Genomic DNA, 72,089 nt, shown 5'->3' on the forward strand with positions numbered 1-72,089 from the left:
TGAGAGAAAAAAGTATAAGGATGAATTAATGATTCTATACTATCTATGGACTCAGCCTGATGCGATCAGCAATACATTTGAATGTAAAGTGCTGTTAAGCATAAAAGAGTTTTAAAAACATTTTTTCTTTGTGTGAAAGTATTTTCTATATGTATAACTTCAAAATACATGTTCCAAAGTCTTGCTTATAGAAACTTATACTTAAGAATCTAAATATCTGTTTTAAGGAATTCTTCAAAATCCTTATTAAAATATAATAATAAATTATATCTAATGGTTTTTCAGAATATAAATCATTACTTCTGAGTTGTAAATTAGTCTGATTTCATTTTGAATAATTTTTCATCATTTAGTCCCATAATATAGATTATAAAATACCTGAAACAATAAAATCTCCATGGCACATAGAGTTTAATATAATGAAACTTAAATTTGTTTTATGTCTATTATATTCCCAAGTGCTCTAGTAGTGAACAAGGCAGTGGTTCTATTAGATTTCTTTTGCATATATATATTTCATTACATCATTTAAAAACTTTGACATGTGCAATCACACCGTTATGTCTAAAAACAAACTTTGTATTCGAGTAAGATTTTACATCTCCTAACTGTGTAAATCCAGAAAGAAAGAAATTCATTTTACATGAATAAAGAATAAGATTACACAATGTTTGGGCAAAAGTATCTTTAAGGACATGTATAGTTACTTTATCCATTATTTTTTAGTACTTCCTTATTATTAATATTGTAAATATAAAAGATCAGCAGTATTTAGGGCATGAATTTATGACATTTTAAATTTGAAATGTCTCATAGTAGCAATAGCATATGTTAAATATGGTAATAGCTACAAATTTGAAATAATCTATACAAATTCAGAATATATTTGGCATGTCTTTTAGAGGTTTTTTTTTTTTCAGAATATAATTCATTACTTCTGAGTTGTAACTGAAGCAGTTAAATATGGTAAGTCCAGTTAAAAACATTCACATTGTCTATAAAACATGGAATGATGCTTATGTATAATGATATAAATTCAAAGGCTTGTGGAGCATGAATATAGCATAATTAAAATTACAAAACAGGATTATTGATGGGGAAGAGGGTCATTTTTAAAACAAAGTTTTCTATTGCTTTCAGTTTATTCACTGGGATTATATTTCCTTTATGTTTACAATATTAATAATACTCTAAAATTTTGTGTCTTAACATTTCATTTGTCAGAATGGCATCAATTTTGCTGGTTTCTCTGAGTCATTGAATGTAATGTATGAAAACTCAGTTGTAAGGCAGCCTGAGAGAATACAAAATTTATCATAGAAAGTGCTACATCCTGGGAATTTGAACACCAGAACTGTCAGCTAGACCATATTACTACTCATTTTAAGTGTCCATAATAAGGGCCTTTAAGACTTATGATACCAGTTTATATCATATTTTGTACCTATAATTTTATTGTTGGATTTTGCTCCTTTTACTTTTTTGCCTATGTTAAGATTTATGTTTCCATTTTTCTGAAGATTTTATTTATTCATTTGAGAGAAAGGCAGACAGACAGACAGTGTACAAGCAGGGGGAGAGGCAGAGGGAGAGGGAGAAACAGACTCTCTGCTAAGCTGGGAGCCTGACATAGGGCTCAATCTCAGGATCTGGAGATCATGACCAAAGGCAGAAGTTTATGAAGTGTGGATTCAGGGCGGCCAGTTAGGGTGCTGATGCAGTACTTTGGGGGACAGATATTAACATTTTGGAGAGGTTGGAGTGAGTAGAATTGAGTAGAAATAATGAAAAGTGATTAGTTCCTCTATATATTTTGAAGATAGAATTAATAGGATTTATAGATTTATAGACAGATTATAAGAGTGTTTAAGAAAAAAAAAAAGATGAATTTGGCATGTTGCCAAAATTATTCTTCTCAGCATCTGGAAGCATAGACTTGCCTAGGGTGGTAAAGCTGCAGATCAGGGGCACCTGGCTGGCTCAGTGGGTTAAAGCCTCTGCCTTTGGCTCAGGTCATGATCCCAGAATCCTGGGATCAAGCCCCGCATCGGGCTCTCTGCTCAGCAGGGAGCCTGCTTCCTCCTCCTCTCTCTCTCTCTGCCTACTTGTGATCTCAGTCTGTCAAATAAATAAATACAATCTTAAAAAAAAAAAAAAAGACTGCAGATCAGCAGAATTTAGGGCACGAATTTATGACATTTTAAATTTGAGATGTCTTGTACTAGCAATAGCATATGTTAAATATGGTAATAGCTATAAATTTGAAATAATCTATACAAATTCAAGATATCATTGGCATGTCTTTCAGAGTTTTTTTTTTTTTTTAAATCAGGAACCTGTGATCTATATTTTAGTGAATGATAAAATGAGAAGCATAGACTTTTTGCTCTTGTTCATATACAAAATGTTGGATTTTATTTCTCCTAAGTATGGAGTTATACATGTCCTTTGAGGTACAGTGTAGGACTCTGGGCTGAAGGCACAAATGTGGTAGTCATGTGCATATTTATAGATGGCATTTAAAGGCCAGAGCCTGTGTAATATCATCAAATGAATGAATATGGATGAAATGAGGAGAAGCTCAAGAAATGAGTGTTAGAGCCTTTCAGTGTGGAGAAATGAAAGAGAAGAGGAAAAACCAGGAAAGGATCCTCAGAAGGGATAATCAGTGAGTGGTAGGCAAACTGGTAAGATGTGGTGACCTGTGATGCAACTAATTTATTTCAAGAAAGAATAGTATTTATTTTTGTTAAATTCTCTCATAGGTAGGGTCAACTAAAGACTGGCAAGTTACTTATTCATTTGGCAGCATGTAGGTTGACAAGAATGGTTTTGAATTGAGGAGTTGAGTGAATTCTACTGAAAAGGATGATGAGAGAATTGGAGACAACATGTAGATAGCATCTTTTTAGGAATTTTTAAAAAATGATTAGAGAAAGCGGGTTTTACACGATGGGAAAGGGATGATCATGGGAACACTGTGGCTATTTTTCCACAGGAAACGTGAACTTCCAGAACATAAAAACTTGGTGATATAGGAGAGGAAAAAAAAAGAACTCATTCAGGTATCATTTTTTTTTAATTTTTTAATTTTCGAGTATGTAAGAAGTGATGGGATTGGATTTAGATAAGAGCAAGATTAACACATCATGAGTAAAGATCAGAGTCTATAGACACAGGAAGAGTCAAGACTGTCAATGACATGCGTCTAGTGTGTATCTTTTTTTTTTATCTTTTGTTTTAATTTTTGATTTTTAATAAACATATAATGTATTTTTATCCCAAGAGGTACAGGTCTGTGAATTGCCAAGTTTACACACTTCACAGCACTCACCATAGCACATACACTACCTGATGTCCATAACCCCACCCCCCTTCTTCGACCCCCCCCCCAGCAACCCTCAGTTTGTTTTGTGAGATTAAGAGTCACTTAAGGTTTGTCTCCCTCCCGATCCTATCCTGTTTCATCTATTCTTCTCCTACCCCCCTAACCCCCAACGTTGCATCTCCACTTCCTCATATCAGGGAGGGTATATGATAGCTGTCTTTCTCCAAATGACTTATTTTGCTCAGCATAATACCCGCTAGTTCCATCCACATTGTCTCAAATGGCAAGATTTCATTTCTTTTGATGGCTGAATAGTATTCCATTGTGTATATATACCACATCTTCTTTATCCATTCATCTGTTGATGGACATCTAGGTTCTTTCCATAGTTTGGCTATTGTAGACATTGCTGCTATAAACATTCTGGTGCACGTGCCCCTTCAGATCAATACATTTGTATCTTTATGGTAAATACCCAGTAGTGCAATTGCTAGGTCAGAGGGTAGTTGTATTTTCAACTTTTTGAGGAACATCCATGCTGTTTTCTGGAGTAGTTGCACCACCTTGCATTCCCACCAAGAGTGTAGGAGGTTCCCCTTTCTCTGCATCCTTGCCAGCATCTGTCATTTCCTGACTTGTTTATTTTAGCCATTCTGACTGGTGTGAGGTGATATCGCATTGTGGTTTTAATTTGTATTTCCCTGATGCCGAGTGATGTGGAGCACTTTTTCATGTGTCTGTTGGCCATCTGGATGTCTTCTTGGCAGAAATGTCTTCGTGTCTTCTGCCCATTTCTTGATTGGATTATTTGTTCTTTGGGTATTGAGTTTGCTAAACTCTTTATAGATTTTGGATACTAGCCCTTTATCTGATATGTTGTTTGCAAATATCTTCTCCCAATTCTCTCAGTTGTCTTTTGGTTTTGTTAACTTTGCTGTGCAAAAGCTTTTGATCTTGATAAAATCCCAATAGTTCATTTTTGCCCTTGCTTCCCTTTCCTTTGGCAATGTTCCTAGGAAGATGTTGCTGCAGCTGAGGTCGAAGCCTGTGTTATCCTCAAGGATTTTGATGGATTCCCTTCTCACATTGAGGTCCTTCATCCATTTTGAGTCTATTTGCATGTGTGGTGAAAGAAAAGTGTCCAATTTCATTTTTCTGTATGTGGCTGTACAATTTTCCCAACACCATTTATTGAAGAGGCTGTCTTTTTTCCATTGGACATTCTTTTCCGCTTTGTCGAAGATTAGTTGACCATAGAGCTGAAGATCTATTTCTGGGCTCTCTATTTGGTTCCATTGATCTGTGTGTCTGTTTTTGTGCCAGTACCATACTGCCTTGATGATGACAGCTTTGTAATAGAGCTTGAAGTCCAGAATTATGATGCCACCAATTGGCTTTCTTTTTCAATATTCCTTTGGCTATTTGAGGTCTTTTCTGGTTCCATATAAATTTTAGGATTATTTGTTCCATTTCTTTGAAAAAAAAATGGTGGGATTTTGATAGGGAGGGCATTAAATGTGTAGATTGTTTTAGGTAGCATAGACATTTTCACAATATTTGTTCTTCCAATCCAGGAGCATGGAACATTTTTCCATTTCTTTATGTCTTTCTCAATTTCTTTCATGAGTACTTTATAGTTTTCTGAGTATAGATTCTGTGCCTCTTTGGTTAGGTTTATTCCTAGGTATCTTATAGTTTTGGGTGCAATTATAAATGGGATTGACTCCTTAATTTCTCTTTCTTCTGTCTTGTTGTTGGTGTAGAGAAATGCAACTGATTTCTGTGCATTGATTGTATATCCTGACACTCTACTGAATTCCTGTACAAGTTCTAGCAGTTTTGGAGTGGAGTCCTTTGGGTTTTCCACATATAGTATCATATCATCTGTGAAGAGTGATAGTTTGACTTCTTCTTTCCTGATTTGGATGATTCAATTTCTTTTTCTTGTCTGATTGCTGAGACTAGGACTTCTAGTACTATGTTGAATAGCAGTGGTGATAATAGACATCCCTGCCGTGTTCCTGACCTTAGTGGAAAAGCTTTCAGTTTTTCTCCATTGAGAATGATATGTGCCGTGGTTTTTTTCATAGATGGCTTTGATAATATTGAGGTATGTGTCCTCTATCCCTACACTTTGAAGAGTTTTCATGAGGAAGGGATGCTGTACTTTGTCAAATGCTTTTTCAGCATCTATTGAGAGTATCATATGGTTCTTGTTCTTTCTTTTATTGATGTGTTGTATCACATTGATTGATTTGCGGATGTTGAACTAACCTTGCAGCCCTGGAATAAATCCCACTTGGTCGTGGTGAATAATCCTTTTAATGTACTATTGAATCCTATTGGCTAGTATTTTGGTGAGAATTTTTGCATCTGTGTTCATCAAGGATATTGGTCTGTAGTTCTCTTTTTTGATGGGATCCTTGTCTAGTTTTGGGATCAAGGTGATGCTGGCCTCATAAAATGACTTTTGAAGTTTTCCTTCCATTTATATTTTTTGTAACAGTTTCAGGAGAATAGGAATTAGTTCTTCAAATGTTTGGTAGAATTCCCCCGGGAAGCTGTCTGGCCCTGGACTTTTGTTTGTTTGGAGATTTTTAATGACTGTTTCAATCTCCTTACTGGTTATGGGTCTGTTCAGGTTTTCTATTTCTTCCTGGTTCAGTCGTGGTAGTTTATATGTCTCTAGGAATGCATCCGTTTCTTCCAGATTGTCAAATTTGTTTCTATAGTGTTGCTCATAGTATTTTCTTGTAATCTTTTTATTTCTTTGATGTTAGTTGTGTTCTCTCCCCTTTCATTCATGATTTTATTTATTTGGGTCCTTTTTTTTTTTTTTTTTTTTTTTGGTAAGTCTGGCCAGGGGTTTATCAATTTTATGAATTCTTTCAAAGTACCAGCGCCTAGTTTTGTTGATTTGTTCTATTGTTTTTTTGGTTTCTTTTTCATTGATTTATGCTCTGATCTTTATGATTTCTCTTCTCCTTCTTGGTTTAGGCTTTCTTTCTTTTTCTTTCTCCAGCTTCTTTAGGTGTAGATTTAGGTTGTGTATTTGAGACCTTTCTTGTTTCCTGAGAAAGGGTTGTACCACTATACATTTTCCTCTCAGGACTGCCTTTTCTGTGTCCCACAGATTTTGAACCATTGTGTTTCCATTATCATTTGTTTCCATTAATTTTTTCAATTCCTCTTTAATTTCCTGGTTGACCCATTCATTTTTTAGAAGGATGCTGTTTAGTCTCCATCTATTTGTGTTCTTTCCAAATTTCCTCCTGTGATTGAGTTCTAGCTTCAGAGCATTGTGGTCTGAAAATACACAAGGAATGATCCCAATCTTTTGATACTAGTTAAGACATGATTTAGGACCTAGGATGTGATTTATTCTGGAGAATGTTCTATTTGCACTAGAGAAGAATGTGTATTCTGTTGCTTTGGGATGAAATGTTCTGAATATATCTGTGATGTCCATCTGGTCCAGTGTGTCATTTAAGGCATTCATTTCCTTGTTGATCTTTTGCTTGGATGATCTGTCCATTTCCGTGAGGGGAGTGTTAAAGTCCCCTACTATTATTGTGTTATTGTCGATGTGTTTCTTTGATTTTGTTATTAATTGGTCTATATAGTTGGCTGCTCACATGTTAGGGGCATAGATATTTAAAATTGTTAGATCTTCTTGTTGGATAGACCCTGTGAGTATGATATAGTGTCCTTCCTCATCTCTTATCATAGTCTTTGGTTTAAAATCTATTTGATCTGATAAAAGGATTGCCACCCCTGCTTTCTTCTGATGTCCATTCGCATGGTAAATTGTTTCCCACCTCCTCACTTTAAATCTGGAGGTGCCTTTTGGTCTAAAATGAGTTTCTTGTAGGCAACATATAGATGGGTTTTGTTTTTTTTATCCGTTTTGATATCCTGTGTCTTTTGATTGGAGTATTTAGCCCATTATCATTCAGGGTAGCTATTGAGAGATAAGAATTTAGTGCCATTGAATTGCCTGTAAGGTGACTGTTACTGTATATTGTCTCTATTCCTTTCTGATCTACTACTTTTAGGGTTTCTCTTTGCTGTAGTGACCTTTTCAATATTTCCTGTAGAGCTGGTTTGGTGTTTGCAAATTCTTTCAGTTTTTGTTTGTCTGGAAGCGTTTTATCTCTCCTTCTATTTTCAATGATAACCTAGCTGGATATAGTATTCTTGGCTGCATGTTTTTCTTGTTTAGTGCTCTGAGTATATCATGTCATTTCTTTCTGGCCTGCTAGGTCTCTGTGGATAAGCCCACTGCCAATCTAATATTTTTACCATTGTATGTACAGACTTCTTTTCCCGGGCTGCTTTCAGGATTTTCTCTTTGTCACTAAGACTTGTAAATTTTACTATTCGGTGATGGGGTGTGGACCTATTGTTGTTGATTTTGAGGGGGGTTCTCTGCACCTCCTGGATTTTGATGCTTGTTCCCTTTTCCATATTAGGGATATTCTCTCCAATAATTCTCTCCAATATACCTTCTGTTTCCCTCTCTCTTTCTTCTTCTTCTGGAATCTCAATTATTCTAATGTTGTTTCATCTTATGGTATCACTTATCTATCGAATTCTCCCCTCATGGGCCAGTAGCTGTTTGTCCCTCTTTTGCTCAGCTTCTTTATTCTCTGTCATTTGGTCTCCTATATCACTAATTCTTTCTTCTGCCTCATTTATCTTAGCAGTGAGAGCCTCCATTTTTTATTGCACCTCATTAATAGCTTTTTTTATTTCAACTTGGTTAGATTTTAGTTCTTTTATTTCTCCCAAAAGGGCTTTTATATTTCCAGAAAGGGTTTCTGTAATATCTCCCACACCTTTTTTTGAGCCCGGCTAGAACCCTGTGAATCGTTGTTCTGAACTCTAGATCTGACATATTACCAATGTCTGTATTGATTAGGTCCCTAGCCTTCAGTACTGCCTCCTTATCTTTTTTTTTGTGGTGATTTTCTGCCTTGTCATTTTATCAAGATAATAGTATATGAAGGAGCAAATAAAATATGGAAAGGGTGGCAAAGAACCCAGGAAAATGTGCTTTAACCAAATCATAAGAGACCCAAATCGTGGGAGGGAGAAGAGGGATAAAAAGCTATTGAGAAAAAAAAATTAAAATAAAAAAAAACAAATAAAGAAAAAATATAAAATATAAAAAAATAAAAAATATATATTAGATAAACTAGTTAAAAAACATTTAAAAATAAAAGGGTAAAATTTTTAAAAATTTTAGCAGAAGAAAAAAAATTTAAAAAAAAATTAAATTAACTGCTAGACTAAAGAATCATGGGGAGAAAACCATGAGTTCCGTGCTTTGCTTTCTCCTCCACTAGAATTCTGCTGCTCTCCTTGGTAGGTGAACTTTGTCGTGGCTGTATTTCTTGTTGATCTTCTGGGGGAGGGGCCTGTTGTAGTGATTCTCAAGTGTCTTTGCCCGAGGCAGAATTGCACAGCCTTTACCAGGCGCTGGGCTAAGTAATCTGGAGCTTTTCGCTTTGGGGAGATTTTGTCCCCTGAAAGCTTTCCATAGATTTCCAAAGGATGGGAATGAAAATGGTGGCCTCCCAGTCTCTGGCCCAGAGGAACCGAGAGCTGGAGGTCCCACTCATCAGGAAGACCTCAGAGAAAAGAGCCCAACCACTCCTGTCTCCCTGGCCTCTGGCCGTGCTCTGTGCTCACCGAATCTGGGACTGGTTCAAGGTAACCCCGAGCTGAGAGCTCACTCCTCAGCTCTGTCTCTGTAGCCAGCTTCGCTGGTCCAATACCTGTGAGCTCTGTGACACTCAGACACCCCCGATCCTTCTGTGACCCCGTGGGACCTAGGGCCCCACTGGCCCCACGTGGGCTTCACCCCGGTTTAGCCTCTGGAGTAATGTCCCTCAGTGGAGCAGACTTTTAAAAGTCCTGATTTTGTGTTCCATTGCTCCACCGTTTGCAGGGAGCCGGCCCCTCCCCCTGTGGTCTATCTTTCCATCGCTTTGGATTCACTTCTCTTCCAGTCCTATCTTTCAGAAAGTGGTCAATTTTCTGTTTCTAGAATTGCTGTTCTTCTTATCTTCAATCTCCTGTTGGTTTTGTAATTGTTTGCAATGGTTAGATAAGCTATCTAGCTGATCTCCTGCTACCTGATGTCATCTCAGCCTGCTACTTCTCCACCACCTTGACTCATCCCCTAGGGTGTATCTTTAACAGTATTTTCTGTTGGAGTTTTGTTCTATTAGGTAGCATTTACATTAAAAAAGAAAAAGGGAATTTTGGCTTTGAACTTATACAATGTGGAGTGATATTGGCATTTAGATGTTGTGATGGTGGAGGTGGAGGTCTGTGGAAATTCTTAGATGAATTTATCACCTGGAAGTGCGAGTGGATTATCAGTTGGAGGAGTGTATGGAATTCATGAAATGTTCACCTAGGAGGTTTGGGCATAGGATGTGTAGGATAATTGCAGTGAAACATTAATAACTTACTTGAAGCTTGTGAGCAGGAACTTAAGTAGTATCACCCAGCATTTTAGGGTACAACTTTAGATACATTCAATTGCATAAAGGCCATAGATTGTTTTTAATGGAGAAATGTGTGTCATTGAAAATAAATTATTGTGAAATGATAGCTTTAAAACAACCACTGGTAATTTGGAAATAGCCTATAAATTATTTTCCGTTGAAGAAATATCTATATTCTGATAAATCATGAAGGACACTCCAGAATTAATGAAACATATGGATACTATTAATCAGATGTAATATTTTGGTATACAAGTTCAGATATATCAACATTTTCCCTCAAGTTTTATACAAAACATATATTTAGGGGTGCCTGGATGCTCAATCATTAAGTATCTGCCTTCAGCTCAGGTCATGATCCTGGGGTCCTGGGATCAAGCCCCACATTGGACTCCCTGCTCCATGAGAAGTCTGCTTATCTCTATCCCACTCCCCCTACTTCTGTCTCTTCTTTAGTTGTCTCTCTCTCTGTCAAATAAATAAATAAAACCTTTAAAAAAAAACATATTTAGGATGTAATATTAAAAATAACAAAGAATACCAGGTTTTGTATTTAAAGAATCAAAAATTTGGGGTGCCTGGGTGGCTCAGAGGGTTGGGCCTCTGCCTCAGCTCCAGTCATGATCTCAGGGTCCTGGGATCAAGCCCTGCATCAGCTCTCTGCTCAGCAGAGAGCCTGCTTCCCCCCATCTCTCTCTGCCTGCCTATCTGCCTATTTGTGATCTCTGTCAAATAAATAAATTAAATCTTAAAAAAATTAAAAATTTAATTTACTCAACTGTAATTAAAATTGAATTTATTTGTGAAATCATGTCTTTGCCTGTGAAAATTAATTATTATAATGAAATTTAGTATAGCCTTATGAGATTTTTAGTACAAATTTGAATGCAAACATTTTGTTATTTTCCAAGAATAAAAGTGATTAAAGGAAAAACTTAAGGAATTCATTACAGTAAACAGATCATATCAGGTTTTTGTTTGCTTGCTTGTTTTGTTTTCTCAAAATAATACCAAGTAAAACCTTTTGAGAAAGGCAATTTCTATAACACTATCAAAATGTATATTTCCACATCTTTGAATTTCTGTGTTTTACCTAGGAATAGAGCTAAAATGCCCTTTCTCATATTGCTTTGACATCCTAAGCAGATACATGATTAGATGAATTCTACAGGCTTCTTACAAAATGGGAAGCTGATCCTATAGTTCTGAATTTAACCCCCTTTTATTTCCACACAGACAAACACATACTCAGACAAGTCAGTCCTATTATGTCTTGAGATATTTCTTTTAAAAAAGTGGTTTTATTCTTCTAATATATTGTTGGTTGACTATCTTTAAAATCTACTAATAAATTTCTTATTAAATAAAATGTGTGTATGAGTTTTAAGAAACAATTTCTGCTATTTAATGAATAATTCAAATTGGATATTTTATACAATTTAGCCTTCTGCCCATTTTTTGACATGATTATCTGTTTTTTGAGTGTTGAGTTTAAGGAGTTCTTTATAGATCATGGATATCAGCCCTTTGTAGTGTCATTTGTGAATATCTTCTCCCATTCCATGGATTGCCACTTTGTTTTGTTGACTGTTTCCTTTGCTGTGCAGAAGCTTCTTATCTTGATGAAGTCCCAAAAGTTCATTTTTGATTTTGTCTCCTTTGCCTTTGGAGGTACATCTTGAAAGAATTTGCTGTGGCCAATGTCGAAGAGGTTACTGCCTATGTTCTCCTCTAGGATTTTGATAGATGCCTGCCTCAGATTGAGGTCTTTTTTCCATTTCGAGTTTTTTTTTGTGTGTATGGTGTAAGAGAATGGTCAAGTTTCATTCTTCTATACATCGCTGTCCAATTTTCTCAGCATCATTTCTTGAAGAGACTGTCTTTTTTCCACTGGATATTTTTTCCTGCTTTGTCGAAGATTATTTGACCATAGAGTTGAGGATCCATATTTGGGCTCTTTACTCTGTTCCACTGGTCTCTGTGTCTGTTTTTATGTCAGTACCATGCTGTCTTGGTCATCACAGCTTTGTAGTAAAGCTTGAAATCAGGCAATATGCCCCAATTTTGTTTTTCTTTTTCAACATTTCCTTAGCAATTTGGGGTCTCTTCTGGTTCCATACAAATTTTAAGATTGCTTGTTCCATCACTTTGAAAAATGCTATGGAATTTTGATTGGGATGGCATTGAAAATATACATTGCTCTGGGCAGTATAGAAATTTTAACATTTTAACGATGACATTTTAACAATGTTTATAGACATTTTATCAATGTTCATTCTACTGATCCATGAGCCTGGAATGCTTTTCTATCTTTTTGCATCTTCAATTTCTTTCATGACTGTTGTGTAGTTCCCCGAGTACAGATCCTTTGCCTCTTTGATTAGGTTTATTCCCAGGTATCTTATGTTTTGGGGTACTATAGTAATTGGAACCGATTCTCTAATTTCCCTTTCTATTTTTCCATTGTTAGTGTATAAGAAAGCAACTGATTTCTGTGCATTGATTTTGTATCCTGCCACATTACTGAATTGCTGTATGAATTCTAGTAATTTTGGGGTGGAGTCTTTTGGGTTTTCCATATAAAGTATCATGTCATCTGTGAAGAGAGTTTGACTTCTTCTTTGCCAATTTGAATACCTTTCTTTTTGTTTTCTGATTGCTGCTGCTAGGACTTCTAGTACTATGAAGAGCAATGGTGGCAAGAGTGGGCATCCTTGTTGTGTTCTTGATCTCAAAGGTAAGGCTGTCAGCTTTTCCCCATTGAGAATGATATTTGCTGTGGGTTTTTCATAGATAGATTTTATGAAATTGAGGAATGTTCCTTCTATCCCTATACTCTGAAGTTAATTGGGAATGGATGCTGTATTTTGTCAAATGCTTTTTCTGCATCAGTTGAGAGGACTGTGTGGTTCTTCTCTCTTCTCTTATAGATTTGTTCTGTCACATTGATTGATTTCTGAATGTTAAACTACCCTTGCATCCCATGGATAAATTCCACCTGGTCATGTGGATAATCTTTTTAATGTACTGTTGGATCCTATTAACTAGGATCTTTTTGGGTATCTTGGCATCCATATTCATCAGGAGTATGTGTCTGAAATTCTTTTCGGTGGGGTTTTTGCCTGGTTTGAGGATCAGGGTAATAGAGGCTTCATAAAAAGTGTCTGGAAGCTTTCCTTCTGTTTCTAATTTTTGAAACAGCTTCAGGAGAATAGGTGTTATTTCTTCTTTGAATGTTTGATAGAATTCCCCAGGGAATCCCTCGGGTTTTGGGCTTTTGTTTTTTAGGAGGTTTTTGATCACTGCTTCAATCTCATTACTAGATATTGGTGTATTCAGATTGTCAATTTCTTCCTGTTTCAGACTTGGAAGTTCATAGGTTTCCAGGAATGCATCTATTTCTTCTATGTTGCTTAACTTATTGGCATATAAATGTTGACAATAATTTCCTTAGTTACAGTTTGATTAATAACTAATTAATCAAAATTCACCTCCACAAGTTTGCTACTAATTCTCTGTTCATATTAAATTCTCATGTTTTGCATTTAATAAGAAAATGTATTTTGATACTTTTCATAAGGAGAATAACAATAGCAGTGTTTTGAAGTTGATTTTACATGTCATAATTAATATTTTCACTGTGCTTTTTAATGCCTTGCAAACTACACTGGCTTTTTTATGTGTGTGTGTGTGAAGTTTACTGTGTGCCATTAAATACATGAATAAATAGAAATTGTTTATAAAATAAGTGTCTGTCATCAGTATTTAAAGATGTTACTTAAAATAATTGTTCACTGGAAGTGCAGGCATGACAAAAATCTTTGCACCATGACAAGTTAAATTATTAACAAAGAAATTTATCATAAGATAAACTGTAATGGATATTACAGCAATGGCTAACAAGAAGTATTGTATTATGGGGATTAAATTCATAATTAGTGTGTCCAGTGGAATCTCATTGGAAATACAAAGAGAATGACTATTACATATCTGTTGAATCATTGTACTGTTCACTTTACTCAGAGTTTTTAATGTATAAATTAAGAATATGTAAATTAGATCACGTGAACTTAGTTCATATTTAGTTTATTCTGTTAATTTTAAGTTTTTTGTGTCAGAAATATGGGTAATATCATAGATCATTGTAGTTAACAAAACAACAACAACAACCAAAAAAAAAAATCTTGTCACCTTGATAAGCCCAGTCTTTGCAAGTGCAGTTACCTGTAGCTGTTTTTTAATATAAAAAATTCAAGGGATTTTTATAAAGGAAATATTTTAACAATTGAGGGACCAATGGATACCCATTTATTGTAAGGAAGGAAAAACAAAACAAAACACCAAGGGTCTTGAAAGTTTAAATGACATAGAAGCTCACATAGGGGCAAAGTAAGTATTAGATCATGAGTGTCTTAACACAAACTCCAATTTCTCTTCAGTCTATGTAAATTTATGTAGAAATGTAAGTCATGAATCCACCATACAGGCTTTGTTAATTATATCTACGCTATCCAAGAATAACATCTCCTCTGGGCCTTGGTTTTATCATTTTTAAATTGAAGATTTTTGACTTCATAACCATCAGATTTGGAAAATATCTGATTCTTCATGCTTTGAACAGTTTAATTCCATATTTTAATTTTATTGATATTGACACAAAAGTACTAATATAATTTAGAACTATGAAAGGATTTTTTTCAGTAAACAAGAAGAAAATTAGTAACAATATAGAATATATTTTAGAAAATAATTATAATGAAAATTATTAAATAAACAGCACTAGAACATTCTCAGAGAACTCAAAAGTGACAGGATAGAAACTACATAAAATAAGAAAAAATGTTTTTAGAATAATAATGAAAATTTATTAGCAAATGATATTTAAATGGCTGATATGGAAAGGAAAGTTTCTAAGCTGTAAGAGAGAATTTTCAAACTTTTGGTCATAAATTAGAGAAGAAACTGACAAAATGTTATTTCTAGGTACATGTCAGCTTACCAATTTAATTGGCCAAAGGAAAGACTTATACATTGTAAGTATAAAAGAAGAATCTGAAGCAAACATTACTTTTATATTTTTAAAGAACATTTTGGTATTTTGATTTAATTTAGAATATTATTACAAATTTCAAAAAATTATAACAAAATCAGATAAAGAGAAAGCTTGTAAAAACAAAAGAGCATAAAGAGATCAGTGTTTCTCAGAAGCTGGAGTAGATGGGTTGTGGGGCTTGACTACTTAAGGTATGAAGAAATTTGATAGAACAATGAAATTGCTCTGTATTTTGACTGTGGTGCTGATTACATGCTAGACACCTTTATCAAAAAATAGAAATCAGACAAAATGGCTTAGCTAGGAGAGTGTTAGACTGAAGGCTCTTTAAATAGGAAATAGAAATACACGGTAAAAAGAATGAGTTTATAGTATGTAAATTATTCCTTAAAAAATCTGAGCTAATGTGAAAGCTTACAAAATTTTTTTATTATATATATATGTATGTACATAAGTATATATGTTTATACACACATATGTAAATATCTTATTCCATTTCCATATTGGTATACCTTATGCAATGGAATTTTGGTATTTCTTAATTTCTAAATATTATTGTATAAACTAAGTAAATATAATTTTTAAAGGACTTCTAATTGACTCATCTAATGTCAAAATCAAACAATGACTTATATCTACATGTTTGAATTGATTGTTTATTGAATTCAACTGCAAGGCTATTTTTTTAAAGATTTTATTTATTCATTTGACAGAGAAAGATACAGTAAAGGAGGGAACACAAATGGGAGGAGCGGGAGAGTGAGAAGCAGGCTTCCCACTGAGCAGGGAGCCCAAGGCAGGGCTCTATCCCAAGACCCTGGGATCATGACCTGAGCTGAGTGGTTAAGAACTGAGCCACCCAGGCACCCTGAAAGACTACTTTAATTGTAGTTTTCCTTCTGTCCTCCTCACTCTAAGAATTACTGTAGTTTTCCTTCTCTCTCTTTAAAAAAAAACAAACAAAAATTATTGATGCATTTGGACTCTGAATTCTGCATGCAAATTATATTTTTGTATTTATTTGTTAGGTTCTATTTGTGGATATGACACTATCATGTTTGACACTTCTAATCTTTACTTAGAAAAGTAGAAATTCTACCTTCTATTAAAATTCTCTTTATATTAATTCTTATATTCCAAATACGAGTGAAAAAAAGTTGCTCAGGAAGTTGCTTAAGAGTCTGAAAACCAGGTAATATGCATGTTTTCATTTTAACTGTTACAGATATATAACAATTCCTACTCAAAGACCACCATTAAATTTTAGCTAGGTAATGTAAGGTTGAAGTACTTGTTTATGATGAAAGAAATTATAGTAAATTAAAGTGCCTAATTCGTAAAAAATAGATCATCTTTAATTTTTGATGTAAGGATTTCCTGGTTAGTATATTACAATCTATTTCAAATCTATAATATAAATAAGGACTGGAGAAAAAAGAATGCATTGTTGTATCTGTTTGTGAGAAATGAATATACCAATATGTATTTTAAAATAATAAAAAATATCAGTAGTTATGCAGCTAATAACTTACCTTCAGCTACCTCCAGGTACTTGGAATTTTATGTAAATACAATTTTTCAAACTATCATTACTATCACGAGTATTTTGTAAACTAGAAGAGTAAGAAAATATTGAAAGGAACTTGCATATTAAGAAATAATTAAACAATTTGTTACCTTTCTTAATATGCACGTGAAAAACATAAATGTGTTATTTTAGTTAGGTATGGGAGAAAGCAGCAAACTGAACAAAAAATATCTTTTAAAGATTTTTATTTATTTGTTGAGAAAGACACACACACACACACACACACACACACACACACAGAGAACAAGCAGGGGGAGAAGCAGGCTGAGGGAGGAGAAAACTCACTGGTGAGCAAGGAGCCCAATGAGGGACTTGATCCGAGTATCCCAGAATCATGATCTGAGCGGAAGGTAGACACTTACCCGACAGAGGCACCTAGGCGTCCCTGCACAAAAAAATATTTGAAAGGTAGAATTACTTATATTAACCCATAAGCAACCTTCTCATTGACAGAGCTTCCTGGTACTTATTTTCACAATTATCTTTTCTACTAAAGCACTTACCTAAGATAAATTAGCATAACATATGTTAATAAAAATATATATTTATATGCATAATATAAATATGACTATTTTATTAATACAATCTTACATCCACAATTCACCTTCACATTAAAAAAAACAAAGTATGGGACCCATTAGGATATAGGAAACATAAACTAAGAAATTACAGGGAAGAGAAATGTGCTGATAAATTTTGCATTTATACATATTTTTTGTGTACTCATTTTTATCACTGAATATGAGAATGCTAAAGTATGTAACTGTTTTTTAAGTATATATAAATGCTTCAAATTAGTTATTTCTATATTTTTAGTAGACAATAAAAATGTATGGTTTTAAAACTTAACAAATAAAATTTTTGCTTGCAAGGAGAAAAAATATCTTTTGTCTTCAATTTTTGCTAACTAGCAGAGTTTCTGCTATTCTGTAAGACTTAATAAATTTTTGTTGATTCATAATTAGTTCAAAGAAAAAAAAACAAGGAAAATGTTTAATCAATTCCAGTGAATAATTATATTGACTATTCTAGTGGAATAAACTCCTTGAAGCTAGAAAATGTCATATTCATCATGTATTCTGCAGCATCTAGCTCAGGCCTAAAAGTAAAACAAATGACAAAAATGGGTTTTAAGAACAATTGAGTCAGTAAACTATTTAAGAAAAATATTTTAATACAGATACAACTGACACCAGAAAAGATTATGGGAGATATTTGAACTCTCTACTCCTAAAAAGTTTAAACACAATCTATCTTAAGTAATGCAACACATAAGAACGAGATCACTTATGAGTTTAAAATGGGTATGTTATCCCTATAATGAATATTCATTGAAAAATATAAACACACACAGGATCCCATCAACAATAGTTGTCCTTCACATCATAACTAGGTAAAATTCCTCTTTCTGAGGAAAGGTATGAGCTTTTGGGAGAAAGGAAGTTCTGAGAATGTAAACTATTATTTTCTTCTGTAAATACAACACTTTCCAACAATTTCCAAGAACAGAACTGAATACACAATTCCCAATCTTAAAAATGCAGCAGCACATTAATCAGAAAGACTTGGTTGTTTGTACTGATGGCTTTAGCTATATAGGACAGAGCCGCCCAGGAGTTAACAAATATAAGAAACAGCTTCTCCATTTTATGAAAGTTGGCAGAGTATCAGGATAATTATCCAGTAAATGTAAAATCACAGTGGAAATTGACTTTTTTCTTTTATTGGTGTGTTTTTTGTTTTGTTTATTGGTGTGTTCTTTGCCTAGACATCATTAAAAATTGAATTCACAAATAATCAAATCAATACAGTGTTTACTCAATAATATAGATTTAAGAAGGAAAAAAATAATTCAACCTATTTTGCCAAAATGTTTCTCTCTTTGTTCTTGTTCTTTTTAGTGTTATTCTATTCTTCATTTAGTTATGTAGTTTTTCAGAAGTTAGGGTAGCTGATTTAATTTTTTAAAAATAATGTCTCTACTCTTCTTCCTATGAAACTATATATTCTTAACATAGTGGAAAAGTATTTGAATAGTAATTCAAATTGAATAAAGTATAGAAGAGTAATAAGAAATAAAAAAGAAACAGTAAACAACATAGGGAGGATAAATAATTTAATGAATTTGATACTTGATAATTTTATAGAAATTGAAACACTAAAAAAGAATCTTATATTGGTTAGTCAGCCTTACACCAATTTTTGGTTAATTATTAATTTTCATTTGTTTGGAATTATAAATGGGATTTAAGTGCTACACCATGATTCTTTTAACCCTTTAACTTTGATGGAGATGGTCACCTCTGCTATGGAACTAACCTGAATAAAAGTGCTTTTATATCATTTATTACATAAGAAGGTCTTCATATTTTCTCTCTGTTTTGTACAATGGCTTCTTATTTCACTCATTATACATACACTTACACATATATGCATACCAAAAAACTGGTATTGTAAGTTAATTTTACAAATGAGCACTGGCAATGTTATCCATTAATTAAAAAAAAAAAAAACTAAAAATAAATGAGTGTAAGAATCATCTGAGGAAAAAATAAGTAAGTGCTATACCTGTCTTTTCCCAGAGATGTATTTTAAATTACAATTGCCTCACAGTAGTTTGCTCTATTTATCAGTAGAGAAAATACCTAAATGTCTAATGATTTTGTGGGATGGAATGGAATTGGGAGGAAGGGAGAAGACTGTATCAAGATTTATAAATGCCTATCTCTAATTAGATTAGGTGTAATTTAGTGTGAGCAAACATAGTAATGCAAAAATCTAAAGAAAGAAATGAGATACAAAGGAGTATGTAGAGCTGTAAAGGAATTTCTTCCATTGTTAAAGAATCTTTTTCATATAACCAAGACTTTTCATGTCTTAAACTTCCTTTTTTATAAACCTTAATTTTAAATGCTAGTCTAATTATTTGACCTTTATGAAATTTGTTGTCACAATTTTCAAAAGTAGTTCAGTTATAAAGAAGAAAGTATAGATAGTAATAGGAATAAAATATATTTTTTCAAAAATGTGTTGTGTTTAATAAGAAAACTATTTATTAAACATAAATGTCACATTTACTGTACAGAATATTATAGTTTTTAGATGTTATGTTCATACAGGCATTTCCTTAAATGAGATACAGCAGAAAGTTATCCTCTTGATGTGTTAAGCATTTGAACTTGATTTAGATTTCCTAAAAGTTTTACATCCTTTGATCATGTATGTCAAGATTTAAAATGAAAAGCAATTTAATTTGATCAAAATTGAAATAAAAAATATCATATGGCATCTGAAGTTTTACAAAAACATTTATATAATACATTTGGTGAAATCACAGCCCATATTTGTTTAATAATCACTTCTTAGTACTCCATTTTTTTTATTATTTTGGTTTACTTAGATACTTCTTTTAATTAAATTAATTTTTGTATTATCCACTTTGATTTTGTATGCATAAATTGACTCAAAGAATTGATATAAATAAGAAACTTGGAGGAATGCACAAAAAGCATTTGAAGACCTAAATGAGATCAAACAGATTAAAAAATATAAGCCTGATCTCAGATTCTGTGAATTTATTTTTTAGCTATTAAATTGTGCCTTTAGTTGATCCTTAAGTCCTGCAGAGTACTAGATACTGCCTTTAGCTACTAACCATAGCACTTTAATCACAGAGGTTCCTGTTTCATTAGAGAGAAACAAAGTCCTGGATGTGGTCCTTTTGTTGTTGCTAATTTGTTTGTTATAATTGCAAGGAGTTTTAGGTTAATACTTATTTTCTTCATGGATTCATGCTCTCTGAACTTCCCCAGTTAATGTGCATATGCTATAAAGAAAATAGAGAGAAATATACATAAATGTATTTGGGATTAAGGTGTGGAACTTAAAGCTTTCCTAAGAAATGAAAGTCAAGATATATATTCATGGAAAAACATCAGTAATTTTTATAGGTAATGCTTAATATGGCAAAAATACCAACTCTTTCAAATTATTTTGAAATATTAATGCAATTTCAATTATATGCTATTGGAAAAGATCTTAATGTAGCCATTCTAAATTTATATACTATATAAATTTATGTACATGTAATATATAAAAAATAAATATATATATGCATATATACATATATAAATTTTAAAATTAAAGACCAATATAGAAGTGAACTACTTGAGCAACTGAGAGACTTAAAATTAGCATCTAGCTTGTAATAATGACATAGGCAAAACAACATAAATATAGAATAAAAATATGACAATTTAATATAAATATATAGAAATTTATGGGATAAAATTAATTGATTTGAATTAATGATAAAGGGATAACTTACTAAATAAATAACACTAGTAAGACATATTTAGCACAAATAATGAAGCAAAGTCAGCTCTAAAAGAGCTAAAGAATTTGAGAGAAAAATAAAATTTAAATTTAAAAATCAAGGTAGATGTGTACTTTAATTATATCAATATGAGAAATGGATCTGTATAATATAAAGGAAGTAAGCAATTTATCCAGGTAATATTTTAAGTTGATGCACATAAAATTTAAAGTAAATAGCAAACTGAAACAAATTTTAAATTCATAAGGTGCTCTTAAAAAGCCATGTCATTAATATGGAACACTTACAAAACAAACAAACAAACAAAAAATCTCCAGAACACAAAGTGAAACAAGTTTATGGGTATATGTTAAATCTTACTAAATGGACAAAGCTGTAACTATAATGCATAGAAATTATTTAAATATTTTATTTATTTACTTTTAGAGAGAATGTGAGTGAGAGTGGAGGGAGGGATAGAAGGAAAGAGAGAGTCTCAAGCCGACTCCCCACCAAACATGGAACCTGACCTAGGGCTTGGTCTCAGAATCCTAAAATCATGACCTGAGCAAAAACTAAGTCTGCTGCTTATCTGACTGAGTCACACAGATTCCCCTATACCAATTAACTAAAAAAAAATAAGTTATTGTAAAAATAGGGAGAAATAATAGGTTTCAGAAGTACATATATTATAAAAGGATGAATACAAGAAAATCGTTTTAATAATTTTAGGGAGATTTATTAATAATCCTAAAATATGTTTTTGATCCAATAAATTCACATCTATAAATATGTCTCTCAAATAATGAGATCTTTGCATGAAGATGAAAGTAAAGCATATTTATTGTACTCTAACTTATAATAGCAACTAACTTGGAAAAAAGTTAAATGAAAATAACAGATTAAGAAGAAGTAGGATCACTTTAGTTCACAAAGGCTGTTTTTTTTTTTGTTTCCAGGACAACATGGCTTCTGTTATTAATGAGGAGGTGGGCTGGTGAACGATGAGAGAAGGGCTCCACCTTGTATTCTGCTATGCCAGCAGTAAAAAAGAATATTCCAAAAATAATCAGATTGACAAAAACAGTTTACAGTATAGTATCCTATGAGAAAAGAAAAATAAATCTGGATGTAGAGAAACTTTAATTAAATTAAAATATGTAGAAATGGAAATAAAAATATTGATATATAAGCAGGGCTGAAGGCTTATAGTTTTCTCAAATTGTAAGACATTTGGTGCTGGTTTTTGTCTCAACTTTAGATGTGGGAGCGTTTGCAGCATGCTAGTGACATTATTGAAGGACACAGTGACCTATTATACTAAGAGCATTATGAAGTTCAGAGAGAAACTAATAGTCTAAGGGAATAGAATGCACCCTGCTTAACAGGAACCAAGATAACTACTGTCAACTGTTGGTCTTTGCCAAGCAACAAAAGGAAGATAACTTGGTTCACATTTAGCTTCTCATAGTTTGCAGATGGTACTTCCTCTTCCTGTAGCTTAAAGTTTTGTTCCCATGGATGATTTCCTCCCCTCTCTCTTTCCCTTCTCTTTCTCCCTCCTTGCTCCAATCTCTTTCTTTTTCTCTTGTCCAGTATTGAGGTAGCTCACCTTGCAATGACACTTTAACACTATGACTTTTTTTCCTTACACTTACACTAATAAATTAGAAGTGTTTTCAAGTATTTGCAACCTTTATTTTCTGATTCTATAGCGAATGAGTTATTTGGGCTGCAATCAAAGTAAAATTGTATCAAAGTGTGGAGAAAGACTTTAATAATTACAGATAGATGGATAAAACATTTATATACATGCTTATATGTGATTGAATATATATTATTTATACATATTTTGCATAAAAATATGTAATATGCATGCATTATGTTTATATCATGCATATATATTGGAAAATCCATAAATGATAGACCCTTCTGGGAGTGGCATACTGTAGACAAGCTTATGGCAATAAGATTGAATTCCAGTTTATGGGGTTTGTCCCAACACAAAGCAATTCTCCGATAGTAGTTGTGTGTCCCACATTCTCACTCAGTTCTGACACTCTCTATCCATAAATACCAGTATTTATGGATATCCATAAATATCCATAAATACAGGCTAAGTTCTCAGTCCCACAATGCTGCCTGCTCTTCAGATGCCAGTCATTAGCCCTGGTTGTTATCTGTGCTTCTCAAAGACTGGGTATAAACGAGAAGTTTCCACAACCCAGTTCTTGGGTTTTAATTAATTTACTGAAGTGTTCACATGACTGAGGAAGCAGGTTTACTCACTAGATTATTGTTTGTTTGTTGTTTTTTAATGAAAAATTTTAAAATATTTTATTTATTTATTTGACAGAGAGAGAGATCATAAGTAGGCAGAGAGGCAGGCAGAGAGAGGGGGGAAGCAGGCTCCCTGCTGAGCAGAGAGCCAGATGCGGGGCTCAATCCTAGGACCCTAGGATCATGACCTGAACTGAAGGCAGAGGCTTAATGCACTAAGACACCCAGGTGCCCCTAGATGATGATGATGATGATGATGATGACAATTTATTTATTTATTTTTACAAAGGACAATGAAGGATACAAATCAATAGTCAGAGAAAAGATACATAGGGCAAGGTCATGAACAATGTAGGACCTGTCCCTGTGGAGTTTTGACCTGCCATAGTGGCATGTGGAAACATTCCATTTCACTGACCTGGAAGCTCTCCAAACCCATCCCTTTGGATTTTTATGGAGACTTCATTATATGGGCATGATTTACTAAATATTTGGCCATTGGTCATGATTGATCAACTAATTGATCAATAATTGGACAATCTCCTGTCCTTCTCCTTTCTCTGGAAGTCAGGAATGGAACTGAAAGCTTCAACCCTCTAATTCTAAGGCTGGTTCCACTGGCAACCAGCCAGATCCTTAGATACTTTCTAGAAGTTTTAATTAACACATCAAAAGACACCTAATTTCTCTAGCTCTCACCCCTGGAAATTCCAATGATTTTTAGAAGCTCTGTTCCAGGAATGAGAGGAAACCAAATAAGTATTTTTTATTATAAATGATAATATAATATATACCAAAACACCTGATGAACATGGATAGATATTAAAATAATATAGTAAGTAACAGAATGGAAAACCACATATTTTTTAAAGACATATTTATTTATTTGAGAGAGAGAGAGTGCAAGCGGAGGGGCATAGGAAGAGAGAGAATCCTGAAGCAGATTCCCCAATGAACATAGAGCTGGACTTGGGATTCAATCCCAGGACATGAGATCATGACCTGAGCCAACATCAAGAGTCAGTTGCTTAACCAACTGAGCCACCCAGAGAGAGAACCCCAGAGAACCACATAATTATGACATAAATTAATATTCTTGGTCCTGGCTTGGTTCTTCTAGGACTAAAATTAAATTGATAATAATGAACCTGAGTGTTTTAGGCATCTAATACACTTAGATTCACTCTAAGTTTTTGGATTTTATTGGATCACTTAGATTCACTCTAAGTGTATTACTGAATCTATTACATTTTAGTTCTATAATGTTGAAATTGAAAAATATGAAACATTGGGAGCTAAGACCTTCTTTTGCCTGGAACCTTAGCTAATTCCTCTTCTCAACTTATTAACTAATTTAACAGTAAAACAGTGAAAGCAACTTTAAAGAGTCATACAATTTTTTTTAAATTTAATTTAATTTTTTCAGTGCTCCAAGATTCATTGTTTATGCACCACATCCAATGTTCCATGCAATCCCTGCCCATACTCACCACCAGGCTCACCGAACGCCCCACCTCCCTACCCTCCAAAACCCTCAGTTTTTTTCTTAGAGTCCAGTCTCTTATAGTTCATTTCCCCCTCTTATTTCCCCCAACTCACTTTTCCTTTCCCTCTCCTAATGTCCTCCATGTTATTCCTTATGCTCCACAAGTAAGTGAAACCATATGATAATTAACTGAAGAGTCATACGATCTTTTAAAACTACCAGATTTAGTGTTGTAGCTAACTCTGTAGAAATATGAATGTTACTTGTTTTCTCTGAAAATTAAAAACTTGTCCTGTAAAGATGCATTATATTTGCAACCAGCAAAAAAATATCCTCGAAATGAAATCAGTGTCACCAAGTACAATCTGACATTTTATTGGATCATCTTGTACAAATTCAATTTTTTTACAGATTTTATTTATTTGACAGACAGTGATCACAAGTAGGTAGAGAGATCCACAGAGAGAGAGGAAGGTAAGCAGTCTCCCTGCTGAGCAGAGAGCCTGATGCGGGGCTCCATCTCAGGACCCTGAGATCATGACCTGAGCTGAAGGCAGAGGCTTTAACCCACTGAGCCACCCAGGCGCCCCATACAAATGCAATTTAAATGAAGAAATTAAATTTCTTTAGATAGGTTGAAAAGCCATAAACACTTAACTTAAGAAACCTATCTCAAAAAAAAAAAAAAAAGAAAGAAAGAAAGAGAGAAAGAAAATAAAAAAAGAAACCTATCTCTAATAGAATCTAGTAAAAAAAAAAAAAAAACATTAATGGGGGGGGAAAGCCATATGAAGATCAGTTATTTGGTAGAAAATTTCTTCTCTGTTTATCTTCTAAACAATTCTACTGTTACTTTCCTTAAAAGAAGTGTGACACCAGGGGCATTTGGGTGGCTCAGTCAGTTAAGTGTCCAACTCTTGGTTTTAGCTCAGGTCTGATCTCAGGGTCCTGAGATCAAGCTCTCTATAGGGCTTTTAGCTCATCAGAAAGCCCACTTGAGATTCACTCTCCCTCTCCACCTCCCAGCTGCTTGCACTCTCTCTCTCTCTCACTCTCTCCTAAATACATACATACCTACACACATAAATACAAATTTAAAGATAAAAAATGCAACACCAAATAATCCAACTTTCTTGGTATGTCATCACAAGTTGCTTTTCACTGTAGATCCTAGTACTTGGCAATTACTCCCTAAAACTGTTGGGCAGTAAGTGCTACTGACATAACTGAGTGACATGATTTCCAATGAGATTAAGTGAAAAAAAAATCATTATATTTGTTCCAATACTTTAAATATTAAATTCAATATCATTAAAATGACAAAATTTTAAATATGTCTTAAATGGTAAGTGTTCATTCCTTCTTTTTCAGAAATAATTCAAATTAGCAACCTTTGATTTTGTTTTAGTTAGTTCTAAGTAGGACAAACAGGAATAAAAATAGCTAATTCTATTTACATTATCTCTCTCTCTCTCCCTATCTTGTAGAAATGGATGCTTAAGATTATACATTTCCAGAAAGTTTATGTAATATTCATTTCAGTGTAAATTAGCACTGATACCAGGATTTTTCTTTCTTTCTTTTTTTTTAAATTTTTAATTTTTTATAAACATATAATATATTTTTATCCCCAGGGGTACAGGTCTGTGAATCACCAGGTTTACACACTTCACAGCACTCACCCTCACCAAAGCACATACCCTCCCCAGTGTCCATAACCCCACCACCCTTCTCCCAACCCCCCCCCGCCCCAGCAACCTTCAGTTTGTTTTGTGAGATTAAGAGTCACTTATGGTTTGTCTCCCTCCCAATCCCATCTTGTTTCATTTATTCTTCTCCTACCCACTTAAGCCCCCATGTTGCATCACCACTTCCTCATATCAGGGAGATCATATGATAGTTGTCTTTCTCTGCTTGACATATTTCACTAAGCATGAAACGCTCTAGTTCCATCCATGTTGTCGCAAATGGCAAGATTTCATTTCTTTTCATGGCTGCATAGTATTCCATTGTGTATATATACCACATCTTCTGGATCCATTCATCTGTTGATGGACATCTAGGTTCTTTCCATAGTTTGGCTATTGTGGACATTGCTGCTATAAACATTCGGGTGCATGTGCCCCTTTGGATCACTACGTTTGCATCTTTAGGGTAAATACCCAGAAGTGCAATTGCTGGGTCATAGGGCAGTTTTATTTTCAACATTTTGAGGAACCTCCATGCTGTTTTCCACAGTGGTTGCACCAGCTTGCATTCCCACCAACAGTGTAGGAGGGTTCCCCTTTCTCCGCATCCTCGCCAGCATCTGTCATTTCCCGACTTGTTAATTCTAACCATTCTGACTGGTGTGAGGTGATATCTCATTGTGGTTTTGATTTGTATTACCCTGATGCCGAGTGATATAGAGCACTTTTTCATGTGTCTGTTTGCCATCTGGATGTCTTCTTGGCAGAAATGTCTGATCATGTCCTCTGCCCATTTCTTGATTGGATTATTTGTTCTTGGGGTGTTGAATTTGCTAAGTTCCTTATAGATTTTGGACACTGGACCTTTATCTGATATGTCAATTGCAAATATCTTCTCCCATTCTGTCAGTTGTCTTTTGGTTTTGTCAACTGTTTCCTTTGCTGTGCAAAAGCTTTTGATCTTGATAAAATCCCAATAGTTCATTTTTGCCCTTGCTTCCCTTGCCTTTGGTGATGTTCCTAGGAAGATGTTCCTGCGGCTGAGGTTGAAGAGGTTGCTACCTGTGTTCTTCTCAAGGATTTTGATGGTTTCCTTTCTCACATTGAGGTCCTTCATCCATTTTGAGTCTATTTGTGTGTGTGGTGTAAGGAAATGGTCCAATTTCATTTTTCTGCATGTGGCTGTCCAATTTTCCCAGCACCATTTATTGAAGAGGCTGTCTTTTTTCCATTGGACATTCTTTTCCACTTTGTCGAAGATTAGTTGACCATAGAGTTGAGGGTCTATTTCTGGGCTCTCTATTCTGTTCCATTGATCTATGTGTCTGTTTTCATGCCAGTACCAAACTGTCTTGATGATGACAGCTTTGTAATAGAGCTTGAAGTCCGGAATTGTGATGCCATCAACTTTGGCTTTCTTTTTCAATATTCCTTTGGCTATTCGAGGTCTTTTCTGGTTCCATATACATTTCAGGATTATTTGTTACATTTCTTTGAAAAGGATTGATGATATTTGATAGGAATTGCATTAAATGTGTAGATTGCTTTAGGTAGCATAGACATTTTCCCAATATTTATTCTTCCAATCCAGGAGCATGGAACATTTTTCCATTTCTTTGTGTCTTCCTCAATTTCTTTCATGAGTACTTTCTAGTTTTCTGAGTATAGATTCTGTGCCTCTTTGGTTAGGTTTATTCCTAGGTATCTTATGGTTTGGGGTGCAATTGTAAGTGGGATGGACTCCTTAATTTCTCTTTCTTCTGTCTTGTTGTTGGTGTAGAGAAATGCAACTGATTTCTGTGCATTGATTGTATATCCTGAAACTCTACTGAATTCCTGTACAAGTTCTAGCAGTTTTGGATTAGAGTCTTTTGGGTTTTCCACATATAGTATCATATCATCTGCGAAGAGTGAGAGTTTGACTTCTTCTTTGCTGATTTGGATGCCTTTAATTTCCTTTTGTTGTCTGATTGCTGAGGCTAGGACTTCTAGTACTATGTTGAATAGCAGTGGTGATAATAGACATCCCTGCCGTGTTCCTGACCTTAGTGGAAAAGCTTTTAGTTTTTCTCCATTGAGAACGATATGTGAGGTGGGTTTTCATAAATGGCTCTGATAATATTGAGGTATGTGCCCTCTATCCCTACACTTTGAAGAGTTTTGATCAGGAAGGGATGCTGTACTATGTCAAATGCTTTTTTCATCATCTATTGAGAGTATCATATAGTTCTTGTTCTTTCTTTTATTGATGTGTTGTATCACATTGATTGATTTGCGGATGTTGAACCAACCTTGCAGCCCTGGAATAAATCCCACTTGGTCGTGGTGAATAATCCTTTTAATGTACTGTTGAATCCTATTGGCTAGTATTTTGGTGAGAATTTTCGCATCTGTGTTCATCAAGGATATGGGCCTATAGCTCTCTTTTTTGATGGGATCCTTGTCTGGTTTTGGGATCAAGGTGATGCTGGCTTCATAAAATGAGTTTGGAAGTTTTCCTTCCATTTCTATTTTTTGGAACAGTTTCAGGAGAATAGGAATTAGTTCTTCTTTTAAAATGTTTGGTAGATCTCCCCCGGGAAGCCGTCTGGCCCTGGGCTTTTGTTTGTTTGGAGACTTTTAATGACTGTTTCAATCTCCTTACTGGTTATGGGTCTGTTCAGGCTTTCTATTTCTTCCTGGTTCAGTTGTGGTAGTTTATATGTTTCTAGGAATGCATCCATTTCTTCCAGATTGTCAAATTTGTTGGCATAGAGTTGCTCATAGTATTTTCTTATAATTTTTTGTATTTCTTTGGTGTTAGTTATGACCTCTCCTCTTTCATTCATGATTTTATTTATTTGGGTCCTTTCTCTTTTCTTTTTGATAAGTCTGGCCAGGGGTTTATCAATTTTATGAATTCTTTCAAAGAACCAGCTCCTAGTTTCGTTGATTTATTCTATTGTTTTTTTGGTTTCTATTTCATTGATTTCTGCTCTGATCTTTGTGATTTCTCTTCTCCTGCTGGGTTTAGGGTTTCTTTCTTGTTCTTTCTCCAGCTCCTTTAGGTGTCGGTTTAGGTTGTGTACCTGAGACCTTTCTTGTTTCTTGAGAAAGGCTTGTACTGCTATATATTTTCCTCTCAGGACTGCCTTTGTTGTGTCCCACAGATTTTGAACCATTGTGTTTTCATTATCATTTGTTTCCCTGATTTTTTTCAATTCTTCTTTAATTTCCTGGTTGACCCATTCATTCTTTAGAAGTATGCTGTTTAGTCTCCATGTATTTGGGTTCTTTCCAAACTTCTTCTTGTGGTTGAGTTCTAGCTTCAGAGCATTGTGGTCTGAGAATATGCAGGGAATGATCCCAATCTTTTGATACCAGCTGTGTCCTGATTTAGGACCGAGGATGTGTTCTATTCTGGAGAATGTTCCATGTGACTAGAGAAAAATGTGTATTCTGTTACTTTCGGATGAAATGTTCTGAATATATCTGTGATGTCCATCTGGTCCAGTGTGTCGTTTAAGGCATTTATTTCCTTGTTGATCTTTTGCTTGGATGATCTGTCCATTTCAGCGAGGGGAGTGTTAAAGTCCCCTACTATTATTGTATTATTGTCGATGTGTTTCTTTGATTTTGTTATTAATTGGTTTATTATTGGTTAGCTGCTCCCACGTTGGGGGCATAGATATTTAAAATTGTTAGATCTTCTTGTTGGACAGACCCTTTGAGTATGATATAGTGTCCTTCCTCATCTCTTATTATAGTCTTTGGCTTAAAATCTAATTGATCTGATATAAGGATTGCCACTCCTGCTTTCTTCTGATGTCTGTTAGCATGGTAAATTCTTTTCCACCCCCTCACTTTAAATCTGGAGGTGTCTTCAGGCTTAAAATGAGTTTCTTGTAGGCAACTTATAAATTGGTTTTGGTTTTTTATCCACTCTGATACCCTGTGTCATTTCATTGGGGCATTTAGCCCATTAACATTCAGGGTAACTATTGAGAGATATGAATTTAGTGCCATTGTATTGCCCGTAAGGTGACTGTTACTGTATATTGTCTCTGTTCCTTTCTGATCTACCACTTGTAGGCTCTCTCTTTGCTTAGAGGATGCCTTTCAATATTTCCTGCAGAGCTGGTTTGGTGTTTGCAAATTCTTTCAGTTTTTGTTTGCCCTGGAAGCTTTTAACCTCTCCTTCTATTTTTGATGATAGCCAAGCTGGATATAGTATTCTTGGCTGCATGTTTTTCTTGTTTAGTGCTCTGAATATATCATGTCAGCTCTTTCTAGCCTGCGAGGTCTCTGTGGATAAGTCTGCTACCAATCTAATATTTTTACCATTGTATATTACAGACTTCTTTTCCCGAGCTGCTTTCAGGATTTTCTCTTTGTCACTAAGGCTTGTAAATTTTACTATTAGGTGACGGGGTGTGGGCCTATTCTTATTGATTTTCAGGGGCATTCTCTGAACCTCCTGAATTTTGATGCTTTTTCCCTTTACCATATTGGGGAATTTCTCCCCAATAATTCTCTCCAGTATACCTTCTGCTCCCCTCTCTCTTTCTTCTTCTTCTCGAATCCCAATTATTCTAATGTTGTTTCATCTTATGGTGTCACTTATCTCTCGAATTCTCCCCTCATGGTCCAGTAGCTGTTTGTCCCTCTTTTGCTCAGCTTCTTTATTCTTTGTCATTTGGTCTTCTATATCACTAATTCTTTCTTCTGCCTCATTTATCCTAGCAGGAGAGCCTCCATTTTTGATTGCACCTCATTAATAGCTTTTTTGATTTCAACTTGGTTAGATTTTAGTTATTTTATTTCTCCAGAAAGGGCTTTTATATCTCCCGAGAGGGTTTCTCTAATATCTTCCATGCCTTTTTCGAGCCCGGCCAGAACCTTGAGAATTGTCCTTCTGAACTCTCGATCTGACATATTACCAATGTCTGTACTGATTAGGTCCCTAGCCTTCGGTACTAGTTCTTGTTTTTTTTTTTTTTTTTGTGGTGAATTTTTCTGCCTTGTCATTTTGTCCAGATAAGAGTATATGAAGGAGCAAGTAAAATACTAAAAGGGTGGCAATAACCCCAGGAAAATATGCTTTAAGCAAATCAGAAGAGATCTCAAATCGTGGGAGGGGCGAAAGGGGATAAAAAGAGGTTTAGAAAGAAAGAAAGAGAAAAAAAAAAGAAACAAAAGAATTAAAAAAAGAAAACGAATAAAGAAAAGTATAAAAAAGAAAAAAATATATATATTGGATTAACTAGTTAAAAAATGTTAAAAAAGAAAAGGGTAAAAATTAAAAAATTTTAGCAGAAGAAGAGAAAAAAATAAAAAAGAAAAAAAAATTAAATTTACTGCAAGACTAAAGAATCATAGGGAGAAACCATGAGTTCTGTGCTTTGCTTCTCCTCCTCTGGAATTCTGCTGCTCTCCTTGTTATTGAAAATGCCCTCCTTGTTAGGTGAACTTGGTATTGGCTGGATTTCTTTTTGATCTTCTGGGGGAGGGGCCTGTTGTAGTGATTCTCAAGTGTCTTTGCCCCAGGCAGAATTGCACTGCCTTTACCAGGGGCTGGGCTGAGTAATCTGCTTGGGTTTGCTTTTGGAGCTTTTGTTCCTGAGAGCTTTCCATAGAGTTCCGGAGGACTGGTATACAAATGGTGGCCTCCTGGTCTCCAGCCCGGAGGAGCCGAGAGCCCAGGGCCCCACTCCTCAATGCGCCCTCAGAGAACAGCACCCTGTAACTCCCGTCTGCCTGACCTCCGGCCGCGTTCCGAGCTCATCGAGCCTGTGGCCGGTTCAAGGTAACCCTGAGCTGTGAGCTCATTGTCGGCTCTGTCTCTGCAGCCAGCTTCCCCGTTCTAATACCTGTAAGCTCTGTGAGACTCAGACACCTCTGATCCTTATGTGACCCTGCGGGACCTGAGCCATGCTGACCCTGCGTGGGCTTCACCCCGGTTTAGCCTCTGGAGCGATGTTCTTCAGTGGAACCGACTTTTAAAAGTCCTGATTTTGTGCTCTGTTGCTCTGCTGCTTGCCAGGAGCCGGCCCCTCCCGCTCCCCCCGGGGTCTATCTTCCCGTCGCTTTGGATCCACTTCTCCGCCAGTCCTACCTTTCAGAAAGTGGTTGTTTTTCTGTTTCTAGAATTGCTGTTCTTCTCTTCGATCTGCCGATGGACTTGTAGGTGTTTGCAATCTTTAGATAAGCTATCTAGCTGATCCCCTGCTAACTGAAGTAGTCTAAGCCTGCTACTTCTCCGCCATCTTGACTCCTCCCCCCAGGATTTTTCTTTCTTAACTTATATGTACCACAAAAACACTACAAAATTAATGTTTCATTTTTACAAAATCATGTTTTAAAAAACAAACTTTGCTAAGCCACTTACACCATTATTTATTTAAATAAATGATAATTTTGTAAGCTAGAAAACATGAAATTATCTTTGGTGCTTCCTTTTTTTCTTAACTTTTCCAATTTCTTGCCAAGCTTTGCCTAATCCACCTCATAAATATCCATGCAATTTTGATTTCCTCCATTCCGTAGTATACTAATTTATTTTTTTACATGCTTTTCTGTTCTCTCAATTCTCTAGAATTGCATCTAGAGTAATAATTTAAAATTAAAATTTAATGTTGTAAAAACTTCTCTCTTGAAAGGTTACTTGAAAACCTTTGGTGATATCACATAAAAAAATCTGAATAAAAATCCCATGTTGCAATGTTAACCTATCATGGCATCTTGCATTCCAGCATTTTTTTTCTCTGAATACAATGAACTTTCTCTGTTTTTTCCCACCCTAGGAATTTTCAGTATGGTGGAAAGAATGTTGTACTCCTTTATACACAATGCCCTACAATACACACACACACACACGGGAGAGGGAAAGAGAGAAAGACAGAGAGACAGAGAGAGAGAGAGAGAGAAAAGTCCTCCTTAACTTTTAGAAATCTTTTCAAAGATAAAAGATTTCATGACTCACACATCCAACATCTACCACTCCACATCCATCCAGATCCTGCTGCTTTTCCTTTCCATGATTGCGTGTACTTTTCTTTTTCACTTGCAATCGCAATCTGTTATTGAATATTTGATGTTGCCTCCCACTTAACATTTTGTCCCCTAGAGAAAGATATTTAGTTGAATAAATATTGTGTTTACTGTAAATATACAGAAATAGTTAAAGATTGATAAAGATTTATAAATGAAAGCAAAAGACTATTTACTCTTTATTATACTCCTAAAATATAACGATTTACTACGACTAGCAATTTTAAAATATATATAACCATATCTCATGACATTAAAAAAATAAATAACTAAAATGAATCACAGACTGAATTAGAAACCCAGACACTCTAAACTTTTAAAAGAAAACATTAGGGAGGTTAAACAAATATTTCTTAGCTCTGACAACAAAAGTAAAATAAACTCAATTTCAAAGCTGCTATTTATATATTTATTTATTTGTTTGTTTATTTATTTATTTTGAGAGAGCAGTGAGGGGTGAGGGAAAGGGACAAGCAGATTCTGAGCTAAACTGGGAGCCTGGCACGGGGCTTTATCTCAGGACCCTGAGATTATGACCTAAGCCAAAATCAAGAGTTGGACACTTAACTATAAGCCTTCAGGTGCCCCAAATCAACTCAACTTAAAAATGATAAATTAGACCTAAGAAAAATTCAAAAAATTTAAACAATTTAAAACATTCATTCTCAAAAAGAAACTATGAAGTAATGAGGGGAAAATATTTGTAACTAAGGGAAAATATTTAAACTAAATCTTTTAAAATAGCTAAGATTAAAACTTCCAATAATACCCAGTTTTGGTGAGGATGTGGAGGAGCTGGAACTCTCACACACTGCTAGTGGAAATGTAAAATGATACAGTTACTTTGGAAAACACTTGAACCATTTCCTAAAAGTTAGACATACACTTATGGCTCAATAATCCTACATATTTAGTCACATTGCCCCAAAACCATCAACCCCAACTCAAATTCTTCATAGATAATTTATTTAAAATATACTACAATTAGATATATTTTTAGCCATTTAGAATGGAAGTACTTTCCATATTCTCTAAATTCCATTCAATATTTGCTAACCATAGATAAGCCAAACCCTATAGCTACAAAAGACTTCAAATTTCTGCTGCTCTTTGGAGTTATATTACTCAGAGAAATTCACACCTTGCTACTGTGACAAATTAGTTCCTTCTCTGATTTTATTTCTCCCTATAAAAGTTTTTTATTACCCTTGTAGGAAGTGGCCTCATGCAACTTCATGGAAGGTATTTTGCTAGGAGGGACTTCCCTTCTCATGCAACCTTGCTTAAGTGTTACCCAATAAAGGTTGTTGTATATTATTGTCTTTCATGAATCTGCCTCTTCCTTGATTAAACTGAAGTCTTACTGATAGTAAGCTATGGGCTAAGGGTCCTAGATTGTTGTACAAAAGGAAGTAGCATGGGGCCCAATTTAGGTCAATACATAGGGGCTGATTTTGACCCATTTATGTAACAATGATAATCTGAGTGTGTGTCTGGTAAAAGAAAGAGCAACTTTGATGAAAAGTTAGGAATCTTGGCCAGATTTCCAAATGTTTACATCTCATTGCTTTTTTTTTTTTCATTAATTTCTTTATCTTTTATTCTTTTAAATTTTATTTATTTATTTATTTTTAAAAAGATTTTATTTATTTATTTGAACAGACAGAGATCAGAAGCAGGCAGAGAGGCAGGCAGAGAGAGAGGAAGGGAAGCAAGCTCCCTGTTGAGCAGAGGGCCTGATGTGGGGCTTGATCCCAGGACCCTGGGATCATGACCTGAGCCAAAGGCAGAGGCTTTAACCCACTGAGCCACTCAGGCGCCCCAATTTCTTTATCTTTTAAAGTAACTTTATCTTTTTTAATAACTCAAATATAGTTTAAACAATGGAAATATATTTTCCATGTGATTTGATATTTATTAGCACCAATTACTTTACCACAACTGCCAATCATCACTTGTAAATAGAAGTGGTATAGAACTAATTTCTAGCTAATGGAAGATGAAGGAGAATTTTTTAAAAAGTCACATAAATTAAAAAGTTATCTATTAAACCACTAATATTTTGGTGTTTTTTTTTATTATAGTGGGTAATTTTGCCTTTTAAAAATCAATACTGAAAAGCAAAAGAAAATAATTTTATAATTTATTGGCCAATTCTTATTCAACTCTGATGCATTCCATTTTAAAATCCTGTAAAAATTCATTGAACATGTATACATTGATCTGTTATTTTACATGTACTGGCTGATGGAATAATAAATTAGATTCGATTTCCAATAAAATTGAGATGTTTAGTAGTGTTATAAAATAGAAGAGGTTTATAGAGACTAGTCCTGAGCATGACTAGAGGACAAAAGTAAATTACTCAAGCATATTATCCACAATCCTATGGCATCTTCTCTTGTTAGACTTCCTCCTAAACCCAAAATTTATAGTACGTTTCCTCCTCCTTGAAGAATAAAAGTTGTCGTTCTGTTCATGGATAGACCTGAATAATATCATGGTACCAGGATACTTTGTACCTTATAAAAACTCACTTTCCAAAGGTCAGAATATGAGGCAATAAGTTTGGTTGTCAGTTTCTGCTGAAAGGAGAGATGGTCTAATATATATGGATCTACATGGACTCATGTAGACAAATGGGCAAAATTTGGAAAGAGTTATATAGAGTAATATTGGCAAATTGCCCCAAGGAAATCTAAAATGTATGGATAGTTCTTAGAAGGATGTGTGAAAACATCTGTGTGCCACAAAAAATGCCAACCAGAAAATTTCTGTATTAGAAGAAGCTTTCAATAAATGGTTGTTGAACAAAATCTCCATGGCAGGAGACAAAACAATATGGTCTTCTTTTCACTGTGATCTGGCTGTGAACATTACTGTTGACACAATCCTGACCCTGTGACATAGTATCAATTCCTGTGCATCCAGTCAGTAATATGGTGTCTGGCTAATTATATTGGATCCCTTTCCTCATGGATGCTCAGCACTTTATCCTCACAGGGAAAGTAAGTATTTCACGTGTGGATTTACCTTAATACCAGTTAGCATTAACATGATTGGACTTCAGTATTCTTTATCCAGCACTATGATATCCCACACGACATCAACTGTTGTGTGTGCTGCTATTGCCATGCCAAATGAGACATGCCTTTACTGAGACATGCACACACACAGAACAGCTAATAGAATTGGATGCTAATAACTTACAGCTATGCCATTCTCTAAAAAATTGAACTAAGCAGCCAGTGTTAGATTGATATGGAGTAAAATGGAATATTTCCTTGTCTCAAGATGGAACAAACTATGCTTATGTTTTTACTTCAAATCTTCTCAGTGTGATCAACCTGAAGCTATATCTCAGCTGAGACAACTTTCTTGGTTTGTTTTCCCCCTCCTTGTCTGTCCTTTATTCTCTTGAATAATTTACTATACAAATTAACTTTACAAGAATCTACAACACTGGTTAAGTTTCTCAACATTCAAACAGGACCTATTTTATAGGGAACAATTGTTTCCCACACTGAAAATGTACTATTTTTGTCACAAATCTCATCATTTGGAGGTAACTGATTTGACTACATGAGAGGACCAGCTAATAGATGAATTATTGTACCTGCTTGGAGAGCATACCTACATGGTTTGAGCATTTTTTTTTTTTTTACAAGATTTGGCATATTATTGAAACCACAGACAAGAAATGGTATTGTCCTCTCTGTATACTAAATGAAACTTGAATGAAAGATAGGAAGTAGAGCTCACCCCTTACATTATTATTACCTAAAAACCCATCTGAAGAATTTTTACTTCTTGGGACACTGGGTGGCTCAGTGGGTTAAAGCCTCTGCCTTCAGCTCAGGTCATGATCTCAGGGTCCTGGAATGAGGCCCCACATCAGGCTCTCTGCTCAGCAGGGAGCCTGCCTCCTCTTCTCTCTCTGTCTGCCTCTCTGCCTACTTGTGATCTGTCTGTCAAATAATAAATAAATAAAATCTTTAAAAAAAAAGAATTTTTATTTCTTCTTTCTGATCCCTTATACTGGGTGGGTTTAGAATTCTTGAGAAAAGAGTTTTCAAACAGGAAAAAGGTCATGGATTTGCTTAATTATACACAGAAATTTTGCACTGACTATTTTGACTTTCTTGTGAAGCTAAACCAACAGGAAGAGAAAGAGGATCATTGTTCTGGTTGGTATGACTTATCTTTATAAATATGGTTGGTTTCACCTCTCCTAAGATTAAAGAAATAGCAAGGCAATGCACTCTATGGTCTGACTGGATATCTCTGCTAGTGTTTTGCAAGCACAAACCTCAACAAATATTCATGCAGAGGAAGTTACTTTAAAACTGTTGAAATTAAATATGCTTCATTATTTTCTTCTCAATAAAAAATAAAATTATCACAACTATATCTGGTAGATTAAAAAAACAAATTGATGTCATGAGTGTTCACATGTCTATATAGTTTTTAACACTGCCCATGATTTTTGTCTATGAAAACATGAACATATAAAATGTCTAAATTTAGTTTATGTATATACATGTACATGCCTGTGGTTCAATGAACATCAGCGAATGTTATTTTGTGATTTGGGGATTTGTACAAAATTCATTATTTAAAAAAAAATTCCTACTATAAGTTAAATATCTGTCAGCTCCATCCTAAAGGGCAATTCACCTGTGCAGCTTCCACTAACTGATTTCCACTTCCTGTACTGAGTTTTCTACTACTATGGTAAAATAATTTATGATTAGAATGAGAGAAATATCTTAAGTATGTTGGAGCCATGCCTACTATATAGAGAAATTATAAGCATGGGTATCAAACAACATATATAGTGGAAAATCAGGAGGTTGAGGTTCATAGCAGGTGAGTAAGATTCAGTCAACTCCCACAAATATGACGAGAGGATCATCAAAATTTGAACAAGTCAATTAACCTATCTGGTATAATAAATTCAGAGATAATAAACCTTAGAAGTGAGATAGGAGTAAATGGCTTCTTGGGTAGTAAAAATGTAGGAACAGTGATTTTACTTCCATGTGTGCTACTAACTAGCAGTATGTCATTTTATTTCTTTATATGAAGAAATACAAGTGGGAGAGATATTTATTAAAATACTCCTTCACTCTTAAAATTTTGAAATTTTGAATTTTTAACAATGTTTATGAATCACAATTTATATTGGCCTATTCCAAATTAATATGTAATATTTGTTTTTCATTTTGATGGTATTAAAACTTACCTTTAGCTTTATTTGCAATAAATCTATGACTTACTTATGTAAAACTTTGACTTAATATATGTATTTTTCTCACATATAAAATCATACCTGAGCATAATAAACACTGAAATTTATATGAACACTAATGTGTTGATAAATTTTAGATGTTCTTTTGCTAAAATAGGTTCACATATAGCATATCTTGCTCAGAAAGCTAACATTATCCCACCATAATGAAACAACATATAATCAAATGTTTTTTGCTTCATTTTGAAAGAAATATATTCTGTAGATTTCTAATATTACTATCAATAAATGTTTTCTTATAATGAGTTATGTTTAACTGGTGACAGATTTGAGTAATTTAAACCACTTTCATGAACAGACACAACTAAAAAGAAAAATACATCATACTATTTTTATTTCCTCTGTACTCTTCTCATCTTTCTGGCCTCTAATTTCTACAGAAACTAAAAGTAACAGAATTCTTCTGATCACTTTTCAAAGACTCAGTGTTTCTATAACTAAGGCAGAATCCCAGCAGTCATGTGGAAAGAGAGCTTGTTGATGTTGAAGAAATTTCAGAGAGGTGCAAATTAGCTTTGCTTTTCACTAGGCAACTGACAGATGGCAATATTTTAGAGAAGATAAAATAGCAAAGGGATTAGATGTTTGTACCTCATACTTTTTTCCATGCTGTATTTCCAGAAGCCAACATCAATGCCCTCTAATCCAGAGTGCTCTGAAAGAAACAAACCCAAATAATGATCACTTTTTCTATATGATCTGAGATCTCAGAATGTCTGGAAAATTCAGGACACTCTGTTGAGAAGGCTCTGCTCAGGTAAATACTTAGGTAGAAGTCAGGGTAGGTCAATGGGGGAAGTTACCAGATTTGTGTTCTCTGACTTTCTTCATTAAAATAGACAAATAAACAGAAAGCATTTAAGAAAGGAAAGAATTCTCTAATTTTCCATTGTCCTCTGGACTCATTGTTTTGTGTCTGACAATGTTGAGAACAGTGCCCAGTATATGGATGGTGGTCAATAAACATTTGTTGAAGAAATGATTGATGCTTCTTCTTTTAAGACATTTTTTTTGTAACCTATGAATTCTATTTTCCCAAAATTGGGTAGTGCTTTAACTACACAAGGCATTTAACAAAGAAGTTCAGAAGTTCAATACATAATTTCAAATGAATGATGAAGGAGGAAAATCATACCTCATACAATTAGACTTCAGAAAGGCCAATATGTAATTTTTATTTTTCACAGTTCTATTTCTGAAGCCAATCAAAACTGTTCTAAATTGATTTCATAGTTTTCCACAATGTGGTCTCTCTAGTCATCAAACTCTAATTTTGGTTACTTTTAAGTATTAATCCAACTTTCTTATTCAGACTGTTAACTGTATTTGACAATGTTCATATCATAATCATCCCATCTTTGAAGTATCCTCACGAAGCACTGTTCTCTCTCCCATGACTCAGTTGATATCCGGTTCCGGTTCACCTTCAAAATATTATCTAATTTTTTTCTCCAAGAACTTTCCAATAAATCCAGCCTACTGACAGTGTATTCAGCAGCTAATCCCTGTCACTTACAATACATTAAATAAGTATATTTTGTATTGTGGTGTACTTTTAGAAATTATTTCATTTGTTTCAGCATTGCTTCTTTGTTAATAGTTCATTAACCAGAAATTAGGTTGGAAGATTAGACTGGGAAACTTAGCCATGGCCACTTGTAAACTCTTTCTCAAGGGTTTGTACTTTATTATGTAACCAGAGGTAGGCATGCAATTTTATAAATGTTGAATATTGGGGATGAAACAGGAATATCATGATGATGTTGGAAGACAAAATGGATATTCTTTATGTTCAGGAATTCTGTTAGAATTTTTTAGATCCTTGAGCTTTCATTTCCTCTCAGAATACGCAAAAGACACTGAACAGAACTGTAGTGACGGATTGGTGTTTGAAAGTGTTGCTGCTTTATGAAAGTGATTATGAAATCAATTTCTTTCATATAATGAGCTGCATATTTTTACAAAGCATTGAATTGGAAAGGTAAATCTATGAATGGCAATATGAAGGATACACTTTTATTGTTAAGAAAAATGTCACTTCGGTTTAGTTAAATATATTTCAAAAAATCTTACTGTCTTATGAATCAATATAGAAACCTCATATTAACAAATAGAAATAACCTTAATATTCTTTTAGGATTCTATGTAAAATTTTCAACTATTTCTTTGTTTTATTAATTATTGGTTAGGTCATATTTTACTCTTCAAAATTTTATTTTGAAGTTTTTTTATTATTTTCTTAAAGAATTATTTATTTATTTTAGAAAGAATGAGAGAGTACGGTAGCAAGGGGCAGAAGGAGAGGGAGAGACTATTCAGCAGACTCTCAGCTCAGCAAGCCCTATGTAGGGCTTGAACCCAGAACCCTGAGATCATGACATGAGCCAAAATCAAGAGACAAAATCAAAATCAGAAGCTTAAAGGACTGAGCCATCCAGGGCTTCTTGTTTTGAAACTTTTTCGATCATTTTTAAAAAATAACCTCTGCAATCAAAAAACATTTTAAGTTTTGGGGCAACTGAGAAGCATTTCTTATGCAGAAAGAAACAAATAAATTCAACTATATTTCCCTTTTGTGTATTATTATATTACAGTTTATTACTAAATTAATATTTTATTCATACCAAAAATTAACTCTAATGGAAATTAGCTTGCTATTTATTATTTACTGGTAGTAAAGAGATACATCAGAACATTTACTGAACTTTACTGGTCATTAGATTTCTGTTTCATTACATTTTCTAAATTATCCAAATAGTCCAGACTTTATTTCAGTTACTGGAAGAAAATGACAGCAAACTGAAAATATATTTTTAGAAATGTGACTCATGTCTAGTACTTTTGCTGGAATGTTTAGAAATTAACAGTACAAAAGCTAAAATTGGTTGATATGACCAAGATCTTTGTTATGGCTCAAGACCCATCCCAAGATTTTTTTATATTCTAAACAAATTTACACATACTCATAATTTAGTCACAGAAAATATCCTATCTATATAATGATTCAGGTATATGTTGTTCTAAAGAAACTTTTTATCAGCTTAAGAATTGAACCAAACTTTCAGGATGTATATAGGAAACATTTCTAATCCCTTCAAAACTACATAGCAGTATTTTTGAACATTGAACCATCATTTTGAGCATGTCCTAAGATAAACCATTTTATCTTCACTGTACCTTGATTTTCATAAAATTATTTTTATATTATAATTTATGTAAAGTAATTAATAACCTTTTTTTTTTTTATTAAATGTGGGTTTGTTGGTGAGGCAGAGACAGCTTGGGAGTTAGAAAGCTAACTGAACTATGTATACATGTTGTTATAGCATGTTTATGTGGGTGAGTGGAAAAAATAACCTGTTAGAAAAATTACTCCTCTTTCTTTGGTGCAGTGTTTGTATTCAAATGGTATCAGTGTAAGGACTTGAAAATGAGGATTAAAAAGTATGGGTTAAGATGAGTTCTCAATTTGATTTCCTTCTGTCCCTCTCTCTCTCTTTCCTTTTCTTATTTTTTTTTCCTCTGTTCTTTCTTTCTTTTTTTTTAAGTTCTTTTATTTTTTCTTTTCTGAAATTCTAAATCTCGTCTGACATTTTTAGAAGCAAAAAAAAAAAAAATACCCCAATATTACTAACCTACTAAAACATGAAAATTACTGAGAATACATTTTATAAAGTATTTTTGATACTTGTTATATATTCAATATGGAGACATTAAAGTTGTTCTAGCAGGGAAGTTATATGAGTAATACTATGCTGATAGTGCTATAGAAAGTCTGAACAAAATAAGACCTTCAAGGTATCTGTTAGTTTAGAAATAAGAATAAAATGTAGAATGTCACTGCCATTGATTAGGCATGCATGATGAGGGTCTTGAATTTCAGTGAGAATGTAGAATTATATGTAATTTATGGTATATTGTTGAATGAATTTGAAAGACAGTGTACATATATAGAATGGCTTATTAACTATAGTTGATGGGGTGTGATATTATTTCATTTATTTTATAGAGGATGTTAAGGTTCCAAAACTGGAAGAATGAGAAAATGGACATATTCTTAAAAATATAGGGAGTTTATGAGAACATGATATTTTGCAAGATATAACTTACTCAGCATTTCATATTTAGTGAATATCTGAAAATAACCATTGTGGGGACTGCGTAGAATAGAATTAGCACTGGATCTGGGATGACTAAAGGCTGAATTGCCAAACACACCAATAACTTCATTTTATTTTTTATTGCCAGGTTTACTAGCATCACCTTTTCCTCCAAATTATATTTGAGACACTCTTACATGAGGCGATAAGTTAACATTGTCATCTAAACTTCTTGTCCTTACTCCTGCTCTGAGAACACTGTTGTAAGTCAAATGAATATGTCTTAATTTGGGTCTAGGGCCTGGAGACCAGCTTTGATTTTAGAACTTACCAACTCCTCACCCTAAACACACACCAACCATGGAGAATCTACTGACTTTGGATTAACGTTCTAAATTATAAAACCAAGCACAGTAATGGAAATCTCAGAATCTGCGTTTTATATTTTATCTACTTGACATCTCTCTTTTTTTAAAGTATTTATTTAAATTCCAGTTAGTTAACACACAGTGTAATATTAGTTTCAGGTGTACAATACAGTGATTCAACACTTCCATATAACACTCTGTTCATCACAAGCATACTCCTTAATCCCCATTACACATTTCATGCCCCCGCACCCCACCAAACTCCCCTCTGGTAACCATCAGTGTGCTGTATAGTTAAAAGTCTGTTTCTTGGTTTGCCTCATTCTTTTTCTCTCTCATTTTTTCCCCTTTGCTAAATATGCTTTAATTAACTAACTTTATGTCTTCTTTTTATTGATTAAAAAAATTACTTATATAGATGAGAAATAGAAACTTCCTTGATGTTTGAAATGTGTATTACTTTATTCTGTTGGATATTTTTTAGACATGCTTCAGATTCATAGATTCACAGATTCACAGCATCTATAGTTAGCTGATACGCCAGGATAAGCTTCCTTAGAAACTGCCCTGAAAATAAAACAAAAAAAAAAAAAATGTAATTAAGATCCCAAATAATTCCTTTTTCCTCCTCTCTGCCTATATTACCATGATTATACAATTACACATTTCTGTGGTAATTGAAGTTATAACAGAGCTTAGGAAAGTGTCTTGAGTTTACCAAATCTCAATTTCCTCTCCCATAATTTAGACATGGTAATTCCTACTTTACAGAATAATATTAAGCATTAACATGAGATAATGTATGCAAACACGATTTACAAAGTGTGAATTACTATTAGAATGTGAGAAGAAATTTTACAAGTCATAATAACAATTTTTCACAATTTGTACTTAACTGAAAATTCTCAAAAAGAAAACTGTATGTAAAATAAGCAAGAAATGTCTTTATGGTTTGGCCACAAAGACTATGCCCAATCAAGTTATATCTTCATAGCATTTTGTACAAAGCAGCTAATTCTATACTTGGTTATACAATATAATGTTATTTTTATTCTTCATGAAGATTCTTCCCCCAAAGAGTCTAATTCTTTGATTGACTCCAATGGTTTGCTTTTGCAATAAAATCTGACTATTGCTTAATGTAATATTGCTTTTTCCTTAAAGAATTATTTTTAATATAATGATTATAGTATATCTAGTGGTGAGAGGTAACCCACAAATTTTGTTGTTATTGGATTTGTAGTTCACATGGAAAGACAGAAAAACAAATAGTTATTTATATGACAAATAAGATTCATTTAAATGTTTTAATAATGACAAACATTAAGTGGAATATGAGCAAAGAAAGATTATTGAATGCCAAGAAGGAAACTAGACCATTCGTCCTGAAGGAGATGAAAACTGAGTTTTTAAGAATGAATAGTGAGTAGAGTTGCAATACTAAAGAAAGTAAAATGATGAAAGATTTGACATTAGGGTTTGCATTCACTTTTCCAGCAAATATATATTGATTGTCTACCTGCAACAGGTACTAAGTTATGAACTGGAGATGAAAATATAAATAATAAGCACTTCTTATCCAAAAGAAGGCAGAAAAATAGAACAGTAATTACAATTCAGAGAATTAAGGGCTTTGATGAAGTCCATTACTGGAGTACACTTGCATGCGCGCACACACACACACAATATCTACATGAAAAATAGGGTACATGGTGATCACGCAAGAATTGAGGTACATTTTGAAATAAAAGCAAGTTTATAGTTAATTCAAAAAAGAGTGAAAAGATCAAATTAATAGCATGTATGCAATTGTACTGTTATAAAATAGATTGACAGTTTAAGTGAAAAACAATAATTTTGTATCGCCAGAGTGATAGAGTATATTAAAGGGTGATATATGACAAATTTGGAATGGCAAGCCTGTGTTTTGTTTGGTAGGTAGGCCAACATGCTTGAAGAATGTTTGTAAATCTGTTAGAAGTATGGAAATACTTTTGGTTTGGAAATTACATTTTTAAATTTCACTTTATTATTTCCTTCAACCGATGCTTATGGAATACTTACCATGTCCTAAATACCATTCTGGCACCGTGGTATATGAAAGAGGCAAGGCCTTGCTGTCAGAGACCTTATTTTCCAGGATACTGACACTGATAGATACAGAAGAACAGATGGAAGGACAGGGGCTGGAGATAGAGGGATCAGTTAGAAAAACCTCTACAGTAATATATGGTAAAGTTACAAGGTTTGTGCCTATGATGACGAAATAATGAGAAAAGGAGCTAGATCTGAGAGTCATAAGTGAAATATCAGTTATATATCTTAGTGAATTATTTAGTGTTGGGGGGTCAGGGGAGGTGAGCAAGGACCAAAAAGTAATCTAGTAAGTACCCAAATTTTCTGTGATGAAAGTTATTTTAATAGTTGCAAGTGATGAAAGTTATTTTAATAGTTAATTTTATGTGTTTGTTGGCTAAACCATGAGATGCCCAGATATTTGGCAAAATATTAATTCTCTGTTTTTCTGCGGTGATGTTTGAGATGAGATTAGCATTTGAATCAGTAGACTGTACATAACAGGTAGTGCTCTCCAATGTGGTTGGGTATCTTCTAATCCCTTGAGGGTGTGACTATAACAAAATGCAAGGTAAGGGAAAATTCACTTTGCCTGATGGCTAGAGCTGGGACATCAGTCTATTCTTGCCCTTGGACTCAAACTTACACTATTGGCTTTCTAGTTCTCAGACCTCTGGACTTGGACAAGAGCTTAAACTCTAAGTTCTCCTAGGTTTTTAGCTCTAGGACTAAGACCAGAACTACATTACTGGCTTTCCTGGGTCTCCAGCTTCTAGATGATAGGTCAGTGAGCAAATTTACATTATGTGTTCCTGATATGTTGCACATTGAAGGGAAAAATAAATCATTTAATATTCCTGCCAAATGGTTTAACCTGCACTTAATCACTAGGAGACACTACACAAGCTCACATGAGGGGCATTTTACAAAGTAAGAGCCTGTGTTCTGACACTGACAAAATTTCAGTCATAAAAGATAAGGTTGAGCAACTGAGTAAATGCTCTTGGGTTGGATATTATTCTTGCATATTTTGTATAACTTTGAATTAGTAACAAACTAAAAAATAATTAAAGCAAATGAAAAAATTCAGCACGAGAGAAAAACACTGAAAGGGATAAAAGGAAGCAAAACTCACAAGAAAGAATATATGAGTATTTGATTGAAGAATGAGGGCTTGATGGGAGATCTGCCTGACTCTCCTTTCTCAACACATTAAAATTAAGAATTCAAATCCCAAAACTCTTTCATGATACAGCTAGTGATCATTTAAATATATAATGTATGGAAAAAAAAAAAAAGAGCTACCATGAGTAATGACAATATGGTACTTTGTGTGCTGGAAAGCTGATCTTGGGAATTGAGCCAGTTTCTCCAAAAGTAAATTGGACATTTTTCCTTTCTTGTCTGTAATCTATTTTTAAAGATTTCAAAATTTCAGCATAGTAACATAGACAGTATGTTAATAAGCATATACTAGTTTAACTTCAATTCTATCTAGGAGCAATCAGAAAAACCTCCAACAAGAATGATTAGCTGTTATTATTTCAGAAAGGTTATTATCCAAAGGTAATACTGAACTGTTCTTACTTTCCATAACTAGATTTATTATTGAATATTTGCCCATCGGAAAATTTGAAAAATGGGTTTTTGTAAGTGAAAGAATTGGTTTGTTAAAGAACATGATCAATACTAGAAATAGGTCCTCAATTTTAAATTTACTAGGCTTGGAAAATTTGAATTTTTTTGAATACTCCACCATTTCCTTAAGAACAAAGGCGAGCCAGAAACTTGATCCCTACACATACTTGTATCCATAAATTAATTCGGAAAATTTTCTATTTCACTGATGGTAATCTCAAGGATAAGAGAAGACTGCCTCTAGAATTCTATTCTCTGCTTTTGCTTGGACTTTTCATGTGAAGTTATGAAGTTGGATTTTACCAAACTCCTACTTACTTTATGAGATGTTTTCTATTTACTATCTAATAAATGTTTCTTGGCTGTCTGTATGTGAGACAATGTTTGTTTTGAGGTCTGCTTTTATTTTAACATAGCAGTGAATCTGTGGGGTAGTTAACTCTCATTTACATCAGACATCTTTGGAAACTACCAAAAATACTGTAGGAGATGAGCACTACTAAATGGACTTTGGTCAGTGAACAACATACATCTTGAGAGACGAACCCAAAATTTGTTGTGGTGCTGGGTGCGTGAGAGATCATTCCAGAATAGGATCTGAATCTATGACAACGTGGCTGGAAAGAAAATGAGAGATATATTGAAAAATGACTTCTAAACTATATTTAAAAACAAACAAAATACAATCCCTTCAGTCCATTCTTAAGTTTCAACTGATTTAAGCAATTAGTTTCAGACAATTTAAAAAGCAGTATAAGATTGGAGAGAAGGCTCAAAAAGAAAACCTATAGATCTGTTTTTTTGTAAGATGTAGCTAACTTTTCCACAAGGTAAGGTAGAAAAGAAAAAACATGTGGCAATCACTGCTAAGGATATCTTGGTCAGATCCATAGAAGTAAATGTTAAATCACTGCAGGGGACAGGAACATTCGAAGCTTTAGGGCATTCTCTACTTATTTCCTTCTACACCACAGCAGAGAATTATCCTCAGAGAGAGTATTCATGAGAAAGATTTCAGAAAAAATGGGCCGAAGTCCATGTGGCCTACTGACCCAGGTCTTTAGTCTGGCCCCACACTCAAACCACACTTCAACAAATAGCCAGCTCAGAATAGTAACCTTACATTTCAAAGGTGAATACTCAAAAAAAAAAAATCACAAAAGATCAAGTATGGAATTTTAGAAAAGATATTAAAAGAGAAAAAAGGAACATTCAGAGGGAAAGGGGAGAGGGATATAAGATATACACCAGAAAATTACATATCAGAAAAGCCATTTCACAGATGTGTGGCTAAACGCTAGAAGTCATCTATCCATTAAATAAAATATTTGTCTAAAATAAACATGCAAAGAAAATACATAAATATAAATATGAAAAAAGATAAAAGAGTTCAGAAAATAATGTAAGTGAAAATAAAATAATCGTAGAAATGATCGTTACATAGATGCAGTAGAAAAAGAAAATGGGCAGTAATGGAATATAGTCTGAGAAAAACAAGGGAAGAAAAGATTGAAATCAATAGAGTCACAAATGACTAAAGAAAATATGTATTGATGACAGATAACTCAAAGTCAATACAACTATAATTTGCATTCTTCACAAGAAAGAGAAAAAAACGATACAGAAACACATTTGAAAGCAAATAATGAAATTAACAATTTCCTGAAATGAGAAAACACCCCTCTGGCTCCTCATGCTCCAAAGCCAAAAAAGTCAAGATAACTTTAACAGGGGGTACAAGATAACTTTAACAGTGAGGGTGATTCCCAGGACCACGCTTGGATTCAATGGTTCATTGGTAGGACTCAGAGAACTATGGAAAGATTGTTTTATTACAATGAAAGAATACAAGCTAAAATCAAAAAGGAAAGAAACTCTTAGACTGGAATCCAGGAGCTATCATTTAAAACTTCCAGTTGCAAAAGGAGTTTTTGCCAACAGTATTTTGCAAAAGGAGTTTTGCAAACAGTATTTACTTTTCCCCATAATACTCCATATGTATGGACATATGGTAACACATATGAAGTATGGCCAATCAGCAAAGATTTCCTAAGCCTTGGTATCTAGGACGTTTGTTGGGGGGTCATTCACATTCGCATGGCTGACCTTCAGACTCCTGTGCTTCCAGAAGTCAAGCTGATATCTCACCAGAAGTCAAGCTGATGCCTCACCACCCAAGGACCCTATCATAAACCACATTCTTAGTATAGTGTATGTATCCTGGGCCAAGGCCCTCACATAAACAGACACTTTCATGAGGCAGGACATTCCAAGAACTTAGAGGTTACTTCCCAAAAAAGGTCCAATTTTTCTTTAGAATGTATGGAGTGTGGATAACCCTGACTTTCTAAGTTAATTCTTTACTGTACAGAGAAAATAAGATTGATCTTAGATATCCAGATAGAGTGAGGAGATTGTGAATATATATCTTAAAAATAGTGAAAAAAGGAAAACAGAGGTTAAGAATTTCTAGAGAAGCCTAAATGTTTTTCTTTAGACGTGAAAGAAAACATAAAACCCTTGAGTCTATCTCTAAACAATTATGGTAATTGTGGTTATAGAATTTAAAAAAATAAGTTATAGAAATTATATTACAGAAAAGAAAATAAAGATAGTGAAAGGTCAAGTGATCAATAGGCATGCCGATTTCATATTCTTTCAGAGCTGGTAATCAATGATTAGAATGAGAAAATCGACATTGTGCAACTAGTTAATACTGATAAATCCATTAATAGAGTGTAAGACTATAACTTAAAAGTGTAGATGTTAACTTTGATCATAATATTAAAAAAAAAATAAAACACAAAAATTTTAAATATGGGGCACTTGGGGGGCTCACTGGGCTAAGCCTCTGCCTTCGACTTAGGTCACGATCTCTCAGAGTCCTGGGATGGAGCCCCACATCAGATTCTCTGCTCAGCAGGGAGCCTGCTTCCCTCTCTTTCTGCCTACTTGTGCTCTATCTCTCTCTCTCTCTGTCAAATAAATAAATAAATTAATTAAAAAAAATGTTTTAACTGTTTAGCAGGAAAGACCCACAAATGCATGCATGCTCATTCACATACTCATGACAGTAGTGGAAGCTACAGTAAAAGATAAAAAGTAAAGAAGCATTTAAAGCAGAAAGCATAGATTGAGTTAAATTAAATCCTATTATTAATAAATTTCAAAGTAATATGAAGTCTTAGAAAAAGATACAAGAAATGAAAATAAAAATAGTTTTGAAACCAAAGCAAAAATTTTCAACAAAATGAAAAAGAGAATTTCATAATGAAACAAATTATTTTTAAAAGAAAAACATGCAGTCAATAATAGAATCAAAATTTATCAAACACTATAGAAATTATATTGGAGAAATCAATGGAAACTCATAATGATGTTAGAATTTTAGGTCATTACTAAAAATATATGAAGCAAGTGAATAACAAGAAATAAAGGCACAATCTGAGAACCTAAATAAGTTGGTGTAAACTAATTAGTTACTATTAAACTCTGGTTCCTGAAACAGAGACTACATCATATTTTCAAGTGTGTACAAAAAATATATAAAAATCCAACATATATTAAGCAACAAATTGAATGTCATTAGATTGCAAAACATTCGAAGTGGTACAGAGTAAAATCTGCATGAAAAATGCAAAAAGGTAGTATTCATGATCTTGTTGTTTAGAAATTTTTTCTAAACTAAATGCAAATCCCAAAAGCTATAAAGGAAAAGACATTTAATAGTTCCTATATAGTTCCTCTAAAGAATTTTTTTGGCAGAGAAACTATACCAAAAAAGCAGTAAAAATAAAAGCAACACATAGGAAATACACAATTACAATGAGTATATAGATTACAGTTCTAATAATGTTGATATAATAAGAGATATAAAAACAAGAACTATGGATCATTGATAAATACAAGTAAATACATTCAAATTCATTGACTATAAGCTGAAGAAAAAAAATAAGACTTTTTATCATAGTAGCTTGAGAAATATTAAAAGAACAAAACTACGCAACACAAATATCATAAATTGTCCCATAGTTATATAACAATTATCTCTGCAGTTGTAAAAATCTAGAAGTTTTATCTTTGTATTCCATTGCAGATATCTCACAGTTAGATGTTAAGTCAAGGGAACAGAGTGGTTCATATATTTTATTTTTCACTTGGAATAAGTAATGGAGACAAAGAGGTGTGTGTGTGTGTGTGTGTGTACATGTGTATGTAGACAACTTCTGGAAGGACATCAAAAACTGTAAACAGTGATTATGTTGTCAGTTTGAAAATGCTCTCAGGAGTAGTATTTCTCATTGTAAACTTGTAGATGTTTTAAATTTTGTGCACTTTTTTTTTAAGAAACAGTACAAAAATGCAAATAAAATATAGCATGATTTGTGATAATCAAATGACTAAAGTCAAAAAACAAAAAATTCGATGGACTTATTTCAAGGTGTTATATATGTCCTTTGAGGTGATGAGGGAAGCTTCTTGAGTGTGGTAGAAAGAGAAGCCAGGTGACTATGTTATGAGAAATGAGTGAGAGGTAAAAAAGCAATGACATCTGGTATAGAATATTGTCTAAAAATTTACCTGGCTTTTTGCTATACACAATACCTTATCTGTTTTCACTATGTTTTTATCTCTGCCTGACTTTTGGTGTTTCCAACATCTAAAGGAGAAATGTTTTTGTTTTCATTTTTGTTTTTCTATAAAAACCTTAATCCCATTTTGTTTCTTAATCCCATTGTGCAGAAAATAATTAACTCAGCAAGTCTGGGCAGGCACACTCTGTACATTAAAGGTTCATCCCTTGCCTGATTCCTAGGAGGGGACATTTAAGTCCTTAGAATACCCTGTCTATTAAGAAAATCCTTGTTTGCCTCAGGGATTTGGGCAACACAGATTGTTCTTGATAATAATGTGACTTATGGTGACAAGCATAGGCCATGCTTCAACAAGTTGATCTCTGAAAGGGCTGGAGAGAAAAGACAAGCGACACAGCCCACTCTATGTCATGGAACCTCTATAAAAACCACATCAGACTCATTGGCTAGCAATACTCCCTGCATGTTGTCATACATGGTACTTGGGAGAAGTAAATCCTGCCTATCTGTACAACCCACCAGGAGAAGACGCCTGGAAGCTTACACCAGGTGTCTCTCTTCAGGACTTTGCCCTGTGAAATTCTTTCTTTTGATATTTTACCTATATCTTGTCACTGTAACACACCATAACCATGATACATTTTTTTTCCTGAGTTTTATGAGGTTTTTTTTTTTTTTTTTTTTAGCAAATTGCTGACGAGAGGTCAATATAGGTATGCCTAAATCAGACTCGTGTGGACAAAAAGTGTATAGATTACAGACTTCTAATTTAATAATGTGAAAGAAGGGCTAAAATTTGACTGTTTGCTGAATCCTTAAGTTATCAAAAACCTGGGGAAAAAAAAGAGCAAAAACTTAAGTCTTCTAAGAAAAATAAATATTTAGAAGGGATTATTTATAAAATTGAGATCTGCATAAAAATGAGAATAAATTTTGGACTTTAAACTTATAAACTTTTTATTATAAACTTATAATAAAAATGTCTTTAGAAGTTACTTCCAAAAATTCATATATTGTATTTTGGCTCATTGAGATCTAACCTTAGTGAATTGTTTGTCAATTTTCTACTTTTGTATATTATCAATAAGTATTCTTGAGTGATGATACTTTGCTGAATCAAATTACTGAAACCATTTACAAAATAAATTTATTTAATATGTTATATATAATTTCCTTAGTTTCTTCTAATTTCTTTTAACTGAGGATCTTCTCACCATGACACAAAATAATTTGATAGGTTGTGTTTTTGAAAATCCAAATGGCATTTTCCTCACCACATTTAGGCCCCGTGACTTAGTCTGACCCCATATTCTAGAAGTCTTCCTCATCTTTGTCAAAGATTTTCTATCAGGGCCCTTGCAATTTGACTTCTGTTTGCTTTTTCCTTTACTCCATGTTTATTCAACATGACTATGTATAGCCAAAACCTAATTGGGTGGATGCGTTTTATTTATTAATTGAATAGTTTGACATAAATTACCTGAGGCTTGGTGTTTCTACTAACTCCACAATGTTCAGCTTCTTAAACTTGTATTTTGCTTAAGGAGTAGTGCTCATTCAATATGATCCAAAAGTAATATAAAAGGTAGCATAATGAGAAGAGAACTGTTCCAGTAGCCAAAGAACAGGATTCATTTCTAATTTTGTTACTTGTCAGCATAATGGAAGGGAAGAAACTATTTTCTTATGTGCAACACACACACACAAGGGCATGACATGTAGTTTGTCACATACTGGCATCGCTCTAAAAACAATATGTCTATACACGAGGAACTACTCCTCTTCTATGAAAAGATAAGTTAATAGGTTTTAACGTTATATCAATTTTCACATGTTCAGCAAACTCCATATTTTCTTCCTTCTTAATGTCTTTCTTACTTTGAGTGTTGCCTGCTATCTATTATTTTCACTTGTTCATGTAATCCTGATTCTTCAAGACTCAGCTAAGGTGTGTCTCATTCCCTTATAATTAGGTATACCTTCCAATTTTTACTCCCTCAAAACAAGAATATGTCTAGCTCATCTTTATAAGTTCCTTGGGACTTTAAAGCATAGATTTTTGCAAATTGTAAGTGTTCCATAAACATCTGTTGACTTGAGGTAAATGAAAGTTAGATTAATAAGATTTTTCCTGAAGATACTTTTCTATATGGAAATAAATTATTTGCTGTCCATCTTACACTCTTTAGTGAGCAATAAGGGAATCACTTCTCTATGGGAAGAATACTTTTGTTTTGTTTAATTTTTTTATTTTTTTTCCAAAAACTTTAGATGAATGGCTACTCTCTATCTTTAAGAAAAAAGCTGCAGAGATTTAATCACTATATCCCCAAAGATTTCCAAACTTATATACCAAATATTCTTTTTTGACTTAGTCATTTATTGTCAACTCAAGGAGGCTTTAACAGAAGAATACTAAAAACTTAAATCTGTTTCTTTCCATGATATTTTGATAACTTAGTGATTTAATGTATTCTTTTTTTCCAGACTACAATCTCTTAGTGTTCAAAATATTGAAGAAATTAACCTTGGTTAGAATCCTATGATTTGAGGCCGTTAGCGGTTTATTACTTGTATTATTAGAGTTTGGGTGCTATGTTAATAGAAGGATTTATTTTTCTCATTTAATGAACTCTGTTTTATTTTAAATGATTTCTCAAGGACATAATTTTAACTCATGGGATTGCTAAGCAATTCACTTTTCTATGAGTAATTTCTAAATTGCTTTTTAAAATTTATTATATGCAGGAAGAAATGGTTTGAAAACTTTATAATAAATTTAATATATGTCAAAAGTATACTCTTGTGAGAGTAGATATGTCTGTTTTGTGGCTGTGGTAGCAGTTCATTTTAAATCTTCATAAATTTGTAGGCATTATATCAGCTTCTATTATAACTACATAAAAATAGCTATGAAAAAAACTTAAAAACCAGGGCATTAAATATGAAGACAAAATCTAGAAAAATGTGCTCCTCTAAATAAAGTAGGAAAGTAGGATCTCTCATTTTATAATTTTTATTATTGTTATTCATGGCCAGGATAAGAACATTGGAGTTGCTATGCCCCTTCCTATCCGGTTAACAGATTAGACAACTACAGTAGATTTACTATGACTTGCTTTTTCTATAGTTATGCAGTGAATGAGACTACTATAATAGGGGCACCTTCTTTTATACCAGAATCTAGTAGATGTACAGTGTGTCCCAGTTGTTAATATAAGGTTTGTGGCTACTTAGGGAGGTGAGTATGCTATGGCTTTCTGTTCAGCCTGGAACAGGACAGAAAGAGCCTAGGAGCAAGGTAATCAAGATACTGGGATGTCAGGGTGTTATCTGTAATCCCATTCTCACCTTGATTCTGTCATGTGGAAAATAAGTGACTTCCATTCATACTGAATAATGTCCCTGTTGAGCAACAATTACCTAGCTCTGATTGTTACCTATAGAAATAAAATATTTCTGTTCACACAGGCATTTATTGAAACAGACAAGACTAACGATGTTTGAGAAACAGATTGGTTCTACACATGCCAAACATTTGCTGTTACCTCATTAGGCTATCTCACTGCTAAAGGCCAAGTAAATATCATCTAAGGCCATGTATTTTGAAAATTTAGTTTTTATGTTTTGTTTCAGAATCACTTAAAGTAACTAGAAATAACAAGACCCCCAAACAGATGCTAATGTCCTTGCTAGAATTTAAATCTTACAGGAAATTTCCTAAAAAGCTTTGAATAGATGTGTGCCAAGTTTGCATTTTTTACTTTCTTATACTTGATAAAACAGCTGTCTTAGCTGACTTGCTCTAACATGTAAATTGTTGGTTTGTACTTAAGTTTATATATTTTTTTTATTTAACAATACTTTTTTTGTGTATACTGATGCTTTCTCTGTTTTTAGGGTCACATATGCATTGCAATAAATGAATGACCCAGCATCTTTAATATTCCTCCAAAAAGAGGAAAAAAATCCAAGTGCATTTACTTTGCCTCTTATGTTTTTGTGTATTTTCAGTTTTCTTGAGAACTGTTATTGGAGTAAATGAAAGATTAAAATGAAAAGATAGTCGCAGTATGTCAATATATTCAACTTTGAAAATATAAATCTGTATAGGCTATCTAATAAGAATGCAAGAATGATTCATCTTGTAGAAAAAGAAAAGCAACTTGAAATATTTTGAGACTATATTAATGATGTTCCATAACACTGAGCATCTTAGCCTGTTCATTCATGGGTTTGAAGTAACTCAAATGTTCAAGTATATGGAATATACATATAGGCAAATCAGAGTCTATGTATAGTCACTCTGCACAAAAATACCCATGGCATATTAATTTCTATATGTGTATCCTTATTCAAGTTACATAAACAACAACAGCAAAAATTCTAATAAATTCATAAATGTACTATCATACATGATAAATATATTTCTCATATTTTAATAAAATTGAGAAAATAATAATCTTTAAAGATTATTGATCGAAACAGATGTTTTTAGAAAACATCATTCCAGACCAATGAAAAAATAGAACTCAGTTGAACAGACCTAGTTCTCTGTGTGATACCAGTTTTTACCATAGCAGAATGATTTAAAATTGATACCAGTTAGGATGTGTAAATACTAAATGTTTGATATAAGTTACCTCATTATATCCTTATTATGTGGCTGTTACTATGTGGATTTCTCCATGGCAGAAGTGATGCTTGAAGAGGTCACATGATTTGTCCAAAGAAATACTGTTAGAATGGGTCTGTTGACTAGGTTGGTTGGTCTTAAATCATTAGCTCTCTTTGTGTTATACTTATTTATTTCTTTGCATGAATCCCTAATGATATATTGATTTTAAAACAGTGTAAAATTGAGAAAAATATCTACTAACGGGATGTTGGCATTTTGTTACCACAACTAAGCAACAACCAAAAAAAAAAAACCAAAATGTAAAATTCATTTATCTTGAAACATGATAGGTTCTGATCTGAATCAGAGTAGGAAAGGTACTTTTTTTTTTTTTTGCTACTGCTGTATCAGATGACCTAACATACTGTAATATAAACATATATTTGTTAATTGTTTAATAGATGATTAAGTATCCACATGAAACAAGAGACAGAGAGACTGAGAAATACTGAGAGAGGAGATAGAGGAAACCAGAATAACATGAGAGGTATAAAAAATAGCTGGAGGAGTTATTTGCAAGTTGTTGAAAGATAAGCCAATTGAGTTCAAGGAATTAGAATTCACTCATCTATTTAATATATATTTATTATGCATCTTCAGTTTCAAACACTGTGTTAAATTACAGAAATTCAAAAGTAAGATTTTAAAAAAAAGCCCTTTTCTCTCAGGTAAAAGAAGTAAAAGAATGAGGAGCAATGACTTTGATAGGAATTGCATTAAATGTGTAGATTGCTTTAGGTAGCATAGACATTTTCACAATATTTATTCTTCCAATCCAGGAGCATGGAACATTTTTCCATTTCTTTGTGTCTTCCTCAATTTCTTTCATGAGTACTTTCTAGTTTTCTGAGTATAGATTCTGTGCCTCATTGGTTAGGTTTATTCCTAGGTATCTTATGGTTTTGGGTGCAATTGTAAATGGGATGGACTCCTTAATTTCTATTTCTTCTGTCTTGCTGTTGGTGTAGAGAAATGCAACTGATTTCTGTGCATTGATTGTATATCCTGACACTCTACTGAATTCCTGTATAAGTTCTAGCAGTTTTGGAGCAAAGTACCATCCATCTTTTTCAAAGAAATGGGACAAATAATTCTAAAATTTATATGGAACCAGAAAAGACCTCGAATAGCCAAAGGGATATTGAAAAAGAAAGCCAACGTTGGTGGCATCACAATTCTGGACTTCAAGCTCTATTACAAAGCTGTCATCATCAAGACAGCATGGTACTGGCACAAAAACAGACACATAGATCAATGGAACAGAATAGAGAGCCCAGAAATAGACCCTCAACTCTATGGTCAACTAATCTTCGACAAAGCAGGAAAGAATGTCCAATGGAAAAAAGACAGCCTCTTCAATAAATGGTGTTGGGAAAATTGGACAGCCACATACAGAAAAATGATATTGGACCATTTCCTTACACCACACACACAAATAGACTCAAAATGGATGAAGGACCTCAATGTGCGAAAGGAATCCATCAAAATCCTTGAGGAGAACACAGGCAGCAACCTCTTCGACCTCAGCTGCAGCAACATCTTCCTAGGAACAATGCCAAAGGCAAGGGAAGCAAGGGCAAAAATGAACTATTGGGATTTCATCAAGATCAAAAGCTTTTGCACAGTAAAGGAAACAGTTAACAAAATCAAAAGACAACTGACAGAATGGGAGAAGATATTTGAAAACGACATATCAGATAAAGGACTAGTGTCCAGAATGTATAAAGAACTTAGCAAACTCAACACCCAAAGAACAAATAATCCAATCAAGAAATGGGCAGAGGGCATGAACAGACATTTCTGCAAAGAAGACATCCAGATGTCCAACAGACACATGAAAAAGTGCTCCATATCACTCGGCATCAGGGAAATACAAATCAAAACCACAATGAGATATCACCTCACACCAGTCAGAATGGATAAAATCAACAAGTCAGGAAATGACAGATGCTGGCGAGGATGCGGAAAAAGGGGAACCCTCCTACACTGTTGGTGGGAATGCAAGCTGGTGCAGCCACTCTGGAAAACAGCATGGAGGTTCCTCAAAATGTTGAAAATAAAACTGCCCTATGACCCAGCAATTACACTATTGGGTATTTACCCTAAAGATACAAATGTAGTGATCCAAAGGGGCACGTGCACCCGAACGTTTATAGCAGCAATGTCCACAATAGCCAAACTATGGAAAGAATCTAGATGTCCATCAACAGATGAATGGATCAAGAAGATGTGGTATATATACACAATGGAATACTATGCAGCCATGAAAAGAAATGAAATCTTGCCATTTGCGACAACATGGATGGAACTAGAGCGTATCATGCTTAGTGAAATAAGTCAAGCAGAGAAAGACAATTATCATATGATCTCCCTGATATGAGGAAGTGGTGATGCAACATGGGGGCTTAAGTGGGTAGGAGAAGAATAAATGAAACAAGATGGGATTGGGAGGGAGACAAACCATAAGTGACTCTTAATCTCACAAAACAAACTGAGGGTTCCTGGGGGGAGGGTGTTTGGGAGGAAGGGGGTGGGATTATGGACATTGGGGAGGGTATGTGCTTTGGTGAGTGCTGTGAAGTGTGTAAACCTGGTGATTCACAGACCTGTACCCCTGGGGATAAAAATATATGTTTATAAAAAAAAAAAGAATGAGGAGCAATGACTAACCATTAAGTGTGATGAGTGATAGAAACCAGGAAATACGAAATTCTAAGAGAAAGCAACCGCACTACTCTCTTTGGGAAACAGGTAAGCAGTAAAATTTATGACTTTCATAAGCAGTAAAATTTAAGACTAAACCTAAATATGGAGAAAAGTGAAGTTTTAAGCACTTTTCTGAAAGAACAAGGGAATTGCTAAAAACGAAAATCTGATTGTTTCAGGGTCTTCAAATATAAAGGTAAACAAACAAACAAACAAGTTCCTGGATGGGTCTGTAGTAGTTTCCATGTTCACATTATTTAATTCAAATGTTCATGCAATGTTCAAAAAGAGCTGGGGGGGATCAATTATGACTATGCTGCTCGTTAGTCGATTTCTAGATCCTCTCCCATTTCTTTCTCTGTCTTTCCCACCAAACACATACAATGGTTATAACCTGTTTTGCTATTGATTGAACTCACTCTCTGACCTTGTAGTATAAAGCATGTTGTACTACACAGGCAAATTATATTTAGGGAAATTCTCTGTCTCCAGCTGTGAAACTGATTAATGTTACACTATGCAGATAACATCTCTATTTGTAGTGGCATTTATTATTTCAATGCAAGATGAAAAATTGCAGCCAAGAAAATTATGAATAAAGACACTTTTGATAATCTCAAAATAAGGAAGTGTATAGTATTTATTTAAAAAAAAAACTGCATATAAGTGAACCCATGCAGTTCAAAACTGTGTTGTTCAAGGGTCAATTGTCGGTTTTCTGGATACTTTTTTGTTATCCCTTTCATCCCAATAGACAATGATGTTTGAAGACAAATACTGTCTTACACAATTCTGTATCTGTGTTTAGTCATAATGACCTGTTGTAAGAACTAACAAAATTGTAACAAAATTTTATTCTACTTTTAAAAAATTCTGTTATTTATGCAGATTTTGCAATACTTGAAAATTATAAAACAAGACAAAAAAGGAAACTGATCTTTCCAAAATAGATTTCATCAAAATGCCATTAGAAGTTAAAACTATCTGACAAATGCACCTCAGTGGTTCACTGGGTTAAGAGTCTGCCTTGAGCTCAGGTCATGATCCTGGAATCTAGGAATCAAGTCCTATATCAGGATCCCTGCTCATCAGGAAGTCTGCTTTTCCTCTGCTCCTTCCCTCGCTCATGCTCTTTCTCTTTTTCTCTTGCTCACTCTCTCTCAAAATAAATAAATAGAAAATCTTAAAAAAAAAAAAGCTGGGGTGCCTGGGTGGCTCAGTGGGTTAAGCCTCTGCCTTCTGCTCAGGTCATGGTCTCAGGGTCCTGGGATATAGCCCCACATTGGGCTCTCTGCTGAGCAGGGAGCCTGCTTCCCCCTCTCTCTCTACCTGCCTCTCTGCCTACTTGTGATCTCTGTCTGTTAAATAAATAAAAAAATATATAAAAAAAAAAGCTGACAAAAGATATGTCGCATATAAAGCCAATACTTATGTAAATATACCCCAAGGAGAGATGAGATAAGTTCATATAACAAAAAACACAATGTTCTATTCTACTGTGGTTAATTTCTCATGCCAGTATGGCTTGTTATGGTCTTTCAAAAAGACAAGCCAGAAATCCATTAAACACAAATTTTTGAGAAACTTACCTATAAAATGGCTCAGATATTAATCCTTATGCCCCCTATTTTGGAGAAAGAGAGTAAGAGGGAGAGTGCAGAGGGGAGGGAGAGGGAGAATCTCAAGCAGACTCCCACTGAGCAAGGAGCCCTAGATGTAGAGCTTGATCTCAGGAACCTGAGATCATGACATGAACAGAAATGAAGAGTTATACACTTAACTGACTGAGCCCCCGGCACTCCAAATGTTAGTCCTTATTTATAAAACTTACATCAGTTACCTGATAAAACATATGAAAATATGGACACCTGGATGGCTCAGTCAGTTAAGTTTCTGCCTTTGGCTCAGGTTGCATGGGGCTCCCTGCTCAGTGGGGAGCCTGCTTCTCCCTCTCTCTTTGTCTGCTGTTCGTTCTGCTTGTAGTCTGTCAAATAAATAAATAATACCTTTTTAAAAAATATGAAAATTGGCAAGTAAATATGAGTTATTCAGGTACAGAAATCAAGTAGCAGAGAAGCTTAAACATTTCTATAATTCACTTTTAGGATGATATTAGAGTGTTCAGTGAGCTTCCAGTACTTCCAATGGAATTCTCCTTTGAGATATTTTGAGACAAATTATCACTTAATTGATATCACTAGTTTGGTGCTTTCATAATTTTTTTTTTGTTTTTGTTTCTTTTTTTGTTTGGTTTTTGTTTATTCTTTGTTTTTTTGGCTGGGGGTTCATTTAAATTGCACTGAGGTGGATAGAGACCCCTAGGCCCCAGCAGCCCCTTCCTGTCCACTGCTCTCCATTGCTCCTGCTGAGGTGGAGGAAAAGACTAAATGATGGTCCTGTTTGGTTAAGAGAAGAAAAACAAGTCCCTCAGGTTGATTTAGCCCTCTCCTGAGAGCTTCCCTGTAGATTATACTTCCACATAAAGGGGGTCAATCGGCTCTGAGAAACTGTGAAAACATCCCATTATCATCCCCATCACCAGTGACCATAAAAACTCACCACTAATGCTGTTGGGTGCTCAGTCTTTGGGAACAATCCTGCTGAGCCCACTGGTGAAAAAAAAGCTGTGTTTTTCCAGATTTCTGCATGCCGCTTGAGTTTCCTTAGTAGCTTCAGATTTTCCACAACATTTGGTTCCCTGACTGGGAAACCCAACCGTCTAGCCCATTGTGCCACCACTGTGGGACCAGAGACGGGCTGCAAATGGCAATGGAGTACCTACCCTAGGGTTTAGGCCCACCCTGCTGATTTCAGCAGACCCAAAGCTGGGTTCTCTTGGACAGCCCTGGCTGGCCTCTGCCAATGCTGGACCAAAAATAGGAGACTGAGGACAACTGGCTGGATCCACCTGTTGGACCAGGTAAGCCCCGGGGCCACTGCCTGAGTCAGACCCATCCATTGAGGATGGAAGGGGAGTCTGATTACCTCCCATTAGTCAGGGATACCAGGAGGGAGTGTCCAACCTGTCTGAATGCAAAGATTGCCTGACTGTGTGAATCTGTCTGTATGGCTCCACCACTTTGGCTACAGAGTCTGAGTGGGCTGCACCTTGAGTCTTGCGAAGAGTCATATAGCATAGCAGTCATCTACTCCTCAGAGAAGCAAGGTCTGAAGCTTATATGGGTAGACCTTAGCTAAGATGCTCCTAAGTTCCCATGAGGGATGGGAGCAAGACAGCACCTGAAAGAGTTCCCTCCCTTTGTCTGTGACATCGTTCACAATGGGAGGGAAACCCAGTAAACCCACTGTCTTAGAGCATGCTTAAAAACTTTAAAAAGGGGAGCCCCTGGGTGGCTCAGTGGGTTAAGCCCCTGCCTTCAGCTCAGGTCATGATCCCAGGGTCTTGGGATCGAGTCCTGCATCAGGCTCTCTGCTCAGCAGGGAGCCTGCTTCCTCCTCTCTCTCTCTGCCTGCCTCTCTGCCTACTTGTGATCTCCCTCTGTCAAATAAATAAATAAATAAAATCTTAAAAAAAAAAAAAAAACTTTAAAAAGGGCTTCAGTGGTGACTATGGGATTCATATGATCCTGGAAACTCAGGATCTTCTGCAAGCTAGAATTGCCTAGTTTTGATGTTGGATGGCCCTCAGAAGGAATTTTAGATTTGCCCACCATCCAACTTGTTTATCGCATGGTCACGGAAAACCCAGGGCATCCAGATCAGTTTCCATATGTTGACTCCTGGTTAGAAATAGCTAGAAGCCTTCCACCATGGGTATGGTTCTGCATTAATAGTAAGGGATAGTGCAGGATCCTCATCACTCAACCAACCAGAAATACTCAGAATAAAGCCATACATCAGGGGGACTAAGAGGAAGAGCTTCCAACACCATATGTTCCTTCAGCTCCTCTACTGCTCCTGAAGTAGGATCTGGTACCCCTCCACCTTCAGTCTCTCCGCCGCCTTTGGCTCCATCCCTGCCTCCCCCATTCCAATGCCAAATGCAGCCTCTATGCCATCTCTGATTCTGCCAATGGCCGCAGTCTCCCCACTGCCTCTGGTTACCCAACCATCAGTGGTCTCACTACCAGCCTCCACATTGCCCCCAACTACTCGTGATGGAGACTCCTCTCCAGAACCAAAACCCTGAAACACCACGCACCATCTCTGAACATGGGAGATCCCAGCTTACCAAATGCCCTCTGTGAGAGTCGAGGTCCCAATAGGATTGGTGCAGATGGCACCCCCCAACTGGGTTGAACCATCATCTATTATCAGCCTTTCACCACTACCGACCTCCTAAACTAGAAACATCATACTCTCACTTATTCAGAGAAACCACAGGCACTGGTTGAACTCATGGAATCCATCTTCTAAACCCACTGATCAATGTGGAAAGATTGTCAACAGCTCCTTCGCACCTCATTCAACACCAAGGAGAGAAGAAGAATCATTCAGGAGGCACCTAAGTGGCTCGAGGAGGTGGCTCCAGCATGCATTAAAATACTGAGGAATGGGCTCAGACGTCTGCACCAGACAATCAGCCTAACTGGTACTTCAACATGGAAGAAGGCTGTGATGCTATCAAGCATTATCAGGAAGCCATCTGGCGGGGTCTCCGACAAGGTATCAAGAAATCTACCAAAATGTCAAAGACAGCTGATGGACTCAGAATGGGGAAAAAACTCCTGGCAGTTACTAAGAGCAGCTTTGTGAGGTTTTCTACATATACACTCCATCTGATCCAGAAGCACCCAAGAACTAATGGACGGTAAATGCAGACTTTGTGGAACAGTCAGCTCCTGATATCCATCACAAGCTCCAAAAACTTGAAGGTTTTGCTGGGATGAACATCATCCAGCTACTAGAAATAGCCAGTAAGGTCTATCAAAACCAAGAGACTACGGCAAAACATGAGGCTGAAAAGATGAAACAAAGGTCACCCTTCTGGCCACAGCCCTTCAACAAAACTCTCAGCTCTGAGGACCATCAGAACAGTTAAGAGAACAGCCTCAACAATGCAGAGCCCTCAAAAAGGACCAATGTGAATACTGCAAGGAATTGGGGCAGTGGAAGAATGAATGCCCAAATCAAAGACCAAAACCACTCAAATCCTCCACCTAACCTAAAACCCAGGCAGATCGGGATCCAGACTTTATTGGACTAGCCAATATAGACTCAGACTGATGGGAACCAGGCTCATTAATGTTACATCCCCAGGAGCTCATGGTTGGTGTAAATGTGGGGGGCCAAAAGATCATTTTCATGGTGGACACTGGGGCAGAACACTTGGTAGTAACTACATCAATGGCACCCCTTACAGGACAAACCATAACCACCATGGGTACCACAGGGGATCAAGCCACAAGCCAACACATTTGTAAGCTAGGTGGACACATTGTGTTCCATGAATTTCTATATGTTCCAAACTATCCAATCCCTTTACTGAGAAGAGATTTGTTTTCAAAATTAGGAACACAAATCTCCTTTGCATCTTCTGGACAGACCACTAGCAGTCTAAACCCTGCCAAACCTCAACTCATCTTGTCCCTCAGCACACCCCAAAATGAAGAATGGACAATGTTCAAACAAGAACACCCTGAGACAAACTCCGAGGCCTACCAGACTGAAGTCCCCAATGTATGAGTGAAAGATAACCCTCCTGGACTTCCATTCAGCGAGCTCCAGTCATTATAGAACTAAGGGATGGAACAGCTGCAATAGCAAGGGCAGTACCCGATCCCACGGGAAGCCCAAATAGACAAACATGCCTACCTAGAGTGACTAAAAGAAGCAGGCATTCTAGTCAAATGCCAATCTCCCTGGAACACTCCACCGCTCCCAGTCAAAAAGCCTGGTGGTGACTATCAACCCCTCCAGGACTTGTGTGCCATATACCGGGTTGCTCAGACTCTACACCCAGTGGTGCCAAACCCCTGTACCCTCTTAAGTCAGATTCGGCCAGACGCTGCCTGGTTTACCTGCCTCCATCTAAAGGATGCCTTTTTCTTTATTTGCCTGACCCCTGTGAGTCAACCTCTCTTTGCCTTTGAATGGACTGAAGTCAGCTCAGGATGCCAGAGGCAACTCACCTGGACCAGACTTCTACAGTGGTTTAAAAACTCACTAACAATATTTAGTGAAGCCCTGGCCTCTGACTTGGTGACTTCTCCAGGGAACGAACTGGCTGTATGGTACTCCAGGATGTTGACGACCTTCTCGTCACCAGCCCAACTAAGGAAAGCTGCCACCAAGCAACACTTGACCATCTATACCACTTATCAAAAATAGGATATTGAACATCCTGGAAAAAGGCTCAATTATGTAGATAAGAAGTCAAATACTTAAGATTCATGATAACTCAAGGAAGATGGGCCCTCAGCACCTACTGAAAGCCTGTTATGACTAACCTCCTGCAGCCCACCACCAAATGAGCTTTGTGTAAGTTTCTGGGGGCTGCAGGATTCTGTTGAATCTGGATACCAGTGTTCTCAGTCATAGCTAGGCCCCTGTATGATTCACTAACAGGACCAGATAATGGGTCTCTACAATGTGAAGACAGGCAAGAGAAGGCTTTCAAGGAACTCAAGGACTTACTTGGAAGGGCCCCAGCCCTACTTGATACCAGGAAACCCTCCTGCCTATATGCTATGAAAAAACCAAAATTGCATTAGGACTTCTAACCCAACCAAAAGGCCCTTGGGAAAAGCCCACTGCATATCTGTCAAAGAAATTAGACCCTTTTGCCTCTGGAGGGCCCCCTTGCCTACGGGCCTTGGCAGCTGCCACACTTCTCTTCAAGGAGGCTGACAATCTCACTCTAGGACAACAGCTCACAGTAAAATTTGCCCACTCAGTGATCACTCTTCTGAACAGTCAGTGTCAGAAATGGATATCAAACACCAGGTTGAATCAATATCAAGGGCTACTTCTAGAAATCCTCACATAAACCTACAGACAGTGCAGGCCCTCAACCCGGCCACATACTGCTCAATGGCAGCCGGGGAACCAGAGCATAACTGTATGGAAATCATAACTAAAGTCTATGCCACCTGGCCAGACCTCCAGGAATCCCCTCTGACAAATGCTGACCTTACCTTATACACTAATGGTAACAGCTTCTTAAGCAATAGCCTAAGAAAAGTGGGTTATGCCATTACCATGGTTACAGAAGTCCTAGAAGCCAAAGCACTCCCTGTGAGATGATCAGCTCAGAGAGCTGAACTCTGGGCCCTCATCTGGGCACTCTTACTCTCTAAGGACAAAAAGGTCAACATATATACTGACTCAAGATATGCCTTCTCAACTTTACATATACATGAGGTAATCTACAAAAAAAAAGGACTCCTCACATCCAATGGGAAAACCATCAAGAACAAAACCCCACAATCATGGACATCCTGGTTATTACTCCTAGCTGCCCCTTTATTGTCCTTACTCCTCCTAGTTACCCTTGGTCTTTGTCTCCCCAACAGCTTCATCTGTTTCATCAGAAACATCATCTTTCAACATATGACAGCCTATATCCTCACCCTCCGTGGATACAGCTCCTTAAGACTAGATAATAATGATCTCTAGGGTACCCGGCTGATCATCAAGAGGAAGGACCTGAGGTGGATAGAGACCACTGGGCCCCAGTCCCTTCCTGTCTGTTGCTCTCCATTGCTCTCGCTGAGGCAGAAGAAAAGACCAAATGGCCATCCTGTTTGCTTAAGAAAAGAAAAACAAGTCCCCTAGGATGATTTAGCCTTCTCCTGAGATGCCTCTGTATAGATTATACTTCCACATAAAGGGGGCCAATGGGCCCTGAGAAACCGCAAAAATGTCCTGTTACCATCCCCATCACCCATAACCATAAAAGCTCACCCCTACCCCTGTCGGGTGCTCAGTCTTTGGTAACTATCCCACTGAGCCTACTGGCGAATATAAAGATGTATTCTCCCAGATTTCCATGTGCCGCTTGAGTTGCCTCAGTTGCTTCAGGTTTTCCTCAACAGCACAGCTGCTATCTGACAGTGACGGAAGAACCAGAGCACCTCTTATTTGCCTGGGGTTCTACACCCCCACATCTTTCGGGACTACTTCTAACACTTCCATTGCTTTCTGATTAGGGAAATAATTTTTATGACATCATTTTGTTGGGGAAAAAATGAAAAAGGTAAGATAAAAACATGACCATTACTTCTACAACAGTTACTCCTAACCATAGTTATATACATATTAATGGACTCCTGTGGGTTTGGCCAAAAGAAATAAAAGGGGATTCCAGAAAATACATTTTGTTATGTATAGGCCTGTCACTCCAATTAGACAAGTTTAGTTGAATGTAGTATTATTTTACATGTTAAGATCTCTGTATTTCAAGAATAGATTGCAAAGGACAAAAACAAATGGAATAAACCTTCATACTCTATGTAGAAACTCAAGGTGAGCTCTGATGGAGAATAAAAATAATAAAACTAACAAACAAAAAAGGCCCGTGCAAGAAAAGAAGAGCTTAAAAAGTCTCCTAATAGAATGTATTAAGTAGTTGGCAGAGAAGACAAAAGCAAGATACATATCCTCAAAATAGATATGGATGTATTAGAAAATAAGATCACTGCAGAAAATAGAATAAACTCAAGTTTACATAAAATATTAAGAGGCTTTTCAACAAAGTGCTAGTTAAAGTAAATATAAATTTCCAATCCTAGAGAGTCAATGAAAGAGAAATAGATAGGAAGAAGAAAGCAAAGCAATTCTGGCTTTTGAAAGAATCCAAGAGGTGTTGTATGAAAATGTTGAATGACTAAATATTATGCTGTCTGTTAACTAATTGGAATTTAAATAAAAATTTGAAAAAGAAAATTAAATAAAAGAAAAAGAGAAGCTAGGAGAACAGAATATTTTATTTCAGTTATAATTTTAGGAAGAAAAAATACTACAGCTACAAAGAAATGTTATTTTTGAAAGGGATTCTGAATTGTGATAAAAACAATAGCCTTGCTTCAGTTTCTAGGATCTACTCACACTTTGATTTAGGTAGAAAGACTTAAGCTCCTATGGCATCGTATTCTCATGTGACACTTAATATAGGTTTATTTTATTGGTCTCACAGTGACAAAGAGTGGAGATGGAACTATGGGGCAATAACCTGTAGAGAGAGGGCTGTGGTTACCACTGCAATCTAGGACCAGGGCACCAGGGACACTAAATGCACCATAGTGAGGAGGTTACAAGTGCACTTAAAGAATTATCCCCATCAAATGCCAATAGTACTTCTGAAAAGAAACTCGGAGCTGAATGATCCTTTAAAACCTGAACAGATCTAGCATTTGAAGATTTGAAAGTTCTGGGGTATTGTTAGAAAGAAAGGAAAAAATGGAGTGTGATGATTTCAGCAGAAATGCTGAGATAAATATAATTGTCAACAACTTAAGAGCATAAACCTGAAAGGAAATCCTGTTCTGAACAAAGGTAAAACTATGAGTTTACTGTGCATGTGATATTCGATGTCAGTTTGCTAGTACGGTGAGAATTGCATAAACTATACTATTGATCAGAAGAAAATAGAATTGTATGGCCATTAGAAGACATCTCATCCTCCTCAGTACAGATAAGATGAGAAATCTGAGGTTCAGAGAGTTTTTGTGACTTACCCCAAAACACCAATAATAATATCCAATATTAATATCCTTTATTCTTCCTAATACAATGTTCTTTTTATCTTAGCAATAATACTTTACAGATGTGTGTCATTTAAAAATGATAATTAAGTGAAAACTTTGTTCTAAAAACATGCTAGTGAAGTTAAAGTGGCAAATGAGAAAAACCCTTTTATTTTACCAGCTAATAAAGGGATTATACAGGGATTAAAAAATGGGTACATGATTCAGATCTTAGATATGTGAATGTTTCCTGAGGGGGTTCTGAATGCAGAAAAGCAATTGCAAATTGCTCTTTTAAAAATTTTGTTACAGATATTTCAGCCCATACTGGTATTTTAAAGAAGGACTTGTTCAGTTCAAATCTCAGTTCTTCCATACAAGCCCCGCATCTCATATGTATGGAAAAGTTGCAGGCATCCCTGAGTTCATGACTCATTTAGGAGATAAGTGACTATGCAGAAGGCTTACACCATCAGAATTCACATTATTACTGATTGCCATAATAGTAATTCTATTCTGCATTCAGGCAAATATTTAGTTTACATTATAGTGAATACATTGTGGAAACTACTCTGTCTTCTTAAAGAAACAACAGCAGGATGTGTTATTGGTATTTGCAGTAATCTAATTAGTGAATTTACATACTGACTACCTCTTGAACAACTTCCTTCTACAAAGGTTTTCTGCATACAAAGTGGGTATACATCTTGAAGACAGAATAGAACAGAACAAAACAGCCAGATGCCTTTTCATTTTGTGATTTAAAAGTTTAAAGGCAGTTTCGGGGGTTCTAAGAACTTTACTTCCTGTTTCTACATGCATCTGAAGTACATTATTTCAGTTAATGAACTAGAGTACATTGTATATAATTATTAAAGGTCATTTACCTTTCACTACCATTTAAACTGTAAATATTTCGTTGTCACCTTAAGTTCTACCTTCAAATGTTAACATATACTGCTGGACATATTCATTTTTAAACTACACAGTATTGAATTTTCTTTTTTTAAATTTTTTTCTTTTTTAATTTAAATATAATGCATTATTTGTTTCAGGGGTTCAGGTCTGTGATTCGTCAGTCTTACACAATCACAGCACTCACACCGCACATACCCTTCCCAATGTCCATCACCCAGCCACCCTATCCCTCCCATCTCCCTTACCCCCAGCAACCCTGTTTGTTTCCTGAGATTAAGAGTTGAATTTTCTTTCCTAATGACAACATTCCTTTGTTTGGTACAAACTCAAATTACCTAAAATTTGGAGCACTCTTAACTTTCAATTGCCTACCATTAAAGAAATACGATTTTAAATGTGCAATGATTAAGTTATTTTATGTGTTCAATACCAATTTTGTATGTTATTGATATTTAAATGAAAAACAGTCTTGAGGATCTTTTTTAATATTCTTTTTTCAGGCTAGGCGTTAGGTCTGGTACCTCCATGAAAGTGTATGCCTTGCAGCTAAAACAATACACAGATGTTATAGTCAGGGACCACTGGCCTCAAATCCTACTCTGTTACTTAGTATCTGAAGGTCTCAGGCAAGTTATGATATGTGTTCGGGTCTCAGTTTCTACTTCTGTAGTAAAGGAATACCAGTCCCATGACCAAGAATTGATGAACTGGTTATCCTCATTGTTAGCTTGTAGCATCACTGTTGCCAGTTTCAAAGACCTCTTCTGCATTATTCCACAGATGTCAAAAATTTTATTTGCCCTAATCTTTTTCCATTTACTTCTTGGTTTGCCTATGGCGGCCTCACCTTGGATCTCAGTGGAGAAGAGAAGTTAGGATTCTCTGCAGGGGATGCTGCTAGATGTATCCGTGGACCTGAGATGCAGAGAGGCAACCTCATGGGCTCTTTGAAGATTCAGCATGAGATCTTCCCTGTTTTGTTTTGTTTCTGTTTGTTTTTGGTTTTGGTTTGTTCTAAGCTTGAGTGAGTATTTCTTTGACGTTTCCTTGACCTATCATTTGACAGTTGTGTAAGCCCCTAAACCCTATTATAACCAATCCATTCTTAAGTTACAGAGAATGACTTATGTTTTCCAAGTAAAATAGATTAATATGTAAGTAACATCATAAAATGAGACATAAATACCAAATAATTTAAATAAACTGGGTAAACTATGAACATAAGTCATTTTTATCAAGGTAAAAAAATAAAATCTATCACTTATTATTCAAATAATAGGGATAATGATAAACATTTATTGAACATGTACTAAGTCTTAGAATCTCCTGAGTAGTTTAAACTACCTACCAACTTAATGCTTAACAAGTAACCTAGGAAGAAGTTATTCCATTTAATGGAGGAGTGAAGTTGCCTCATGACATACAAGCTATGAGCAGAAGAGTGAAAACTTGAACAAGTTTGGCTGCAGAACTTAGACTTTTCACCACAATGAATAACAGACTATCTCAATGTCTAGATTTATCTTCATGCTCCATATTTTATACTTTGTGCCTATAATGACCAACGAGGCTGTCATACTAAATATTTCTCCATAATTTATACATTGTGTCTATGACAAGCAATGAGGTTATCATATCAAATATTTCCTCAAATACTTAGCATAGTGTGTCCTCCTGAATAGACATTAAACAAGAGGACATCTATTGACAATATTACTAAAATTGTTATTTTTAATTTTAAGATTTCTTCTAATAATGACCATAGTATTTCCTCTGTGGGCAGAGTCTTTGTTTTGTTCATTTCTCTACTGTAGAACACCAAACACCATGCCAGACATAAGCAGAATTGTTCTAGAACTTCTATTATCATTGTCAAAAATGAAATATTGCTAGTGAATTGTCATTTTTTATGAAGTGTAGGTCACAAAATTAAAAGTTATAATGTTTCATAAAATAGTACTATGAAATAATAATTGTACTGAATTAAGAGAAGAATATTAATAAAAAAGACATTTGCACTGTGGGAGACTTTAATTTGCAGATGTACAGTTGAAATTTGTTTAAGGTCTGGTACAAAAAATTTCAGGTTTACGAGAAAAAAATTGACATTCTATTCAGACGGTGATATAATTTTTTTTTAAGATTTTATTTATTTGACAGAGAGAGACACAGCGAGAGAGGGCACATAAGCAGGATGAATGGGAGAGGGAAACATAGGCCTCCTGCTCAACAAGGAGCCCTATGTGGGCCTAGAGCCCAGCACCCTGGGATCATGATCTGAGCTGAAGGCAGCTGCTTAACAACCGAGCCACCCAGGTGTCCCTATATAATATATTTCAAAAAGACATTGCTTAGAGGAGAGATTATATTTATAAAACAAAATTATGTTATTCAAATAATACTTTAAGAATCAAAACATTAGCATTATGATATTTTAAAAGTTTTATATGGAAAGATATTTTAGACATACAAACACACATTATGTTTATCACTTATACTGTGTTATCACTTATACAATGTTGTAGAAAATGATTTATGAACTATACAATTTAGGCAATATAACCATAATAAATAACATTCTCTTATACTCATTAAATTTTAGACTTTATTAATGATAAATAAATACAATTTTGGAAGAAAATTAAATCTTACCTAAAATGGTTATATGTATCTAAAGAAAATATGTGCCTGAAATTATTTAATAAGTTAGGAACATAAAAGAGAGAGTTAGACCTTCAAAAACTTGCCAAGGTTTTCCTCCTTCACA

The sequence above is a fragment of the Mustela putorius genome, unplaced genomic scaffold (assembly GCF_011764305.1).
Source record: "Mustela putorius furo isolate JIRA1106 unplaced genomic scaffold, ASM1176430v1.1 tig00000083_pilon_pilon_pilon, whole genome shotgun sequence".
In the NCBI taxonomy this organism is placed as follows: Eukaryota; Metazoa; Chordata; class Mammalia; order Carnivora; family Mustelidae; genus Mustela; species Mustela putorius.